The 72,089-nt window shown below is 37.5% G+C and overlaps 6 protein-coding genes across 6 annotated transcripts; 3 read left to right on the top strand and 3 right to left on the bottom strand.

Moving 5' to 3' along the window:
• The first annotated feature begins 21,955 nt into the window (after nt 1–21,955).
• Nucleotides 21,956–25,802, top strand: LOC143631155 (PTI1-like tyrosine-protein kinase 3). The gene is made up of 8 exons (XM_077100002.1): nt 21,956–22,012; nt 22,439–22,576; nt 22,647–22,897; nt 23,899–24,025; nt 24,096–24,369; nt 24,461–24,593; nt 24,676–24,762; nt 25,455–25,802. Exons 2-8 carry the CDS (start codon nt 22,483–22,485, stop codon nt 25,578–25,580), a joined length of 1,092 nt encoding a protein of 363 aa, XP_076956117.1. The 5' UTR covers nt 21,956–22,012; nt 22,439–22,482; the 3' UTR covers nt 25,581–25,802.
• A 359-nt stretch (nt 25,803–26,161) lies between these two features.
• Nucleotides 26,162–28,314, bottom strand: LOC143631141 (chitinase-like protein 2). Its single transcript, XM_077099987.1, has 3 exons — nt 27,925–28,314; nt 27,670–27,829; nt 26,162–26,597 (listed from the first exon to the last, which is right to left on the bottom strand). Exons 1-3 carry the CDS (start codon nt 28,304–28,306, stop codon nt 26,180–26,182), a joined length of 960 nt encoding a protein of 319 aa, XP_076956102.1. The 5' UTR covers nt 28,307–28,314; the 3' UTR covers nt 26,162–26,179.
• Nucleotides 28,315–29,403: 1,089 nt separating this feature from the next.
• On the bottom strand, nt 29,404–32,521 carry LOC143631120 (uncharacterized). The gene is made up of 7 exons (XM_077099970.1): nt 31,717–32,521; nt 31,045–31,100; nt 30,793–30,902; nt 30,553–30,712; nt 30,333–30,425; nt 29,637–29,768; nt 29,404–29,532 (listed from the first exon to the last, which is right to left on the bottom strand). Exons 1-7 carry the CDS (start codon nt 32,519–32,521, stop codon nt 29,404–29,406), a joined length of 1,485 nt encoding a protein of 494 aa, XP_076956085.1.
• A 1,075-nt stretch (nt 32,522–33,596) lies between these two features.
• On the bottom strand, nt 33,597–54,180 carry LOC143631119 (biotin synthase, mitochondrial-like). Its single transcript, XM_077099969.1, has 6 exons — nt 54,121–54,180; nt 35,730–35,909; nt 35,531–35,637; nt 35,226–35,431; nt 35,004–35,143; nt 33,597–33,966 (listed from the first exon to the last, which is right to left on the bottom strand). Exons 1-6 carry the CDS (start codon nt 54,178–54,180, stop codon nt 33,655–33,657), a joined length of 1,005 nt encoding a protein of 334 aa, XP_076956084.1. The 3' UTR covers nt 33,597–33,654.
• A 1,375-nt stretch (nt 54,181–55,555) lies between these two features.
• LOC143631118 (uncharacterized) lies at nt 55,556–60,862 on the top strand. Its single transcript, XM_077099967.1, has 9 exons — nt 55,556–55,925; nt 56,124–56,342; nt 56,415–56,718; nt 56,770–56,960; nt 57,388–57,701; nt 57,986–58,296; nt 58,354–58,532; nt 59,206–59,306; nt 60,716–60,862. The coding sequence occupies exons 1-9, from the start codon at nt 55,556–55,558 to the stop codon at nt 60,860–60,862; spliced, it is 2,136 nt and encodes a 711-aa protein (XP_076956082.1).
• Nucleotides 60,863–66,092: 5,230 nt separating this feature from the next.
• LOC143631117 (uncharacterized) lies at nt 66,093–66,743 on the top strand. The gene has a single exon (XM_077099966.1). It carries the CDS (start codon nt 66,093–66,095, stop codon nt 66,741–66,743), a length of 651 nt encoding a protein of 216 aa, XP_076956081.1.
• Nucleotides 66,744–72,089: the final 5,346 nt, after the last annotated feature.

Here is a 72,089-nt window from a genome sequence, read left to right as displayed (position 1 = left end):
CCATGATGCGGAAGTAGGGCCGAAACGGACTAAAACTAGTTCGTCTGGAGCGTATAGCACTTCTGCCGCGTCGGATTGCCGCGTTGGATTCGACCTAAACATTGCGGGGGAGGAAACGTCTTCACCGCCGAGGAGGCGGCCATTGGGACGGGACGCCAAGGGGAAAAAACCGGCTGAGGGGGGAGCCGTAAACATCGTCGATCTTGTTGAATCCCTCAATAAATTCAACAAAACCATGGAGGTGGTCTCTAATGACAAAAAGGAAAAAAGTCGAATGAGAGATTTGGACTTCCTTACAAGAGACTTCAGTAACCTAAATCCGGTCGATCAAATGCTGATGGAAAAGCAAAAGGAACGTATCCGAAAGAGGTTGATCGAAGAAGACCAAGCCAAAGAATAAGAATAATGTTTTTTAGTACTTTAATTTTTATTTTATTTTTAGATATTAATGTTTTTTTAATGTGTGTTTTTTTTAATAATTTATGAGTTTTTTTTAATAATACGTTTTTTGAATATATTTATAAAAAAATAAAAAAAAATCCGCTGGAGCCCCTGCTCGCGCCCCTCCACACCAGGGCCAGGGGCTCCAGCGGGGGCTCCAACACCCATCTTATCCAGTTTCTCTCTCTGCCACACGTCACAATATTATTGGCTGGAGCCCCCACTCGCGCCCCCGTTAGAGCCCCCCACACCCCTCAGCCTAATATAATATGTGTGTATGCTTTTCAGATTGGGGAGTGTTTAACGAATCGAACTTCGAATTTCAGAATTTTGAAGCTGGATTCGAATTCTATATAGATTCGAAAAATTCAATTCGAATTCATGTTAGCAATTCGAAATTTGATTCGAGTTCCAAATTCAAAATTGATATGAGTGTATTCGAATTCAACTAAAGATTAATCTGCTTTGATTCTAATTTAATAACTCTTCGAATTTGAGTTATTTAACAAGAAAAAAAAATACAAGTCTACAAAACAAATAAATTTAAAGTTGAAATATCCAAAACATCGTAAATACTCAAAATAGTAACATTCAATTGCGTACATGTTCATAGCAATTCACAAAAATATTATGAATTAGCAACCAAAATAATGAATTTCAGATTTTAGTCTATAACTAAAAAGACTTCTGTAGTTTTTTATAAATATTTATATATGTGTATATATATAATAAAAATAAAATTCATTATCTGAAATCGAATTTCAGATCGAAATCGAATTTCGAATCGAAACGAATTGAAAATCTTAATTTCGTATTTGATTACTAAAATCAAATCGAATCAAATTGAATTCGAATTTGCACGTTGAAATTCGGGGAAATTCCCAAAATAGATATTTCCATAAACCAATTTCAAGTTTTACATATTTTTTCCATTATATTCTATAAATAAATATTTAAAACTAGTCGGGACGAGTAGTGTGTGTTACCAAACGAGTGGTTTACAAAACCACTTAAAACATGCACGTGGCCATAAACCAATCGAAACGAGCACACTCAATACTCGTTTAGTCTCAACGAATAAAGAAGATGCATGCATCGGAAACAACGCCCACAACTAATGCATAAATGTTTTCATCGCGACGAGTAGATCTTAAATTTTCGGAAGGACGAGTAATTTACAAACTAGCTGATGCGAGTAATTTGGCTCACAAAACTTATCATCCCGGGTAGTTTTACAAAAGACTAACTAGACCAAGTAGTTTGCAAGCTCAGATAATCAATACGAGTAGATCTGGGTCAACGACTTGTTCTTTCGGTATACATATCGAATACGAGTATTTTGTTACCAATTAACTCGTCTCTACTGGTTTGATCTTACAACCAACTCGTGGCAACTCGTTTAGTTTATTTCTTCTAATCATATGGAATAACATCGTATTTAACACTAAATAAAATTTACGAAATAAGGTCTTTGAACACTTAGTAATTATATATCTATTTAAAATACTAAATATAATTTTAAAGTTTTTTTTTTAAATCAGCATCTCTTTATCCATAGCGAGACTTAAACCCACCTTAATATTGATATGACAAAGGTCTTTCTTTAAAGTTAATACTAATATATTGTGTTTCAATATATCATTATTATCATGTCATTAATTTGAAAAACTTGTGTGAATACAATGTTTTATAATTATACCAATACTACAATATCATTTGTGTTGATTTGCATGTTAATGTTAAATTTTATATGTATTTACGAATGCGTTTTATTGCTACGGTTATTGGTTGTTTTTAATTTTTTTTAAAGTTTCATCATTTTTTTGTTGTTTCAGTTTAGTAAATAATATATTATATTTACAAATAAAATAATGCAAAAAAGTTCATAGAATTAAACTAGCAAGTTAATTTAGGTCAATCTAAAGCAAGTTAATTTGGGTCAAGCAAAAGTACACCCCCCCCCCCACCCCAAGCTTTCATTTCTCTTAACACTTGTAATTGACATGTTAGTCCCTCTTGTTTTATTTTATAATTCTCTCAAAATATTAAATAAAAAATAATTAATTTTTATTTTTGTTTTGCAGTCTTTTTTATATATTTTTATTATTGATTTTATTATTTTATTTCTTTAAGATCCTATTAAAAGTTTGTTTATTTTTTACATGTATTAAAAAGTTTTTTATACTTTCTTTAGCTTGTTTTTTTTATTTTTTTTATAAAATATATTCAAAACAATTTGAATTTTTTTTCCCTAGGTTCGAGTACATGAGAAAATATCCAAACTTGTTATCAAGTTGTATGTTATTTAAACCCTTTTATTTAAAAAAAATATATATGATTTTTTATAAAAGAACTCTCTCTTAATTTATTTAAAAAAACGCTCTCCAAAAAGATTAAAACAAGTATAGAAAAAAACATTTTTAAAACAAGAAAAACAACGTTTTTTAAATAAGAAAAAAAAAACATTTTTCTAAATAAGAAAAAAAATGTTTTGTTTTTTTAAATGTTTCTTCTTAATATACATAAAAAGATAAATAGAAAAAAAAACTTCTAAATAAAAATAGAAAAAAAAATGTATTTTAAAGATAATAATGATAATAAAGGATAACAAAATAACAAAAGAAACGACAAAAATGTTTGAATCGTATTAATGTAAAACTTGAGGGATGAGGTATGTTTAATAAAAACGAATGAGAGGTATACGTTTAGCTGCACCCGTTAATTTTTAATAAAAAATTAAATTATTGCATTTAAATTATTACGTTTAGTTTCCACGAGTAGTTCGTAATATCAAACTAGTAGAGACTAGTTAACCGGTAACAAACTACTTGTATTCGACATGTATGCCGGAAGAACCAGCCATTGGCCAAGATCTACTCTTGTTAACTATCTGAGCTTGCAAACTACTTGGTCCAGTTAGTATTTTGTAAAACTACCTAGGACAATGAGTTTCGTGAGCCAAACTACTCTAGTTTGTCAATGACTCGTCCTTCCGAAAATTTAAGATCTACTCGTCGCGATGAAAACATTTATGTAGCAGCCGTGGGCGTTGTTTCTGAAGCATGCATCTTCTTTATTCGTTGCGACTAAACGAGTATTGAACATGCTCATCTCTGTTGGTTTATGGTCACGTGGCATGTTTTAAGTGGTTCTGTAAACTACTCGTGTGGTAACACATACCACTCCTCCCGACTAATTTTAAATACATACTTCTGGAATATAATAGAAAAAGTATGTAAACCTTGAAATTGGTTTATGAAAATACTTATTTTAGGAATTTTTTCCTGAAATTTGAATTTAGTTCAAATTAAATTTTGAGTTTTCAAGCCTGGTTCTAATATAGAACACCCCTAGGTTGGATGTTTTGAATGGTTTCTAAATCAAAACCAAGTCTCCGGATAAACGAATACGCAAGGGATGTGGGTGGTAGCAGTTAAAGTTTTCAATGTTAAGTTATACGTTGATGATATAACCATCGAGTCAATTTCATTTGAAAAGATTTATAGATGATTATGTGAACATGTGTTAGGTGTCATTTCGTCTACGTGAATAACTTTTAAAATAAAATTACAAATATATCAGACCTATTATTTTTCGCATTAATATGAAATAATGGATTTATGGATATATCCAGATTATGACAATAATGCTTCCACGTGGCCGAAGGAAGTTTGAAATTGAAGAAGCAGGTGATTACTAATCAATCGTCAACTGCTCCATCATGCGTTATTTTCACTTATTTTTTTATTTGAAATTTATTTTTTTTATTTAAGGCATGTAGAAAATATAGATCTGAAAGTATAACAGGTTTGTTTTATTATGAGATTTTCCCAAAATTATATTACTAACTAGCTTTTATCCCATATATTACAAGGTTGTTTTATATATTTTTTCTAATATTTATATATTTTTTGGATTTTAATTTTATTTATTATAAGAAAGTAAATAATATATTTGGGGTTTGATAATAAAAAGGTTTCATAAATAAATGAGATGTTATAACCTGTTTAAAAGCTATCTGGGTTTAGTTTGACCCATGACTCGCTTAGTATTTTTTTACTATAAAGTTATTTCTTAATTATATATTATTTTTTTTAAATCGGATATTAATTTTTAGTATATTCCTATTTTATAAGATTTTCATATCAAATATTTGGTGACATTAATTTTTAATTTAATGAGATGTTATAACCAGTTTAAGGGCTATCTGGGTTTGGTGAGACCCATACTCATAAATTCAGATCAAATGCATGAGAAACCTCCATTTATAAATAAAACAATCTAGTGGTTTGAGAGAATATAGAAATCATCCGGAGAGATTTTAAAGTTTCCGTTTATATATATTTAAGATTACCTTTTGAGAGTTGGCTTTGTTTTGTTGTTCACTTTACTATTACCTATTTGCTTTATAACTTAAAAAAAAATTATCCATTCAGCTAGCCAGTTTCAAATAATGTAACGGTAAACAGACTAGTTGAATGAAAGGCTCGATATTCAAAATATTTATTTGCAACGTAAATCGTAAAGTGAGTTTATCGATCACATAAGATCTTTGAAAGTAAACTTGGTTGAATTATAACTTTAAGATGTTTTCTTTGATGCTTGTGAAATTGGATTTGCTCAATCTGATTGTAAACAATTAAAGAGTTGTATTTGTTTTGTAGAAAAAAACTTATCTAACAATGTTTTAAACGATGAAATGACAAATTAATTTAAAAGTCAAAAACTCATAAAAACTAACGTTTAATTGAGTATTATATACTGATAAACATTATGTCAGTTCATTAAAATAATATAAACCATATGTTTAAATAAGGATTCTACTTGAGACACCCTTATACGTCCCGTATAGGGCTATACACGAGCGGGGCATGCCCCCCTGTTATAGCCCTATAGGGGTATTTGGTGTCCCTAAAACCCTTTAAACAAACAAAAGAAACTAATAAAATAATATCAATTAACATTTGCATATATAAATTAGAAAATTATATATATAATGTCTCAAGTTCAAATTCAAATTCAAATATAATCCCAACTGAGTTTATTGTAGTAGGCCTTCGGATGACGGGATTTCTCAGAATAAGAGATGATGGGTTTGGACTACCAAACGCTATCTGCGCTAGAGGACGTATGAGATTGTCTTTTGTCATTTAATTACTCCAAGTAATCGCACTTTTTTCTTTGGTTGTTCAAAATAAAAAAGGTTCGAACCATTCAACATATTTCAATACTTCAACAACATTTAACATGCCCTTGCCGTCTTTTAAGAAATTATGTATAAGCCATAAGCCATAATGTCCTCTACACAACTCAAAAGTGGTCCTTTTGTGACAGCCATGTGTTGCTAATTAAGCTTTATCATTCGAGTTTTCTTAACTTTGTGAGCTTTTTTTTCTTTCTTTTTTTTTTTTCTGTCAGATGTTATAATCAATCAGGTAATTGACCTTTTGATTTAATGGTATGGGTGTAATGGTTAATACTCTTAAGATTTTTAAATTCGAAATCTGATTTAAGTGGGTTTTCTTACAGTGATGGGTGTCCTATTTGATGGTGTTCTTGGATGAGTTAGAACTGGAACGTCAAAATCAGCATAAACGGTTGACATTCCGTCTCAAATAAGTTCATCCGGGCGTTGAGAGTAGTTTTATACGTTGCTAAAATATTATTATAATCAAAAAGTTGATCAATGAGCCCTTGTCACAGCCTGTTTCGATAAAGGCGGGCTTTCAATATTCTTTTCATTGATATCACTTTTTTGAATTAAATTTCGATAAAACAATCACTCGAGTGTGGAATATGTGAATAACTACAAATGTATTTATGTACATACAAAAACAAGGAAAAATCTCATAGAATAGTAACCAACTTTAAAAAGTGTTTCTAATTAGGTCATGCATATTTTTCTCAAATCAGGTCACTAAATCTTCAAATCAAGTCTCACCGATTTTTTTGTGCGGCAAGAAAGAAATGGAGGATAAGATGTGGGGTAGGAATTTGCAATATACGTAGTTAAATTTAAAAATTTTTTAAAAACATTAATTATATTAAAATTTAAAAATAAAAAATAAAATTCACATCGCCATTCAGCTTCAACTTTAAAAAAAAGATAAAAAAATATTTCCTATGTCAAACAAAAATGAAAAAAGCTAAAAAAAACATGTTAAAACATTTAATTTAATCAAATATGAACATTTTTTAAAGTTGAGTGACCTAATTGAAACACTTTTAAAAGTTTGTATGAAGACGCCGCAAAACTATAATTTTAGTAAATTGTTTTTCTTATACTCAAAGAGTAAAAGTGCTTACCGCTTTCTATAATTTGCTTCACTTTTATCGAGTAAAAGGCTCCCAAATAACTATGGGCTTTTGGTTTAGTGATAGCCCGATATCCAATAAAATCCCATATACAAATTAGCAATTTAGCATTCAGTTTTTGGCGCATACACCTCAACTAAAGATTATATCAAACAATTGCTTAAGAAAGGATTTTTGTTTTTTATCACACAGTAACCCCCAAATTATCAAACAAATTATGTTTATAATAACAATATTGCAAACCATAAAGCTTAAAGTACCCAAAATTAAGATTCGTAACAATAAAAACGAACAATTACGTGAAAATGAAATTTTCAATTCACATTATAATCACTATCGGAAGTTTTTTGCTGGTAATTTATGAAGTTCAACAAATAACTAATTATTTCTCTGCCACTAGAATTTCAAACGAGGACGTAGAAACTTTACTTTTATTTGAACAATCTATATGCTACTTTTTGTAATCGTTAACCCTATTAGAGTATCATACATTCACTTGCGTAGTTGATTTTTACCATAGGCGTCAATTTGCTCCACCGTGAAGTAACCCTGGTAGTAAATTTTTGGGGCCCTAAAATTGTGTGTGTGCGTGCGGAGGGAGGGTTGGGGGGAGGGGGGGGGGGGCTAAGAAAGGTCTTTAGTTGTCAACGCTTAAGGGTCAAGCCTGCACAACTCGTGATTTTGAAAGTTTTAACCAAATTATTGGGGGGTTTCATGGGATATTCAAAAGAAAATTTCTCTTGGAACAAAACACACAAAAAGGGAGTGATTTTTTTAGAGTTCTTTGAGCATATGTTCAAGTTTTAATCCATAATATATCAACCACGATTTCAACCCGACTCAAGATTCCTACATGAATATGAGTGGCAAATTTCCCCATTGACCAATCAAGACCCAATAAGTAGACATTACATTAGTAGTAGAAAGGAATCTAGAAGTCTTGCTTCGACCATTAAAATAAAATCTTTCTTTTCATTTTGGATTCAAAGAGTCCCGATTTCCAATCTTTTACAAAATCCTCAGAACGGATGTTTAGAATCAACCGAATATTAACAATCCCCTTATTCTGTTTAGAATCAACTAAGCATCGGGTTTGTTTTGTAAGTCGTATTCAATCAATTAAGGTTTTTATTATCAAACATGAATTGTTGTTTGCTTGTGTCTATTTTGTGATTGACAATTGTGTAATCGATTTGGTGGACGGAGAGCGTCAAAGTCTAAATTTTCTACATTAATATATTTGAGTTTTGATTATGAGGTGTTAAGTTTGATAGTGTCCTAACTTGTGTTGTTGATTGGTTGAAATATCCATTTTAGATCAACACGGTTGGATTTTGTATCTGTTACTACCCTTTGTTTCACCAATAGATTAGGACTAGAAAATTCCCAAAATAACCTTATTTTGGAAATAGATTCCAGTTTTGTCCCCGAAACTTAATAATTCTAAAAATGACCCTCTCTAACTCATCTTTGACCATGTATTAGGAAATCTAACACATCTTTGACGGCATGTATGCTAACATGCCGTCAAAGACGTGTTAGATTTCCTAACACATGGTTAAAAACGCTAACATGTCGTCAAAGACGCGTTAGATTTCCTAACACATGGCTAAAAATGAGTTAGGCCTCCAAACACGTAGTCAAAAATATGTTAGCATCAAACGCATAGTCAAAGATATGTTAACTTTTTGTTTGTTTTTTTAATATTATATTTTTATAACTAGCTTAACTTATATTTATTTTTCTTTTATAACTTTTAATATATAAAAGTTTTATATTATTTCGAATATACCGACTAGACATGCTTACTTTTACCTACTGACCGACATAAACTTACTCAAACTCGAGCCGTACCAAATCAATATCGAAATGTTCAATAAAAAATTTATGTCGGTCCGTAGATAAAAGTAAACATTTCTCGTTGGTATATTCGAAATAATATAAAATTGTATATATTAAAAGTTATAAAGAAAAACAAATATAAGTAAAACTAGTTATAAAAATATAATATTAAAAAAAACAAACAAAAAAGCTAACATATTTTTTACTATGCTTTTGATGCTAACATATCTTTGACTACATGTTTGGAGCCCTAACTCATCTTTGACCATGTGTTAGGAAATCTAACACGTCTTTGACGACATGTTATGCTAACATGTCGTCAAAGACGTGTTAGATTTCCTAACACATGGTCAAAGATGAGTTAAAGAGGGCCATTTTTGGAATTATTTGTCACACCCCAACCTAAGGCGGAATATGCCAGGGCGCGACATAATTGTATCATAGCTCAAAAGACACTAAAGTAAATACATGTGTCAATATCTAAATTATTTATTTCATATAATTCAAGTACACAAAAACACAAACATTGTCTCGAATTAAATAAACATTACAACTTAAATAAACAAGAATAAAATCCGTCTTTATGACTCATGCAACCTAAAGTCCAATCTACTCTTTAAACTCTTGCTTCATCCAATATAGCTACATGCGCCATGCGTGAAAATACATAGTTTGTCAACATAAAGTTGAGCAAGTAATCACGGTTTTTGAATACATATAATATAAAAATGACAATTCCTTGCGATAATATGAAATACTACAACTAGCATAGCAATAACATAACAATAATATAAAAGTTGTCTTTTCACTCGAATCCCATGGATAACGAGCTACTCCGACGGCGTATGATCATACTAATGAGGATGAGGATGAGATACCAACCACCAAAACATAAAGTAAACACATAGTCACATTTACACGTATAACTAATTAAGCATTATCACATAACGCAAATATTAGAATTGTAGTGAAAAATGATTAACGCATAACGCCCCCAAAATGTAAAACGGTAAAAATGAGGATGTGAATTACTTACCTTATTTGTGGATTAAATGAGGATAAGATAATAATAAAAAGTGAGGATGAACACGTTCAAACCTTCGAGATACGTCAACAAGAATGTCCTATTTGTTAACGATAATATTAATAAATGAGGAAAAGAATTAATAACGATTTGAGATTTGATGAGGTATTATTAGTTTCAACGTCATTATTGTATTTTAATCGGTTCAAAATATTTGGGAGTCGTTTAGGGTTTAGATGCATTATTTATTGTTATTGTAATTAACTAATTTTAGTATTAACACTATATTTATTATTATTATTATTATTTGGTAATTAATATAAGTGATATATTTTATCCATGCTCATAGTTTTCAAGTAAATAGATTTTAAATAACTAATAACCGATATTAAGTATTAATAAGCATTATATATATGTTTAAATGAAACATTAATTAAAAAAACAAATTCCTATATATATATAAAAAAACATGGGAGAATTTATTCGGACCCTTGAACTAGATCGGTTTAGTACTATAAATAATGAATAAATAAATAAATATGAATAAATAAGATAATATTTGTTTTATAGTGTTATATGTATATATATGTATGTTTATATGTATATGGGTATGCATACTTACGACGCAAAGCCATGGCCAAAATAACACTTTCGAGGTTCAGTTTCGTTAAATTAATGTTTATCTATTATTTTCATTATTATAAAAACAAAAAGAAAACAAGAAATTAATTAAAAAAAATAAATAAACAAAACCAGGTCCAGGGGTTCGAACCCGCGACCTGGACCGGTTCATTGACTTCCAATGAAACGCACTTCAGTTTGCGTTTAAGGTGCTCTGCAAAACATTTAAACAGGCCCTTACCAGAACCCAATTTCAATTACAAACCCTAGGAGTTCAATCTGTTGATTGGTTCATTGTTCGTTAAAATTGATTTAGGGTTTTTGATTGCCAATTAAAAACGAGTATAAACCATGTATTAATTACCGTTTATCATTGTGGATTGCAGGTTAACGAACAACAAACAGCTCGCGGCCTGAGCTTGGGTTGAAAGTACTCCAGACAACTTTGTCCACTGTAATTGGGTTAGGGTTTTGGTTCGCGAGATTGAGAGGAATGTGTGGTGTAATTTAATTGTATTATGATTGTGTTTATATAGTGTTTTAGGGGTTAGTTAGCTGCGGTTTTGATTTAGCAAATTAACCGTGATTTTGATTCGTTTTTCCAATTTAGAGTGTCGGTGAGACTTGTTTATGATCAAGGAAGATTTGACAAGATCCATTTGTAATAATATGCCCCGAGAATTGAGGTTCAAGAAAGGTGGGGGGGGGGGGGGGGTATACGGCGATGACAGGGTGAGAGGGAAAGAGATTTTTTTATCATTATAATTTTTGAATAATATTTGCAGGTTGGTTCTTAAACTTTAGAGATGGGTGCAAAAAGGGGATTAAGGTTAGTTTAGGGGTTGTTTTTACTATTCTTTGATAGTTGATATGAACAAATAAATAATTAAATAAACAAACAAATAAAAAAAATTTGGGTCGGGTTTTAAAATCTGAAATTTAACGAATGTTACATTATTAAGTTCGAGGGACAAAACTGGAATCTATTTCTAAAATAAGGCTATTTTGGAAATTTTCCCTTTAGGACTATGTCTATGTGATCCTTTGATTAAAATTTAAAATTGATTATTCAACTAGCATGCAAACCTAAAAGGCTAAAACTGAAGGGGTTATCATCTTTTAATTATTTGTCTGATCAATTTGAAATTTCGATTACATGAAACAATTATCTTAAATCAATTATTGCTAAAAGCAATCAATCATACACCTTACAACTACATAAAAGTCATAAATCAATTAAATTTAATAACTAATTACAAACTCTTGTTGGTTCGACACTCTTTTTGCCATAACTAATTTAAGGTACACGGGACACACAACTATCTTTATCTTTGATCACGTTCGACATCGATCAGTAAAGACCATTTCCCATTTATTATATTATAATGGTAAATACTATCAACATAAATTGTAAGAACTAAAAATAAATTAGAAATATAAACATGTTTCATAATATATTTCTTCCGATTTTTGACCAAGCAAAAAAGGTAAATCCCTTGATTCATTAATAGTACCCGTTCATTTATTTACCTATTCTTATAAATTATAAGAAAACAACTATAGACATACGTCATCTGAAAATTCATTACTAGCCTAAATTTTTCGTTCAAACTATTGTTCTATTTTGGCAAATTGGAAATAAAAAATTCCCGCCTTTTTTGTATTGGCTAATAATAATCTCAACCTTAAAAATCACTATCAACGGTCCCACATTTCAACAATTTTTGTCTCAATGGACCTCCGTTAAAAAACACTTAACATCGTTAAGTTTTTTTTCGAATTTCAAACCGATGTTTTAGGGCTTTTGATCGGAAGAAAAATACAAGTCGATGGATGTAAAACTTATCTAGAAACAATGATTCAAATAACTTGATTTTTGTTAATTAGAAATCCAAACTTATCTACTTTTTTTTATATTTTTAAATACACACAAAAATTATGAAAATTCATCTAGCACAGAAAGGTATATGCAGCTATTTCAATACGCAATATAAATTTTTGATTTGGTTAAATATGAATACTCAACCAAATCAAGCAAGTCCAATTAGGTTAGATTCCTAATTCAAAACATAAATATCCATGAGTAGAACCAACCCATTTGGACTTGTCAATAGGAAGTTATGATGTTGGGAATCAAGGTCAGTGAGCCACCCCCTGAAACAGCTTTGACACATGATTTTGTAAATTCATAAAAACTATGCAAAACTTATCTAAAAATTACATAATTTACTTTTCTGAAAACTAGGCCCAAAGTAATACATTATAGAATAAAGAATCGATCGAAAACACTTAGTTATCATCACGTTACTACCATAACAAGAAGCAAGAACGAATCTGTCACAAACTAATTACATCTAGAACTCATGCACATCACATTTACGACATATCTAGGTTTCTAATCCATAAAATAACAAGCATGTATCATCATAACCCTAGAATATCATTCATAATACAAATATTTTTCAAATCATGTAGGGCTTCTCATCAAGAATCAAGAGATAGACAAGAAAACAATGATTAAATGATTAGTACTTACTGGTAACGATTAATTGATGATTAGATGATCCCTAACACTTCTAGTAATCTCCAAGACTCCAGAATATCCCTAGGAACTCAAGGTTTTCGTTCAAAAATGACTGAACACGAAGAGAGAATCACGAAGAGGGTGGATTCGTTCGACCGAAGCATCAGTGTATGCGGTTTCTAGATCTAAAGAGCACTCATTAAACCAAGAACTTCTGTCAAAGATTTTTCAGTGAGTGGTGAGTGAAGGAGAATTACGGCCCGATGATCATTGTTATTAACCAATATAACAGAATATAATTGTATTTATTTGTATTCAATTATTTCCTTCTATAACTTAGCAACCTCTCAAATTAGTTGAGTGATTTATCTATTCAATTCAATATATATTGACATATCAATCATTTTACATCATGAGGTTGATTTTTTACCAAGTCTATAATTTTCATTCCCTGAAGCAGCGTCTAGGTTAGGAACAGTCTTGTTCTCAACCATGATGGTGTCCGGGTAGGAAGAAGAAGACCCATCAATATGTCCTAATAGCCTTTAAAAATTGAGAAGGGAAAGCATATGATTTCGCCACAAAGATAGTTGTTGGATGTGAGTTTGATTGTAATGAAGTGAAGGGTTGTGTACATAGAAAAGAACCGTTGACTAAGATAGGAAAGAAAGAAAAATAATATTAGGGTTAGGAAAGGATTAGAGATTGGAGGAGGTGGCTTGTACCATGTAGAGTTGGTAATAATCAATCGTATGTATAGTTGAGGGTTTCATTAGAATAAATAATAAGGTTTACAACAATTGCTCCATGATTATAGGAGGTAGACTAGGAAAAAATAAATACAATTTAATTACAAAAATCATGACTGATTGCTAATAGATAGAAAGATTACACTGCACAAATACCATGATACATAGCTTTTCCGGTGAAGGTTAATCACTCTAAGTCCACTTCTCAATACTACATCAGGAGTTACTTTTCACCATCTTCTCTCATAAATTGTATTGATCGTTGTTACAAATTCTCACTAAGATGACAGTGAATCACCAACTCATCGTATATATAAAGTTAAGAATGTCATATGCTCCTCCCTTAACAATTCGAAACTAACGAACCAACTTAGAAAGGTTACAAGGGTATGAAGAATTGAATTACTATCTTGCTAACTTTTGATCTATTCTTCTTTGATGATGATTTGAGGCCTAGAATATATGAATAATTTTTTTCTTAGATTTGCAAGACAAGAGTCAAAAGTGTTGAAAGAATAGTTCTTTAAATGCGTCAAAAAGAGAGACGTATAAAATTTCAAAACACGGTTGAGTTGTGTATCGATAGTAGAGCCTTACAGAGATTTTCTCTATTGAAATATATTCATTTAATAAACCAAAACATGGATATCTTTCTATTATTACTGATTTAATCATTAGTTATATCAGCTTTTGTATGGCAAAAAAATTCAGTAAAAAAATGAACAAATTGATAAGCATTTTATACGTAAGATAAAAAGTCATGGTTGATGCCGCAAGAACCTCATTAGACCACGTGGCAACAATTTTTTTTCTTTGTTTTTGTCTTTTGTTATAAACTTTTTATCTTATTTTTTTGGGGTTTACTAATTTATGTTTACGATTAGTGCCGATACCATCGACACCAACCGAACTCATGTCGGTTCACCAACATAACACGCAGGATTTGTTTTTTTAATATGTAATTTGTTGTATTTGGTGTTAACGAATTTATTTTTAGGTTTAGCTTTGGTGTCGTAACCAAACACCAACTAAATTCATGTCAACTTGCACCACGTGCGATTTTTATCAACGGACTACACGTCGTTTTGTTTTTGTTTTTGTTTTTTTAATCGATCATAAGTTATGTTCGAGCACTAATACTATTCTATGCATTACATTTTTTACTTTACTATCATTAGCGTAACACACATAACTGATACTGATCAAATCCACATCGTTGCACCACCGTGTGGGGTTTTGTTACCTAGTTTCCTTCAAAAGAGGAAAGAATATTTGCCACTCTAACTTGGATAACCACTTTACCATTTGTAAAAGCCTACTGTATGCCTTGTTTTAAGTTCAATTCACTTTGTAGAATGATACAAACGAAATTCCGAAGTAATACAAAATGATGAGAATGATGCGTGAAAACGTTAAGGTCATGAATATCGCAATAAATAAATGAAGTATTGGGATCGAGAATAACTGGGTGAGTTGAGCAAACAAAACATAACCAAGTAAGTTGATAAAGTTTTGGGTTTAAAAACAACAAGGTAAACTAACGATACTTTGGTGACGAAATAACAAAGTAGACAGTTGAAACTTTGAGATGAGTATAACAAAGTAAAGCATTGGACTTAAATTGATGATACCTTTAGATCTAGAATAACAAAATGATTCGACGAAACATTGAGCAGGAAAAGAACCAAACAAATAACCAAAGCAATCATGTAAAAAAAAATTAACTCAAGATGTACACATGACTTCTATTAGATAGCTATAATCATAGCCCTGGTTTTAAGAAAACGAATCCATTTAGAAGTATCCGGTCATAGATAGTCAATGTAAGAATACGGTTTCTATTAGATAACTATGTACACAACCATGTTCTCCCAATTTCCACTAAACGATTATGTTTATGGGAAATCGGTCATAGACCATGAAATTGAGATAACAAAAAAATAAACAAATTCAGCAATGCGATTATGTATTATAGATGATGCAATATTTTGTGTGTTTCATGCTTGAGAGTAATAGGAATGAAAATAGGTCAACAATCAATAAATAACCAAACTCAAATATAAATTTCATAATAACCTTTGAAGAAATTAGATGAATAGAATTATTTCGATTATATCCAACTAGAGTTATATATATAAAAAAATAAAAATTCATGAAAGGAAGGAAAATTAAGTGGAGTTTGCAATGCTTGTCTTCTCGAAGGTAGGCGGGTCTGTGGTATGAAGGCTAGGGTGGGTGGTGCCATGATATCTTAACCGAAACTCATTGGCGTTGGCAAAAACGTGGGAGAAAAATGATTTTTGAGATTCGTTTTAGTTGGTGAAAATCAGTTGCAAAAACCTGATGCTTTTAAAACTCAATTTTTTTATGATGAATGAAAGTCCTGAATTAGCGCTAACGCTTGCGAAAATTTATAAAACTTTTAATATAAAAGGTTTTCTTTTGAGAGGTATTCTAGGAAAACTTTAAAGATGATCGCCAGATAAAATGATTTTTTTGAAGGCAGAAATATAATAGTGGTAGTATAAAACCAACTAAGGCTTAGGACTTATTTGAAACAAAAGAATGTTTTTTAAAGATTTATTTAACCTTTAAAATATATATGTATACTTAATAATAATAATAATAATAATAAACCATTTGGTTTGACTTAAAGTCCTTTTGAAGAAAATCAACTTGATTATATACTTATTAGATAACTATTATAAAATAATCGAGCATTTGAAATTACAGGATAAGGTGTTCATAAAATAATAATAATAATAATAATAATAATAATAATAATAGAAAAAAATAAATAAGAAGAAGAAGAAAATAAATAAATGCGAAAAATTATGCATTGTTTTTTTTAAAATAGATATGTTTGACGAGTATGATCGGACTACGTATTGGTACAAGGCTACGTGTAAGCTTCAAGTGGTTATGGAATGTGGCTTAAGGTATGTATGGCGGAAACAAGTTAGCCCTTCTTTAGCATAGCGGGTGTCCTTGGGTATCTTGGGTTTGTGTTGGGTTCTGGATTGGTTAGAGCATAGATTTGATGTTTGCTCTTGTTGTTGGGGTTAGTGGAAATCATGGTCGGGATTGCGATGGTCATTTACTTGATGATTTGGGTTGTCGTTTTGTGGGTTGAGTTTCGAGAGAACGAGAAGACATGTCACGAAGCGTGAAGGTTTCATGAATCATAAATATGAAATTTGTTTAATAACCAAAAAGATATTTCATGAAAGATTCCTAAAATCGAATCCATCTATATAAATTATAAATAAAGAAATAGTCATAAGAAACAAAAATTGAAATGCTCATGAGCCAGCATGAGTTTTCGCTTTTCAATAATAATCTCGTAAAAAAAATTTAAAATAACATATGAAAGATATGTCAACTTTTGAAATAAAATATGAATTTAACGTAAACTTAATATATGTAGTGAAATCGAATTGAAAATCGAGTGTTCATAAGTTTTCGAATTTTCAATTAAAACCATGATAATAAACAAATTATATAACGTAAACAAATTGAAAATAGACTATTCTTGTATCACCATGACTTTTCGTATTTTCAATTCAAAACCCAAAACAGTAATTGAATATATAAATAAAGAAAACGAATTGAAACTCGACAATTCATGTATCACCATGACCTTTCGAATTTTTTAAAATAGAATTTATAAATAAAGAAAACCGGTTGAAACTTAACAATTCGCATAATAGCACAAATTTTAGAAATTTCTTTGAATATATAAACACAGAAAAACGAATTAAAACTCGACTATTCACATAACCCAATGACTTTTCGAAAAAGCAATATAAACAATTGAGTATGAATTATCATATCTTGTAAAAATACCTAATCAAATCAAACCAAAAGCTGGTTATTCGTGTATCACAACGACTTGTCAGACTTTTAGTTAAAACACATAAATCAAAATGCAAAATCAAATAGACCCAAAAGTTGGGTATTCGTGTATCACCACCACTTGTCAGACTTTTAATTAAACCATATTGTAAAATATCGGGGGTCGGAGCCATACGTCGCATGAATCACCATGAATTGTGTGACATCCTAAGAGTGCAACCATATCTTTATCACAAAGGGGACATGGTCACGTAGAACCATCTTTATGAGAAAGAAATATCGGAAAAAAAACCAAGTAAAAAAATCGATTTGAAAGTTTTTGAAAATCTTCGTTTTAGGCCTAAGCCTTGAAGTTTGTGTGTGAACATGTGTGCATGCGACATTATGAAATATTATAAATATAAATAAAAGCAAATGATTGAACTTGTAAGTGCGGGCACATAGCACATAAAGTATACATGCAGTTTGGGCCCTAAAATAAACTATAACTATACTAGGCCGATACGTCTAACAACCTATCTTATAGTTACGGCTATGATACCAATCTGTAACACCCCCGCTTTAAGCGGAATACGCCTGGGTGTAACGTACATATCACTCATAAGCTCGTAACGCTATTATAGCAACAATAATTATATTTATTTCATTTCAATACATCACAAATACACAATCAAATAATAATACAATAAACTTTGAATTTCTAGTAACCTAATGGTCCAACTACTCTAGTTTTCAATCCTTAAACTTCAATCCGCAGCACGTTTAAAATAATATATTTTGTCAACAATAATGTTGGTGAGAATTCATGGAGTTTTGTATATATATAATACGAAAAGAGTAAAAATTCACAAGTCAAGATGTATCGTCTCAATCATAAAACAAAAGAAAAGTAAATACATGATATTCCCGTTCGCTTGACATAAGTCAAATCTACTAAGGAACCCCGTTCGTCGAGCAACTTGGAGTATAGAATAATAATAATGATACCGTCATTTAAAAATGGACGGCGCAGGTACGTCCCGTCGGACCCTCCCACTATGAGTATGTGTTTCCATCAACAAAAATAGTAAACAACTAGCACATAATCACACAGTTTACAAGCAATATGATACAAAACAAATACATACAAGACACGCATGTGAATTTTAGTTTGACACAAGAAAACCAAGTTTGGATATGCTACACCCCAAAACGTGTAAAAGTAAAAAGGGGTTATGAAAACTCACTTGTTACTTAGCGGGAAAAGAGAAAATAAGCGAAGATGTCTTAAGCGAGTGAACCGACAAAGTTCGGTTCAATGAGCGACCTTAGATAAAAAAATAACTAGGGTCAAAAAATGAGTTTGAGGAAAGATAAGAAAGAAAGAAAAAAGATGGCCGACATGTTCGGTTTATAAATTCATGAATAAAAAGTTTGTTAAAAAATAAAATTTTATTCTATTTTTGTAAGTTAAGAGAAAAACACGTTAGTTACTTAACTTTTAGTCAATCTATTTTAGTTTTTGGGAAAATATGTGTTATAATATTTATTAGTTAATTTTAATGAGTTCGTTTTGTTGTCAAACCGATTATTATTTAAGCAAACAAGTTAATCGAGTGGTTCATTTTTGGTCAAACATGAACTCGGTTTTGAGTCGAGTTTATGTCTAACATATTTGAAATGATAAGATGAAGTGACATTATGTTTGGTTTGGTTTTATTAGTTTTGCAAATGTTAGTTTTTTTTAACATAAAACTTTTTTTTAACCGAACATTAAACGAGTCGACAAGCGGTAGTGAAACACAACCATGACTGTCGACATAAGATGACAACATGGTGATGACAACATGATGCGTTTTACATAAAATAATAAATTACCCGAGGATGGAATAACAAAGAAAAAGAAGAACTTGAACGGTTTGACTTTCTTGGTCAAACTTGGACTTTAACATCAAAAGAGAGCTAGAGCATAAGTAAGAGTTAATTGGGTTGTGGTGAAGGATTTGCGAAGGTAGGACATGAATTTATAGTGTAAGAGTTGTTAATAACAATGCTTGACCATATTAATTGGTCAAGCTAGTCTTTAGCCAAGTCTTAAGCAAAAATTAGTGATGAAATTAAATGGTTTGACCAAGAACTGATGAAGGTAAAGATGTTCTACATTATATAGTTTAGGTGAATTAAAGATCTTCTAAACCAAGTCAAAAGACAAGTCTTATGGGCAAAAGTCATGGAATTGGTAAAAAAAAAATGAATATACTTGAATATTCAAAATATGCAATTAATCATAATTAATGAAAGAATAATAGTTGAAATGTAATAAAAAACATAAATGAATTGAATTGATTTTGACTTAAATTTAAATGCTTGAGATAATAATATTAATAAAACATCATGAAAATCATAAACAACATAATGATCATATTCAATATTTTACCATCTTTAATAATAACTGAAGGTCCGAATTACATCAAACATGTTAAGCGGGTCGGGTTTGAAAATTAACGAATGTTACAGTTCGAGTGACTTTTTCTCTTGAGTCAACACATCTTCACACCATTCCATCCATTAAACTCACCACAGAATAAGTTGCCAAACTATAACGAGCATGCATGCTCCACAGCATAGCTAAGTTATCCTTGCCTGCCACAACCAAAGTAACAAAATAAACTTACTATCAAGTAACTATACTTATTATTATAACCAGTTTGAACCTGCTTATCTAAACATCAAACATTATTATATACAACTGCAGTTTCAAAAAACACACTCAATGCCCACACACTATAAAATTGTTGTAGGATCCACTGCTACATCATCATTTTTTTAGTTATGCAGCTTATGCTTGTGTCTGTTAAAACTAACTTGAATCTAGGGGTTAGCAAAATTCATTTAGCTGCTGAACTAACAGCCTGACTTCGACTATTCTAACACTCGTATTAGAACTCAAAAGCCAAACGAGAAGTTATATGGATTTCAAATACGGCCTGGAGCCCGTAAATGGAAGAGATATTATGCAACACGAGTATGTATGTTTCTTGGAAACAGAACTCGTGAAAGTGATGAAATCAAACCTGTAGCCCGGACCTTGAAAGAGTTTGGTTAATGTGATTATCGGGTTTGGTGGGTAAACAACCAAATTGAAATAAAGCAGTCAACAACGTAATTATCAAAATAAAAAAATAGATATGTATATAAAAAAAATTCAACTTACTGCCAATTTCCTCAAAAACATTTAACTAGCATTCCTTACGATTAATTCAAAGTTCCTATTGCATACTAACTAATTCAAGTTCTACCACAGAAACGAAACCATATTAATTCTTTAATAATTAATTTTACAAAACTAATCGAATAAGATGTATAATGAAAACAAAGTGAATTAATGAATACCTGATTAGGGGAGAACTCACAGGTTTGGTGATGATCGAATGGACGAGGCTTCATCGAGACGAAGATATGATTGATAGAAGGTGATTCTAGGTACGCCGATGCCTGATGGATGTCAGGACTGCAAGAGAACGATGATGGAAGGTGGGTTGAAGACGTGGTTGGTAAAATTGGAACTAAAATATGAACCTGATGGTTATGTTTCTTTTCTCTTCAACTCTTTTCAAACCCTTTCTCTCCAATGGAACACCCATTCTCCTTCTTTTCCTTTCAAACCTTTTCTTTTCTCTCCATTCAGGAACACGACTACTAAACAGCCTAATATAGTTTTTGTTACTTGAAGATGGGGGTCGAAATGCCATCGCCTCAATGCCTCTTTCGTATATACGTGTTGTATTTCATATAAAAACTGTAAAAAGTTAGATCATTAAATATTTGGATTTTAGTTTTGAAGAGTTAAAAGTTTTAAAGTTAAATGATCTCATGAAATTGAGTGATTGACCATGTGTAACTTTTGTCAATTAATACTACCTGTTATCTTTTAACAGTTTATTTTATTTGCATACTATCTTAATTTAGCATATTCAAGTTAAGCTAGATCCGATCATATCAGAACTTACAATCCCATGGTTAAGATCGAGATCTAATGATTGATCATAATGTTTGTACTAACCATAATCATATAGCCTTCATGTCAATATCGAAATCATAATGACAGTGATCCAAACAATTTAAAAGCGCTTAGCTGTTTTATTATAATTATTAATGCAATAATGTGACACGTCAAATGTTAGAGGATTAGATCTTCTCAATGATGTGCTTAAATACATGAGTTCTGGGTCAGTCAGTCAGGCACGCTGATCTTGTAAGCAAAAATAGTCTTACAGAAACGCTTCTTGACACCTCACCAGTTAATAACGCCACAAAATCAGTAAAACTCAATCATACACGACGTAAAACGATTAACGCTCACACGACGTTAAGACTTAAGTAGGGTAAGAACATTAAACTAATAACATCCTTAAAGAATATAAAAGAAAAACGTTGTTTGACGACAAAGAAATGCTGATGACCCACAACAACATCATCATCATTCACCGCCCCCTTCCACTTCTTTCTTTTAGCCTGTTTTCCCTTTTTCATTTGGACAGACAGACAAATCAAACTGACACCCACAAACAGACAGACACAGGTACTTTCAATTCAACTTTAGACAACACAAAACCCTAAATCAATCAAGAAAACCCAACGACCCACTTCAATTAAGGGCAGGTAATCTTTAAATTAACGATCTTTTTCAATTTCCCAATATGGGTTTGCTAAATCTTGTCTGATTATTAGTTATTCCGATGATCTTGATCCAAAAAGAAGCTCTTTTTGTATGATCGGATCGTAAAGGTTGAATCTTTACATTAATCTTGCAATGTTTGCTTGTTTTGCCATCTGGGTTTCTTGATTCATGTATTTTCTGATCTGATTTTGTGGGCCCATCACATTACAGAAGAAGATTAATGGTTAAAGTTTTAAAACCCAATTTTGGATTTTGTTCATGGTAGATCACATTTTAGGCAGAAGCCCTTTTCGTGTAGTCAAATTGTGAAAGTGAGAGATACTGTAATGATCTTGATTGTCTGATCATTTGGATTGTTAATTTGACATGTGTATTGATGCTCTTTACATGTTTTTGTGATTTTGCAGGCATGTGCGCCTAAAGCGGTCTAACTTATAGGAAGAACAAGAAGATGCTGAGGTGGTGTTGTTGTACTTGTCAAGTCAACGAGTCAAACCCGACAAACGACAATGAACCCTTAAAGGATCCACCGGATTACTTGGATGGTATACCTTCATAACTACATTATTTCATTATTATGATTTTTGTAACACTTACTATCTTCATGTAATATAGGGAACCACCAACAGGATCTGAAAGGATCGGTGAAACCTGGAGTGCAAAAAGCAGTGCCACCAATACAAGTGCCAGCACTTTCATTGGAGGAACTGAAAGAAAAAACCGATGATTTTGGATCGAAGGCGTTAATCGGTGAAGGTTCATATGGAAGAGTTTATTTTGCAACTTTAGATAATGGAAAAACTGTGGCTGTGAAAAAACTTGATGTTACTACCGAGGTTGAATCAAATAACGAGTTCTTGACTCAGGTATGCTAACTGGCAATTTGCATAATTAGGTAACCAAGTTTGGTCCAATTTGTAATTTGGATGACATGCTTTGGTTGAATTTTTAAAAAGCTGAAACATTCGAAAAATTTTTATATAGGCTAGTTTTTAAGTTAACAGGTTTCCATATGCCCACATCAGGCACTAGAGGTGTGCATGAAACCGAAATAATCAATCCGTAACCGAGATAACTGACATAACCAAACCGAAATAACCCAACTCAAAACCAATGGCTTGGTATTATGTTTTTTCAAAAACAGAATGTTTGGTTTGGTTTCAGTTTTGTATGTACCGGAAACTTAAAAAACCGAAACGAACCCAAAACCGACAGGTTTGATTTTATGTCTACAAAAACCGAATTTCCTGTCTGGTTTCTGTTGTGCATGTATCAAAAACTGAACCGAACTGACTTTTATAATCTAACCAAAACCATAACAACTAAAAAAATTCGACTTTTGGTATTGAACTTATGGATTATGATTTTTTTTGTCAATAAGTAATTTATAAAATAAATTAAGTAATGGTGTAGTCCAAAAATTTTTGGCACAGTTATGTAATAATCAATTAATTACTAATTAACAAAAAACTTTAGGCTCAAAGTTTCAGGCCCTAATTCATTATTTTGAGTCATTTTTCTGGCCCAGAATTTCAAGCTCAAATGACAAAAACGAGAAAGCCAAAACCGAAAGCGAACCCATGTGAAAGCCGAAAGCTATAAACCAAGTTTTTGGTTCATTTTTGGCTTTCGGTTCAGTTTTTAGCCCCAAACTGATTGGTTAACCATATCATATTACCGTAAGTCATTTTTTAAAAGTTCAAGTCCTTTTTGTTAGTGAAAGTAAAATGTGCTTACCCACAATTAAACGAGACCAAAGCTGGTTACTTTATATGCAATTACCCCTCGAAAGACCACAATAATGTTCTTGATAGTCATTTTTATCATTTGAATTTAAATAATCTTGCTAATTTTTACTTCCTCCAAGGTCTCCATGTTCTCGAATCTGAAGCATGAAAACCTTATCGAGTTGCTTGGTTACTATGTTGAAGGAGACGTCCGTGTTCTAGCTTATGAATTTGCAACCATGGGATCTTTACATGACATTTTACATGGTACCTAAATTTAAAAAAAAAATGTGTCAACATGATATGGAACATGCTTTGAAGTTATGTGCATATACAGGTAGGAAAGGTGTGCAAGGAGCACAACCGGGGCCCGTGCTTGATTGGACACAGCGGGTAAAGATTGCTGTTGATGCAGCAAGAGGGTTGGAATACTTGCACGAGAAGGTTCAACCATCTATAATACATAGAGATATAAGGTCAAGCAATGTGTTGTTATTTGAAGATTTAAAAGCCAAGATTGCAGATTTTAATCTTTCTAATCAGTCACCGGATATGGCTGCTCGTTTGCATTCGACTCGTGTTCTTGGCACCTTTGGCTATCATGCACCAGAGTAAATGTTCTTTCTTTGGTTATCATGCACCAGATTAATGGTTTTGCATTTTTATTTATTATTTTTTAAATAATTTGAATTGGAACCGTAGATATGCAATGACGGGGCAGTTGACACAGAAGAGTGATGTTTATAGCTTTGGTGTTGTTCTTCTTGAGCTTTTAACCGGCAGGAAGCCGGTTGATCACACAATGCCACGTGGACAACAGAGTCTTGTCACTTGGGTAAGATTTGACTACCTCTATTTTATGATTATCATCTTTTGTTTAATGATTGAATAAATATGCTACTTTTTTTCTTACATAGGCTACTCCAAGACTAAGTGAAGACAAGGTTAAACAGTGTGTAGATCCAAAGCTCAAGGGAGAATATCCTCCAAAAGCTGTTGCAAAGGTCTCTCTCTCTCTCTCTTTCTCTATACATATATTATGTTTCGGTTCGGCTCTATGTGAAGTCTGTTTTTTGCAAGAATTCCTATCTTCTCATGGTTCATGTGTTCTAAGTATACTATCAACTTCATACAAAGATATAATATGTTTGTGAGAGTGCATTATACTTATTGGCTGTTTAGATCTCACCGGGTTGGGACTATGTTTACCTTTTGGTAAATAGATCCCATGGTTTCACTGAAAATTAATAGCTTGTAAACATTTTCAACAGAAAGGGTGTAACTGAAAACCAAAAACATGTTTTAATTGAATCAAGTATAATTTATGACACAAATTTAAAAGTGTTTTGTTTCTGTAGATATTAAAGGGTATGTTGGCCCATGCTTAAGCTTGCAACACATTGTGGGTGCTGCAGACTAAACCTTGGCCGCATACACTTTAATATGTACAGGAACAACATGCTAAGCCTTATATTCGTGTTGTAAATTATGCTCTTATCAATGAGACAATGAACAAATTTTTGTTTTCAAGTTACACTTGTGAAAATATTTACAAGTTATTGATGGTTTCAAATAAGAATCATTAAAATACGCTATAATAAATAAACGTGTTGACGGATAAATAAAATGGTTCATAACTATACACACTCAGGAAAGATGTAGATGGCTAACAACGTTATTTGTTATGATGATGCAGTTGGCGGCTGTGGCGGCATTGTGTGTGCAGTACGAGTCTGAGTTTAGGCCTAACATGAGCATTGTGGTGAAGGCTCTTCAACCGCTCCTGAAAGCTTCTGCACCACCACCAGCGGAAGAGGAGTAGGCGGCAGTAAATAGTTCCACCATAAAACAAACATGGGTGTGTTCATATGTAGATTCTGCCTCCACCGACACTATACACACAGCACACAACACATATAGTGTTTAATCAATTTGATTATTATTTTGACAAGTATTTTTTCAGCTTCCTGTTTTGTTTGTTGCGGTTTTTAAGAATGACATGGACATGGCGGAGTTTGGTTTTATTATGTTGTATGGGGTTTTCTGCTTGATGAAACAATATATTGTTTCTGCTTGATGAAACAATATATGTTAAGATGACTCGGATAATATTGATGTATGTGATTTGTCGTGTGTATGTCTTATCTTAACATTGGTCAATAATCGGTCTAGAATCATAATATGATATTATGATGTTATATTGTTTCTAGTAATGTGTTGATTTCATCTTAGTATAATGAAGATTCGTTTGAGCATAACGATATATACAAAATAAAACGTCGTCGTATGTAGTTCATAAGGCACCAAAATTCACAAACTACAAACACAGAGAACAGTTCATACAAATCAAATTCTCAAAACTATAAACACAGTTCATCCATTCAACAAACTTACATAAGTAGCTTTATCCTTTTATAACCATCACCTTGAAGATGCTTGGGTCGGAGCAGACGGGTTAAACGGTTCCTGATTCGCACACGTCAGCACCTCATGGGGCCCACCCTCTTCACGTCCAACGCCCATCAAGTCAAGATAATACAAGTAATGGCTAACAATGGTGTTCATCTCATCCACGTCACCTTTTCCACACACGCGGTCACCATAAAGGATGTTCATGGTGGTGCCAAAACCCGGGACTCTTTTGGCTAAAGTGTCGTTCTTGGTGGGTTTCCAGGTGTCCACGAACGCCTCGTGAGCCGAGGGCTGGCCCTTTTTCTGTGGGGTTAGCCATGTGTGGATTGCAGCTTGAAAGGCTAAGGTGGCGTTTTGTTCAATGTATTCGGGGTGGTTCAGTAGGTCTACTTTTAGGGCCTCACCGATTTTCCCATAGTTGTATTGCCTGAATTAACACAAACATGTTAGACAACTTTTAACCCGTTACACCCATCTGACTCGGTTGACCCGTTTTAGAAATGTATGAAGTTGAATGACTTGTTTAAAAAAGGTTTGACCTTGAATGGCCGGTTTCAGAAATGTTTGATGTTGAATGGCCCGTTTCAAACGTGTTCAGCCTTGAACGGCCCATTTCAAACATCTTACAAGCTTGAATGACACATTTTAAAAATGTTCGACCTTGAATGACCCGTTTCAAAAATGGCCGAACTTGAATGGCCCGTTGCAAGAATGTTCGACCTTGAATGACCCGCTTCAAACATACTTAAGTTCGACCTTGAATGACACATTTTCAGTCAAATTTAACCTTGAATGACCCGTTTCAAACATGTTCAACCTTGAATAACCCATTTCGCATATCTTAAACCTTGAACGACTCTTTTCAAACATATTGAACCTTGAACAACTCTTTTCAAACATATTCAACCTTGAACGATCCGCATCAAACATATTAAACCTTGAATGACTTGTACCAAACATTTTCAATAGGAATGCGAATTTTTGACATGACACAAATATAAAACAAAATTCTTATGTTTCGGTTTAGTCTAAACAGTAGCTAAAAAGTTCACGTTTGTGTCAACCCGTCGGGTTCACAGGTTGACCTGTTTAACCCATTTTTTATTTAGTTTTATGTGTATTATGTAATAACATAATTTATTAGGATATGTTTACTCCTAAATTCAAAAATATATATGCATAGTTTAAGCATAATTGCTTAAAAAACAAAAATAATCTTTAAATTTAGAACTTTAAACTATTGATATGGAAAAAAAAACAAATTAAATCGCCTTTTTTTGGGTTAAACGGGTCATGCTCTGTCAACCCACGAATACATGTGTTATGTTCAGGTTCATGTGTGAAACAAGTTTCATGTTCATGTTGTGTTCGGGTTAAGTCTGGTTCCACCCCTGAACACAATCCGTTTAGCAGCCCCATATTCAACCTTGAACAACCCGTTTCATATAAACCGAACAATCATAACACACAATAATAACTAGTGGAAATGTGAACAATACCAATATATGGGCAAAGCACCACGACCATAGTATTCGGCTCCAGGGGCACAAGGATATGTATACTTGAAATAATCGTCACAATAGTCATGACTCGGGCTCATTTCTTTATTATAGCACAATCCCCACGCGGTGGGCCCACCAGTCGCCACTCCATAACCACCTTAGCCATTTTCATCAACCAACCATAAACATCCAAACAACAACACCTAACAAAATCTCTAACAGCACAACCAAATCATCAAACTAACAACTTACAAGAAGTTTGACTGCCAACGTGGCCGAGAAACGCAGCGATCTCCTTCATCTGAGTGGTCTTGTTGCCCGTGGTCCCAAATCCGAGCGGTTGGTACAACGCAGACGCGGTAATAAACGACTTGTAATCCCAAAAGCCGACAGCGTGTGCAACCGGGGAGTTTCTTTTTGCAAAAAGCTCCTCAAATTGATAGGTGTCGAAGTAGTCGGAAATCGTGAGGTTGCAACAATATTCAGACCAGCCTTTACATTCCCAACCTTTGTCGCATACTTTCTTCCCCTTCACTTTCTTCACTAATACTTGTGCAGATGAATCAGCATTCACCATTAAAACAATTACAAGTAGTATACCAATTAGCAAAGAGCATATCTTTTTCACCTCCATTTTGGTTATCTTCTGCAAAAGAAGACGAATTTAGTAACAGAAACAACAAATATCGAGCGAAATTAGGGAGGTTTTTAATGAAAATGTAGAGAAATATGAGAATGCACAGGTGATAATGAAAACTAACTTCCTTGTTCTTAATTTGGTATTATTTAAAAAAAATGCAAGAATTCCGAGAAACCGAGCGAAGAATCGGAGAAATAAGAGATACCCAGATGCTAAATGCACAGATTATAACTTTTTTACTTGTTAAATTAGGATTTTGTTTAGAGCAAATGCATGAGTGTGAAACAGCAAGATAGTGAAATTAAGAGAGAATTACAAGTTTGAGTGAAAAATTAAGGGACACCCAGATGCATAGATGATGATCAAAATGAACCTTTTTTATTGTCAATTTAAGAACTTTGTAGAAGAAATGCATGACAGCAAGTAGTGAAATAAATTTACAACAACAACAAATGAAATTTCAAAGAAATAATAAGAGATACCCAGATGATGATGATCAAATATTATCTTTCTCCTAATCAATTTGGCGTTTTTTAGAAGCAATGCATGCATTTTGAAACAGAGCAATTGTGTGTAACATAAATAATAATCAAAACAGAAAGAAAATGAAATGAAGAGGTAACTTACTGCGATGGAATGTTGGTTGGTTGCTTGCTTGTTTGATGGATGAATGGAGCTTATAATATTTTAGTTTGGACGGTGGAGATTAATGGATTGGGTTTGAGTTGGTAGAGATCAACGGAAGGTGCTAGAAGGAAGATAGATGTTTTAAGTAAGGTGGGGTCAAATGGATTCACAATGAAGCCAATAAATTTGATTCAGTAGCTTTGAAGAAGATACATATTCATGTGAAGAAATATATATGGTTGCCGACACCTCTCCATTCCTTTTTTTTTTAATTTTTAATCAACAGCAAACAAAACAGAAAATGGGAATATTTGCTGACATTAAAGCACAAATGTGAGATCTTGTACATCATCTAATGTTTTCCAGTTTGACCACAACACTTTGAATAAATTCCATCAATAGCAACTAAGGTTGTAATGCTTACAACTTCTACAAATCATTATAATCTATAGCTAAATATATTGCTACCGAAATAAGCGCTCTTGATCGTCTTCATCCTGACTCAGCATCTTTTCTTGCTCATCGCCAACGCTTCCAGCATGCTGACTCGGCATATTTTCTTGCTCGTCGCCTACACTTCCAGCTGACGTTTCCTGCAATAGTCCAATGCTATTAGGCTTCTGTTCTTAGTTTGCAACAAACATTTTTTGTTGAAATTATCAGGTTGCATCGATTCTATAAGAGTGACTACACATACCAAACCTAAAGCTTCAACAAGACTTCTGCGGTTCTCTTCACTCGACACCCCAACAAGCATTTTCAGCAAATATAATCTTTGTTCTAGTTTCAAATGTTTCTCAAGCCCCCGAGCTACCATCTCCATTTCAGGCTGCACAAATTTAAAATAAAAGTATTTAACAAAGATAACAAATCTCCAAAACTTCACTTTGTGAACAGGTGTAAACGAGCCGAGCTGCTCATGAGCTACTCTAGATTAAGTCAAGTTTAAACAAGCTTGCGCTCGAGCCAAAGCTTCAATATCGAGCTTGACTAGACTCAGCCTACTATTTTATATTTACTACATTAGACATATTTAATTATATTTACATCATAACAGTTATTATCTATAAAATTATGTTACAAATAACTAAATAATATATATTATGTTATATACGAAAGTAATAATTACAAATATATAAACACTTATGCACATATATAAATGAAATAATAAAATAAACAATAACTAGCCAAGCTCGAGCTTGAAAAACTACATTTTTTTAAAGGCCAGAACCAAAAATAGGCAACTCACAAGCCACAAGAAGCCCGAAAAACAAAGTAACAACAACACTAGCAACCCACGCTTGAACTTTAATAGTAGAGCTCGAAACAAGCTGAGCTCAGACTCAGCTCGGCTTAGCTTGTTTACACCCATATTTGTGACTAAAGAACTTACCGAGCCTTCGTCTGGTGGAAATATCCTGTGAATCAGACATAACTTTGATAATTCATCCACTGCTTCGATATGTTTACCTTGCATCTCCAGAGCCTGAAAAACATGACCGAATTAAAGAAATTGTTTCATGTTTTCAAAGGCTTATCATATAAAACAAAATGAACTTTATATCTTTGCTATATATGTAAGAACTATGAATGTTAAGCATACAATAACTCACCCAAGCCTGTAAGAGCCACGAGCGGGTCCGTGCAGCAACAGCTGCAGCCACCATTCTAGCAGCCCGAGAGCTTTCAAGACCAATATTATCAGCAAGCCCAGCAATGAATTCCCGTGCATCTTCACCATCAATCTGCACAAATGTAGAATGATTTGCTACCCTGCAAACAATTATTTCTTACAACAATGAATAAATAAATAAACAGCAAATAACAAATCTGTTTAAGTTTAGTCAATATACCTGCCACAGGTGTTCAAAGTAAAGTCAACAGACGCACGATAAATCGAGTCCCGTGAATTACTTGTGTCTATGACTACTTTCACTCCAGACATTCTGCATATTCTACGCAACTGCAATGCATCGTCATACAATCAGAACATAGTTCACAGGTGTTTCAGACCAAAATCATAGAAAAGTAGACATGAAAGCATAAAGATTTTTGACAAATATGTTTACATAAGATATGTATGAAGATTCAAGGAAACTACTTACTAAGATTATATCATCCTCATGTATATCCTTTCCACTCGTTCTATAGTCCATGATTGCTGGAAATCAAGTTGAGGAAGATGTAATTTGATTTGTTACCTATGACAAATGCAATTGTATAATAAATTACAGTAACACAACCCATGCTACCAATTTTACCAACAAATTGTGAATATGTGTTCATCTTTATCATTTATCAGAACATGATATTATCTTCTCCATTACATGATCAAGAAAACATATAAACATGCCAACTACATCATTTCCCTTCAGATTTGGATCACAAATTATCAAATAGTTTTCAAATAGCAAGAAAGATACATCAGGAACACAAATGAAAGCATCATATCATATGATAAGCTTATATCAATAAGATTCTCTTTTTTCACTCTAAATATGATATGATCAAGATAACAACTAATCATATATATAAAGATGATATATATAAATATGATATGATCAAGATGCATCAAGAACAACTAATGAACTTATGAAAGCATGATAGCATAATCACCAACAAATCATATGCTAATAATCATTATATATATATATAAACATGCATTTGATGAAGATAACAAATATACACATGCAGAAAAAGCTAACAGGTTGCAGAGGTCAGTCATTATAAGTTAATATCAACAGCATTCTCATGTTTTTCACATTTCAAAAACCAACCTCTAATCAACCAATTCGCCTTCTTCTGATTCTCCTCCTTATCAATCCCCTCCAACGGAGCCGGCTTCACCTCCGGCCACCAATCCGGAAGCTTCTTCCTCGACTTCTCCCAATTCTTCATCACCGAGCCCGAATAACTCATAACCGAATCCTCAACATCCGACAACGGATTCATCGACCCACCAAACTCCTTCACCGACTCCCGTTTCGTACTAACCACCACCTCTCTCCCACCGAGACTCCTATCCCTCCGTGTAACCACCACTTCACCGTTATTATTTCTTCTCCTAAATAGGTTTCTAAACCCTAACCCTAAGTTCACCAAAACCCTAAAAGTGAACAAAGTAACCAAACTTAAAGCGATTAGTTGACCGATAAAGTAGACCGTTGATTTCCGGCAGGATACGACGACTCGCCGGTCGCCGTCGACGGCGATCAGAGTCCGGAGATCGTCCACGGCGTCGGTGCCGGAGATTATGAATCGATTAAACTTCAATTCGGCGGTTCTTAATAACTTGTTTAATGATATAGATGCTCTGTCAGGTATGTATTGGTCGAGGTCAATGACCATGTGAAGCTTGGAATCGGTGTGAGGTGAAACAGAGCCGGAGTCGGTGGTAGGGAAGTAGTTGTTGCCGTCGGAGTGGCGGCGGCGGAGATGTCGGCGGCGGCGGAGAGAGCAGAAGGTGGTGGAGCGGTGGAGGTAGGGTTTGGGATTTGGTAGGTGGAAGGGTTTAGTGGAGGTGTTGAGGATATGATTGAGTGGTGGATGTGTATGGTGGAGTGAATTCAGTGATGAGTTCATCGCCGCCGGTGGTTAATGGCGACGGAGTAGAGGGCACAGAGAGTGTGATAACTGGATTGTTTGTTGGCTTTTGTATTACTTGTTTTTTATTCCGATTTAACCCCTTGGATGGAAGAAAGGGATGCCATTTTTAACCGAAACTGAAATCCGACCCGAGAAAACTCAACCTAACCCAATAAACCCAAACCTGAGAAAAGACTAGCTTGAACATGAACCGAATTAATACGGGTTAATTCTTGAGTCTAATTTATGTGTTTTGGGTCAACCCGTATAACCTTTTTATTTTACAACCTCATATTATTTGTAGGTTCAGTTGAGTTCGATTATGGTATGTTTTGCTAGACTTAATTGTTTAAACGAGTATGGTTTAACCGCTCATGATTTAAATGATTTTTTAGACTAATTAATTGATTAGTAGGTTCAATCGAGTTCAACTATGGTTTATTCTGTTTCCCTTGACTGATTAATCGACTATATATTATGTTTAATCAATTTTGATATTGTAGCTATAGATCTAAGTTGTATTTATGTTAACCAAGTGTTTATATATATATATATATTTCTTAGACACTCAAAATCCGTTTAACCCAACCCAAAAAAACCCAAACCGGGAAAAACCGTAAGAGATTTGGGTTGGGTTTAGGTCAAGATTTAAAACTGTAAAACCCGAAGAACCCAACTCGAAAAACAAACCCGAAGTACAACCCTACAAGTTACACACTGACAGAAATGATCGAAGTGTTGATCAACTTTGTTCAAAATGAGAGCATTTGAATACTTAATTGACTTTGTTCAATGGACTTTAGTGTCAAACATTAAAATTTCTATTTTAAGAAAGATATATATAGATTAAAAGTACATGAGAAAGGTGTTGTCCGTGATTAAGGTGTTTTAAGTCATTAAGAATGTAAATGACATGGTCACATTGCAGTGCAGCACCAGTGAAACTTCAGGACATGAACGAATTCTGCCTGCTGCTGATTACTAACATAACAGGACATACGCATTGAACCACCCACCACAATAACTTAAAGAGTGCAATTAACTCGAATGATAAACGTCCTAATACCTACCTCATCAAATATCTAATTTCCACAACAGTCAATAGACAGCATACAAGACGGTTATTCTAATTAGAACAAACAAAGCAAAACCAACCAACTAGAAACAGCTTCCTCACGTGTTTCAACCTCGTCATCAGAGAAAGCAGGGGGTTTAGGGATCAAACCAAGCAGTTTAAACATGTTCTGGTCTGCATCAAAATCATTGTTGGGAGTCGTCAACAACTTCTCACCCGTAAATATAGAATTTGCACCAGCAAGAAAACATAATGCTTGTTCAGGAACCGAAAACTTCACCCTCCCTGCAGATAACCTCACCATAGCCTTTGGCATCGTGATGCGGGCCGTACCAATCATCCGTATCATCTCCCATATCTCAATTGGCTGCACAAAATCCCAACTCCTTTCAATATCTTACAAAATATTTTTAAAGTATGTACCAAAGTAAAAACTAGTAGTCATTTTTGTACTAAATCAAAGGTTGCAAACTGGGAGAGCTGGGTGACGGGTCAAAAGAGGTCTGTTAACAAACACATTACTATTCGGCAGGAAGTTCATTTATGTTCTTTTCTTTAAAAAATAAACAAATATAAACAAACTTTTTGTTCATTTAGTTAAACGAACAAACATGAACACGTGTGTCGTTTGTTCATTTATGTTCGCAAATGTTAGTTCAATTACATTCGTTTACGTTAGTTTGTTCGTTTACATTTGTTTATATATTCAGTTAAATTATGTAGACCCAATACAATTAATCTAGTGCTATGAATTTTTTCAGCCCGGCAGATTGATGCTCACATTTACCTTTAACTGGTGTTCGATCGGTAATATTTGTTCATCTATATTTACTTTGATATGTTTGCTTACATTCAGAACCCTATGTTTATACTATTAACAAACAAACATAAACGAACACGAACACACTCATTTTCTTAACGAATGAGCACAAACAAGAAAACCCCATTCGTTTTTTGTGTTCAATTGTTTGTTCTGTTTAAGTTAAACAAACAAACACAAACATGTCCAGTTCGAGTTCGGTCGGTTCAAGAGCAAAATGGGTACTTTTTTTGAGTTTGAAAAGATTTATGTCCAAAGTTTTACTATTTCTGCAAATAGTTGGTTTTACCCATTTGGCCCGTTAGGAATAAAAACACAAGCCAAGCAGACCCCCTCACAACCTTCATTAACTAACTTAAACCAATAACTATTGCAACAGCAAAAGTCAGCGATGTTGCCTCTTTAAGATCAAAAGGTATCAGTTTTCTATTCAAAACCCGAAACGTATTAGCGTCCTAAAAGCAAACCTAGTGCAACATCATCTATACTCACAAAGTTGGGTTTGGTAAAGAGCAAAAAATGGCTATGACTACAAACTAGATATGCTAAAACATCAAATTTGTTAACACTAAGAAAGAAACTACCTTTTGATCTTCCAGAGGTGTGCCTTTAACCGCAAGAAGTGCATTAATGGGGACACTTTCAGGGTGTGACGGGAGTGTTGCTAATGTATGCAACAACCCGACCCGGTCCTCTTCTGCTTCACCAAGCCCTATTATTCCCCCTATCACCACAACAAGATTCTTATCAGAAAGTGTAAACTTTAGTAATCATTGTGGACAAAAAGTTAGACAAAATGAGCTAACCTGAACAAACATTAATCCCTGCATCGCGAACATGTTTGATGGCTTCGAGGCGCTCGTCATATGTTCTTGTTGTAATAATATTAGGGTAATACTCTCTTGATGTGTCAAGGTTATGATTGTAAGCTGTAAGTCCTGCTTTCTTGAGTTCTAAAGCTTGCTGCTTTTCTATCATTCCCAAAGTACAGCAAACCTCCATTCCCATACCCCTGCAGATATAGAATTATAAGCTAATTATATGTTTTAAATGCAAATCATACAAGATTCACAAGAATATTAACATAAAACAGTGGCTTGCTAGTTGCTACCTTATCTCTTTCACATATTCAAGGATCTGACTGAAGTTGGTTTTCCTTCCGATTGTGTCTCTCCACGCAGCACCCATGCAAAACCGAGTGCTAGCAGCCTCTTTTGCCTGCCAAGTACCAGTTATAAATAACAATGCAACATGTGTAAACAATGTGAATCTCAAACAATAATATTATTCACATAGAAAAGAAAATGCACCTTTTGTGCTGCTTCCAGAACAGCATCCTTGTTCATGAGCTTTTGAGCTTTGACTCCTGTATCATACCTCGAAGATTGAGGACAATATGAACAATCCTCACTGCATCCGCCCGTCTCTATCGACAGAAGGGTACACCGCTGAACTTCTCCAAAGTTTTGAGCATGCCTATGAACTTGAGCCTGAAATTAAAACCTTCTGTAAGAAAAATTAAACATCACATCTACCATGCTAAGGTTAATTTGAGCTGAGCTTAATTATACATTTATGATAAGCTCCTCATCCTTAAATCAAGTAATCAACCATGCAGGTAAAACGAATCGATTGTTCGTTAAACTGCTTGGTGGGAAGTTCTTCTAGTAAACGAACGAGGGGATTAAATTCGATTAACTAAATTAACACACACAAAGAGGCCATGTTCGATCAATTGTGTTCGTGAACATTCGATAATGTGTTTGTTAACTTTTCGCTAAAGGTGTTAATACTTTTTAATGATTTTCTAATCTTATAGTATCCATTAAGCAAATTATAAACTATAAGACAAAAAATAATATGAGTATTATGTGATAACTTATATGTAAAACTATCATATGAATGTTGAAAAATCACTAACACAGACACAAACTTGGTAGCCGGACGGAACCGTTGACAATAACCATTCTTGGTTAGTCAAATAATAAAAAACATTGTTTGTTACGTTCGTTTGTGTCCGCTTGTCCAATAAAAGCTTAACGGACGAAGTTGAACAAGTCCTTGTTCGGCTCGATTCAACTAAAGACCTAAGTGTATGTATTATTACCTACTCATATAAATGATCAATTAAAGCTAATCAACTCATAACTGTTTTACAAATTCGGTATTTACTTATTCAAAGAGTAACATCATTTATCCATATAGGTTTCACTCTGAAGAGGTATGTACCCGCCTTAACATCGAGCGGGGCGGGTCAACCCACAAGATATAGACAAGAGGCTTGAAATCAAGATATCATGAAGGCACAAAGCCAAAACCTATGCGCATGACGCATATCACATATGCTCACGCATATCTCATATGCTCACGCATCACATATGCTCACGCATCACATATGCTCACGCATATCACATATGCTCACGCATCACACATGCTCACGCACCATATATGCTCACGCATATCACATCTGCGAGTGGCGCATCTGCGCGTGGCGCATATCACATGCTCACGCATCATATATGCTCACGCATATCACATCTGCGCGTGGCGTATCTGCGCGTGGCGCATATTACATATGCTTGCGCATATCACATCTGCGCATGAAACATCTGCGCGTGAGAATAAAGAGAAGACCTCGCGCATCCTCAGGATAGGCGCATATCACACATGCACATAATCAACTTCGTCCTTATCCAAATCAGGATAAGGACAACCCTGATTGTGCTCGTCAGACAACCTTCCATAAGGTATCCTTTGAGGAATAAAGAATATGCTGATGTTGACAGCTGCCAATGAAATGTGGACAACTCAGCAAAACCCATGTGCTACCACGTGATTGCACATGGGTCAGCTGAAATACCTGGGTCAGAGAATAATCAATGAAAGAGCACCAGGTGTCCTAAGGACACGTGGCGCGAAGCAATAGGAGGAGGCCAAAAAGGCCCTAATGGGATCTGAGCCCAATCATTGGAAACCCTAACACTATAAATACCACACCACCTCCACAAGGGGAGGTAAGCAAGAAAATATATTCTAAATCCTTACTCACTCTCAGATTATTATTATCTTCTCCAACAATCTCTTATTCTCACACCGGAGGGTTACCCCAAGAGGACCCCTCTGTCCCTTTCTGAGGGGTAAGTTCACGGTGCTGCTCGTTTTGTAGGTGGAAGAATTCATACTCCGGAGAACCATCGGTGATATAGCATACTCATACCCGAGGAAAGTTGATCGTCTACCAGTGAGTCGATCCACGTTTCTTCATTGGCGCCATCACCTGTTACAACGGCAACAAAACCACTATCTCATCAGTTCTCTCTGAAAAACTTCACCATGGTTTCTGGTGTTCGAAACAGCGATTAAGTTCTGGAGGATAATGAGCTTGAGGATGTTAATGAGGGACAGCAGTTTCTGAGGGTGCCACGTGATTCTGCGCGCACCACCAGTAACCATCCCTTCATCACAACTCCTCATAGCCAGACTGAAACTCCTCCAGACGATCTCACGTTCCAAAATCTGACTGGCGCAAAACAAAAAGGACCAATGGGTCCAGAAGTTGAAACCAATGACCCTAAAGAATGGCTCATAAACGAACAACGATGTCTAATGGACAAATACAATGAGCTGGTCAAACACAAAAAGTTAGCCGACTTAACACAAAGGCTCGCATTTGATAAGCAAACCATTCAAGGAACAACAAAAAGGGCGCGCGCGCCGGAAGATGGTCACTCTGTTCACACTGAACACGCTGATTTTAGTGATGAAGAAGTGCACAGCATGAGGAAGACGCGAGATACTCATGCAGGAGGCTCACAGCTCCGCGCGCACATGAACATAGCGCCTGGAGCCAAAGCCGATATGGATCTGTACACACCGTACAACCCACCAGCGAGAGGGCAAGTGGACGTGACCACACCATATAGGCCAGCCATCTTGGTGAAGCATTCAAAACTCACTGAGCGCATCGCGAAGGCTCCCATTCAACACAAAACCAAGATGCCAAGTGGTTTGGGCAAGTACGATGGCACAACAGATCCAGACGATTTCTTACAAGGTTTTTACAACACTGGAAACCTAGAAAGCTGGACGATGCCAACATGGTGTCACATGTTTGCTCGCTGCCTCACGGGCGCAGCGCGTGTCTGGTTCGAAAGCTTGCCGACTGGGCAAATCGATGGGTTCGAAGAGCTATTGGAGAAGTTCCAGGCTCACTTCGTATAGCAGCGCAGACACACGCGTGACCCCGATGACATCATGCACTGCGTGCGCAGGAATGATGAAACAATTGAAGACTACATAACCCGTTTCAATCAGGAATCTCTTGCAATTGGAGGTATCACTGAACAGCTCTTGCGCGTGGCCTTTATACAAGGTGCGCGCAGTGATCAACTCCGCAGAGCTCTCGTGAGCAGAGATGGCATGCCAACCACTTGGGCTAAGCTTATGAAAGCATCGCGAGTCTTCACGCGAAATGAAAAACAAATTGCCCAAGACAGAGCAAGAGATAGAGGGCATCAAACAGAAGCACCGCGCAACAACGAAAGGAGGGGCAAACAAAACTCCGTATGGTCCAGGTTGCAACAAACCAGTTTTTCTCCCGCAGAAAAGCAGGCGCAACCAAGTTCACCCCAGCCCCAAAAAGACATTCGTAATCGCGGAGAAAGTGACAAGAGGGAAGGCGGCAGAGAGCCAAACAGACCTCTACCAAGAATATGGACTCCCCTCACTAAAACGCCATCTCAAGTGTTGAGCGCAGAGAATGTCCAGTTCAAAAGCCCCAAGCCATTACTCCATAAGGGGCCACCAAACAGTGGCAAGTATTGTGAGTTTCACAAGTCCATAGGGCACAACACCGATGCATGCCACCATTTGAAGGACGCGATTGAAAGAGATGTGAAATCAGGCAAGTTGGCTCACCTGGTGAAAAACCCAAAACCAGAGAATGAACAGCCAGATGGAGCCCCAGCCAGTAAAAAATTCAAAAGAATCTGTGTAGCCGAGGGAGGAAGGCTGGGGCAAAGATCGAGAAAGAGAAGCGCGCAAGTCCAAGGAGACTGGCGCGAGCAACAAGTAATCTTCCCAAGAATCAGAGGAGGCCCGTCTATCAGCAGTCCTCTAGTCATCACTACACACATTGCTCATTATGAAGTGTCAAAAGTCCTGGTGGACACTGGCAGTGAATCAGACATCATGTATGAGCAATGTTTCAGGAAGTTGGATCCAGCAGACCAAGCAAGGCTCGAAATTGTGAATGCACCAATCTCGGGTGTTTCAAATGAAATCATTCACCCCATAGGTCAGATACAATTTGAACTAACTATGGGGGATGAGAAACACAAGCGAGCTGAAATTGTCAACTTCTTGGTCTTGCCCACCACTTCATGCCACAATATGATCTTGGGTAGAGGAACGATTGCCTAATTCAACGCCATACCGTCACCAGCGCACGGCGCGCTGGGGTTCCCAACACCAACAGGTGTAACATTTGTATACCGAGATCATTTGTGCGCAGTGACAAGTATACCGCGGGAAGGGAGAATGAAACTTCCAATGGCAAACAACGCGCCAGAGGAATGGATTCTCAACGCAAAATTCCCAGAGCAAACAATCACAATTGGAGCTACGATATCAGACGACACAAGGTTGAGAATGAAAAGATTGCTCACAACGTATATGTCGGTCTTCGCGTGGCAACATTCTGATATGACTGGGGTTCCGCGAGACCTGGCGCAACATTCTCTCAACACCTTCAAGTCTGTCGAGCCAATTGCTCAAAAGAAGAGGGTCATGGGGGATGAGAAGGCAAAGGCCATGAATGAGCAAGTAGAAGATCTACTGCGCGCAAATATCATCCGCCCAATACGATACCAAACATGGGTAGCCAATCCTGTGATGGTAAAGAAGAGCAACGGGTCATGGAGGATGTGCATTGATTTCAAGGACCTCAACAAAGCATGTCCAAAAGATTGTTACCCCCTCCCAAACATTGACGCGAAGGTGGACTCTGTGGCGCCATTTAAGCTCAAATGTTTCCTGGACGCCTACAAGGGCTATCACCAAATTCAAATGGCACCACAAGACGAGGACAAGACTGCCTTCAGAACTGACAAGGGTGTTTTTTGTTACACAAAAATGCCCTTTGGTTTGAAGAATGCAGGAGCCACTTACCAAAGACTCATGGATGCGGTTTTCAACGAGCAAATTGGAAGAAACCTGGAAGTCTACGTGGATGATTTGGTGATTAAAAGCAGGGAGGAAAAACAAATGCTCAAAGACATCGAGGAAACCCTTTGGCGCCTAAAGGAAGTAAACATGAAGCTCAACCCGAGCAAATGCACATTCGGCGTAGAAGAAGGGAAATTTCTTGGTGTAATGGTCACCAAGGATGGTTTCAAGGTGAACCCAGAAAAGGTGGAGGCTATCCTTGACATGCCCTCACCATCCACCATGAAGGAAGTTCAAAAGTTGAATGGTAGATTGGTATCAATCAACAGGTTCCTAGCGAACCATGCAAGCAAATCTACCCCATTCGTTAACACATTGAGAAATTGCTTAAAGAAAAGCCAATTCAAGTGGACGCCCGAGGCCGAGCAAGCTTTCAATGAGATAAAAGAATGTCTGATAAATCTGCCTGCGCTCACAGCTCCACTTCCTGGCGAAACTCTAACATTGTACCTGTCAGCAGGAGAGCGCGCCATCGGCGCAGTGTTGTTGGTGGATCGCAAGGGAATCCAAACACCAATCTATTATGTAAGTCGGGTGCTGACAGATCCTGAGACGCGCTACTCCATCATGGAAAAGTTAGTTTTGTCACTAACACACGCGTCGCGCAAGCTTCATAGATATTTCATTGGTCATCCTATTGAAGTCCTGACTGGTTACAACATCCAGCAAGTCTTGCGGCGTCCCACGCTCTCAGGAAGGCTGACAAAATGGACGCTGGAATTAGGAGAGCACACGATCGCCTATAAGCCCCGTCCAGCAATAAAGGGACAAGTCTTGGTTGATTTCATCGCAGAAATCCCTGAAGGAAAAATTGAAGAGGCTCAGCGCGAGGTAGACCCTCCGCAAGCCAATAATGAAGAAAATGTTTGGAGATTATTCACTGATGGAGCTTCAAACAACGAAGGTCCGGCGCAGGCCTCAAACTGGTGGATCCAGAAAATCATGAGTATACTTACGCAATCAGGTTGGATTTCAAGACCACCAACAATGAAGCTGAGTATGAAGCCCTGCTGGCTGGTCTGCGCATCGCGCACAAGTTCGGAGTTAAAAAGCTAGAGGTCCATGTTGATTCATACTTGGTAGCAGCACAGGTCAATGGCCTTTATGATGCCAAGGAGAACACCATGCCTCTGTATCTAGAACAGGCGAAAAAACTCATCGAGCAATTTGACTTCTTCAGAATCATACATATTCCGCGCAGTGAAAACAAGTCTGCCGACGCGCTGAGTAAGATGGCATCAACCAGCTTCGATCACTTTGGCAAAGATGTCAGGGTGGAAGTAATGAGCAACCCGTCGGTGGGAGCGAAGTCTGTCCTTGTAATTCATACAACACCTTCATCATGGATAACTCCATTAATGGAATTCTTGAAGGAGGGAAATATACCGGACGATCGCGCACAGGCGAGGAAGATAAGACACAAGTCGCAGAACTACGAACTGCTTGATGGTACGTTATATCGACGCTCTTATCTTGGACCGCTCATGAAATGCCTAGATGCTGAGTAAGCAAGCTATGTGATCAGATAGATACACGAAGGAATCTGTGGAATACATGCTGGCCCGCGCATGGTGGTTGCCAAGGCAATGAGCGCAGGTTACTATTGGCCAGGCATGTACTTGGACGCGTTAAAAGAGATCCAAAAATGCAAAGCGTGTCAGAGCTATGCGCCAAACACCATGCGGCCAAATAACAACTTGATTCCGGTGACCTCCGCATGGCCTTTCCACAAATGGGCAATCGATATTGTGGGTCCCTTACCGCAAGCGCAAGGGCGAGTAAAATTTTTGGTAGTGGCGGTAGACTATTTCACAAAATGGGTTGAAGCCAAGCCACTAGCAAAAATCACAGCCGAGGCGATGAAGCAATTTATTTGGAGCCACATCATATGCCGTTTCGGCCTGCCCATGGAAATTGTGAGCGACAATGGCAAACAATTCACTGACAGGAAGATATCCAGCTGGCTCAAGGAATTGCGCATCAACCAAATCTTCACTTCAGTATACCACCCTCAAGGGAATGGCCAAGTGGAGCGCGCGAACCAAAGCTTGCTGAATGGGCTGAAGAAAAGGTTGGAGGGAGATTCTCATTCATGGGTCGAGGAGCTACCTAATGTCCTGTGGGCGCACAGGACATTAAGCAAAACCAGCAATGGCGAGTCCCCGTTCAGCCTAACCTATGGAACGGAAGCTATGATTCCAGCAGAAATTGGATGCCCATCCCATAGAGTGCTCATGATGAGTAAGATAGATAACGAGCGTGAAAGGAGGTTGGATCTCAACTTACTTGAAGGGCGCAGAGAGGCGGCTATCATCAGTGAAGCCAAATACAAGAAAAAACTAGAAAAATATTACAATCAGCGCGTAAAAGAATGCCACTTCAAGAAGAATGATTTTGTCCTTCGGAACAATGAAGCTAGCCGCGCGATACCCCCGGGAAAGATGTCCCTTAATTGGGAGGGACCTTATCAAGTCTCGGAAGAATTGGGAAAAGGCGCATACGCTTTAAAAGATTTGAATGGAAAGAAGATCCTGCGCGCATGGAACGCAGCATAGCTTAGAAAATGTTTCATGTAAAAATTGTCAAGTTTGTAATCAAGGCTTTTTAAGCCATTATGAATAATGATACGCGCTATTTTCTCTTAATGTGTGTTCTATTACCTTTTTCATACATGTTTCACACTTCCCTTTATTAATTTTGAGCAATATGACAACATTGTATTGACATCAAAAACTAAAAATAAAACGAAGTAAAACATACATGCGCGAGCTCCAAGCTCAAACGCGTTAACGAGTCTTAACTCTAAAACGTCAGGGCCTTAGCCCAATAAAATGAGCCTTAGCTCAGGGCCTTAGCCCAATAATATGAGCCTTAGCTCAAATTACTCACAACATCCATCCTACATGCTGCGCAGCTAGACCATAAAAATACCTAAGCACAGCTAAGGCAAAGCACATGCCAAAACATAGTTGTTAAGGTCTCAGGTCGAGGTCGCGCATGGGATTGTAATGGATATCAGAGTAACACATACTGACACGTAAAGGCTAAAAAACTCATTCATAATTCCCTATAATAAATGCGCGATAACGTCGCGCAAAAAAAAGAATAATGAAACGCCAAGGCACGTGTCAGCATAGTCAGGATATTGCAAAATCACTTGAAATATGACAAGGATTAAGTAAAATAATTTCCTTACAACCTTGTTCAAACTTCAACGTGTAAGCATATCTTATATTCAACAAGCAAACACATGCAATATAAAGAGATGAATTAGGAATGCGCAAGATGCGAATAAGGGAAAAACAAAATTTCATTCCAAAACATAGAAGTTTACAAATTTACAAAATGATGAGATAAAAACTACAAAAAAAAAAATAAAAAAAAAAATAAGCATGAAGGGCTTCTCAGGTTTCTATATCAACATCAGCCTCTTCATCGCCCTCATCATTACCTCCCTCAGCGTCTGGCGCAGCCCGCTCCTCGTCATCTCCAAATTTACCATAGTCAAGCTGTTCGTCTTGAATGGAGTCGTCTTCTATCACGATAGTGTCAGGAGCGGGTCCTTTGGCCACGCCAGAGCCGCTAGCAGAGGCAGCATTGCCCGCGCCATCATCGCTGCCACCAGCCCCTTCACACTCGTCAAGTAATTTCTTTAGCGCGCCGAGATCGGGCTGGTCAGCAAGCGAGGCTATCTGCAAGTCATAAGGAAAAGTATGAGTATAAAAGACTAGGAAAATAAGTCAAGGTAAACTCATTAAGGTTAAAATACCTGCTCAAGGATGGGAATGGGAGTATTCAAATACTTCTCCCCCACCTCGGCCATGTCAGCGCAGACAACGTCGAGCTGATAAGGGTAGTCGGATGGGTTCTTCTTCAGCATGCTATATTCATAGCCATCCTTAAACCCCTCAGCTCGACCCACCAAGCGCGACGCAGCGTTGCAATCCATCACAAGGGTCTGAAACTCGTCTGAGTATTTCATCGCATAAGCGCAACGAGTCATACCCTGTGAGACTAGCCATTGGCGATCCTGCGCGAGGGAAGAAACAGACGTCTCAAGAGCAGGAATCTGAGAGTTTAACAACTCAACAGTTTCCTTGGTCTGTTTTAGCTCTTCTCTGTCGGACGCTGCTGCCGCCAAGGCCTCATTCCTTTCCGCTCGCGCAGCATCGAGCTCTTCTTGGCCAGACGCTGCTGTCGCCAGGGCTTCATCCTTCTCTGCCCGCGCGGCCTCAAGCTCTTTCTTCAGGCGCGCAACCTCACTCTCTAATAAAGATTTGTCAGTAATAGCCTGCACAAGAGTTTGATCACGCGCCTCTGCCTCTAGCTCCAAATCACGCGCCCGCCGCGCGTACCTGGCTGCATCCGCCTCTGCCGCCTGCAGCTTCTCCCGCGCAGCCTGCAGCTCATGCCCGCGCTTCACAAAGGCAACGTTGGCACTTGCTCGGTTCTCGCTGAGCTCTGCTTGGAGTTTCTCAGCTCTCTCTCGAGCGTCAGAAAGATTCCAAGCAGAAACCTTAGCCTCTTGCTTGGCCTCCACAAGAGCATCACGCACTTTTATATAATCATTGCGAAGCTCTTGGGAGGCAGCAAAGAACGCAGACCCAGCAAAAAGATGGTCGTTGAACAAGTCCACGCGGGCGCGGTCCTCCTGAAACCTCCTTTCAGCCGGAGGCACAGAGTGAGCCCAGAAGTCTTCACACACACCCATGGACTGAAATGAGCTATCCTCAGTAATATTACATCTCGGGCGGTATATGTGATCGGCTTCCTGCAAACACAAAGCAACGTTTTAGTCATCTAAACACTAATATGGAAGTCCACACAGCGGAGCAAAACGAACGTATACCTGCGGATAGCAAGCAGAAAAGTCAGCGCCAGCCCGACGAGAAGGTTGTGCCACGAAATCTCGTGGCGCTACAGGGCTTGCACGGCCGCCATCGGAGTCTTCAAAATTGACCTCCTCATCATACTCTGTAACAGGTCTTTTCTCCTGCGACTTGGAAAAATCAAAACCAGTCTCGCGAGGGGGGCGCGCAGGAGGAGGTGAGGGAGGTCTCGACGCTGCTAGATCAGCGCGTAAAACAGTCTCTTGCTCCTTAGTAATCCCAATGAGGGGAGATTCAGTGCTTGTAGGAGCAGGAGCAGAACCAACGGCGCCGGCGCCAGCAGTGCCGCCAGCAGCTTGTGTGCCAGCTATAATTCCTATGAAAAAACCAACAAAGAGAAATGATTCATGACTTGATCTAAAAGAAAAAAGTCAGAAAATCAAAGCGCAATATATACCTTGGCGCACCGCCGTCCGCGAGTTGAACATCGCCATGAAGTCCACTTTCCCCCTTTTCGAGGGTAAAACAGGGGACTTCAAAGCAACCTTCGGCGCAGCCTCGGTACCTTGCTGCGCCTGAGGTTGATCCACCAAGGTCGCCGGCTCTACAAACATTTGAGCGAGCAAAGATTCATTAATAATTCTATCGGAATCACGCTTATAAAACTACAAAATATAAACAAAGTATACCTGTTGGAGAAGAGGAAACAGCAGGCGCAGCGCCGCTTCCCTTGTCCGCCGCGCGAAGAGAGGAGGTGGCGGCACCATACATCGTGTGGACAGGAGGACTGCCCACACCTTGAGGCAAAGAAGACAAGGAAAACTTGGAGGTAAACCCCTTGGTTTTCTCAAGTCCCTTCGCTTGAGTAGGAGGATCTTGAGCAACAGGGGCATCATTTTTCTTCTGCTTTTTACTGGCCCCTGCGCCAGTTTTGCCTTTAGCTTTGCGCTTGAGTTGTGGCGCCTCAGCTTCTTCCTCCACCTCCTCTTCCGCGAGCTCCAGCTCATAGTTCTCGAGCGCATCTACAATACGTGCAACAGAAATGTTAACCAAATTTGGTATTCTAAAGGCATAAACATAGGTACAAAGGCTTACCAGGCGCATCGCTGTCAAAGCAAAATCCCAAATCAACAGGGATGAACATATCATCGAAGCGATCGGGGAAAGCAACTTCCCCAGCGCCCAGCGCGACAGAGCCACCCTCCATATGCTCATCATAGGCGGCGTGGACGTACTCCTTGCTTACTGCATAAAACAAGACAAATGATATCAGCAAAACGAATTATATTCGCGCAGAAATAATGCAATGAGCTAATAACTCACATAAGCCATCAACTTGGATAACAGGCTCAGTCGCGCTGTCGGTCCACCTCCTGCTCATACCAACCCCCACCAGCGCCTCCTCGCAAATATTCTTTGCGGGGGATGGTTCAGCAGTCAACTTATTAACCCATGCGCCAGTTGGGTTTTTAAGAACATTCTCATCCGCGGGCGCAGAAGTGATCGCGCGCATGGTCATGCGGATGGGAACCACACCAGCCTTAATATAAAAAAATTTCTCAGACCAGTCATGAAGGCTTTTGAAGGAAACAGTGCAGCACTTGACCTTCTGACTGCAAGGAATGAATGAGAACCAAGAATCTTGGATTTTTGGCTTATAAAAATATTGAAAGCGCCGAGAGGTGGGCTCCTCGCGCTGAGCTTTGCACATGAACTCAAAATGAGTCATGCGCACAAGTCCAAAAGGATGGACTTGGGATATGTGAATCCCATGAAATTGAAGCAGCGCACCCATAAACCTTGTCATCGGGAGACGAAGGTTACAGTGAGTGAAAAAATGGCAGTATAAGGAGATATAGCCGGTGGGCGGATCTGCCGCCGTTTGCCCGGCCGCCGGGAGCATACAGCCGTACTCAGGGAGAAAACCCTGAGAGGCGATGAGACTGTCGAAATCAGATTGCTTCAGTTTGCAGGGAATCTCATTCCATCTTTTCACTGTTTTGCCCTTCCCCACCTCCTCCGACGAGGCCTAGGGCAGCCCGTTTTCCCTTGCCGGTCTTCTTCAAAGTGGACATGACCAATGATTTCCACGGCGTTTGCTGGGGGAAATTGTGGTGTCTGGGTTATCAGACATACAACTGTGAATCAAACAGAGGCTACTTCAAGAACGGAAATCGGGAAGCAAAAGACAGGCTCTTAATCGGAATAAAAATGGAAGGAAAGAAAAAGCTCTGAAATAACAATGAAGATGAAGAATAACAACTCAAAAGGCTTGCTTTTATAGGCCCAGGAGAGAGAAAGAAACAGGTACTGATCAGAGTTCACGCGCCCCCACTCGCAGATGCAGGCCAACACGAGCGCGACACGTGTTCCTGACACTGTGTGAGGGGACATGAAAGGGAACGAAACAGGTACTGATCAGAGTTCACGCGCCCCCACTCGCAGGTGCAGGCCAACACGAGCGCGACACGTGTTCCTGACACTATGTGAGGGGACAGGAAAGGCAACTGTAGCACCTCGAGCTCACCAAAAGTCTGACACATGTCTCCATCTCTGACGCATGTCAGCACCAACCAACCACGTACATGGACGATTCATTTCAACCAAAAGGATAGGATTTCGCGCAACGATGAGAAATAAAAAACGAAAAGACAAACCCTATTAAAAGAGAAAACTATTAAGTCTAATATCTATCTTACCTCGCTCGCGCGAGACAAGACACACATTAGACTGGGGGGGCTTGAAGAGGTATGTACCCGCCTTAACATCGAGCGGGGCGGGTCAACCCACAAGATATAGACAAGAGGCTTGAAATCAAGATATCATGAAGGCACAAAGCCAAAACCTATGCGCATGACGCATATCACATATGCTCACGCATATCTCATATGCTCACGCATCACATATGCTCACGCATATCACATATGCTCACGCATCACACATGCTCACGCACCATATATGCTCACGCATATCACATCTGCGCGTGGCGCATATCACATGCTCACGCATCATATATGCTCACACATATCACATCTGCGCGTGGCGCATATTACATATGCTTGCGCATATCACATCTGCGCATGAAACATCTGCGCGTGAGAATAAAGAGAAGACCTCGCGCATCCTCAGGATAGGCGCATATCACACATGCACATAATCAACTTCGTCCTTATCCAAATCAGGATAAGGACAACCCTGATTGTGCTCGTCAGACAACCTTCCATAAGGTATCCTTTGAGGAATAAAGAATATGCTGATGTTGACAGCTGCCAATGAAATGTGGACAACTCAGCAAAACCCATGTGCTACCACGTGATTGCACATGGGTCAGCTGAAATACCTGGGTCAGAGAATAATCAATGAAAGAGCACCAGGTGTCCTAAGGACACGTGGCGCGAAGCAATAGGAGGAGGCCAAAAAGGCCCTAATGGGATCTGAGCCCAATCATTGGAAACCCTAACACTATAAATACCACACCACCTCCACAAGGGGAGGTAAGCAAGAAAATACATTCTAAATCCTTAATCACTCTCAGATTATTATTATCTTCTCCTACAATCTCTTATTCTCACACCGGAGGGTTACCCCAAAGAGGACCCCTCTGTCCCTTTCTGAGGGGTAAGTTCACGGTGCTGCTAGTTTTGTAAGTGGAAGAATTCATACTCCGGAGAACCATCGGTGATATAGCATACTCATACCCGAGGAAAGTTGATCGTCTACCAGTGAGTCGATCCACGTTTCTTCACACTCAATGCAATTACTAAATGATTTGCAGAACTGATAAGATGTATACAATGCGATATAATATATGTATGTATAGAGAGAGAGTGTGTGTGTAGAAAGGTACGGACTCCATGAAAGAGAAGATCGAGAAGAGGCGAATCGTAAACGGATTTGATCTCGTCTCGTTTCCAATCGTTTCGAGGACCTGCTCGTATCGTTCGCTCGGCTTCAACTGCCGCCGCTGACGAAGACATTGACCGCGGTTGCAGATCCAACATCGACGATATCGCCCGTCGGTTTGGGCGGATAGACCGGATTAGAATCATCTTCTTCCTTAGCAGCTACCACACCAGAGGTAATTCTGGTGACGAATTAAGACACGCAACCTGTGTTGCAGTCAGCTTCAGTTTGGATTTTGTTGCAGTGTGCGTGTCAAGTGTGCAGATGTGATATATATCTAACCTAATTATATGATTATTTTGGATTTTTATGGTTAAGTTAGAAGCCATTCCTTAAAGCTCTATTCCCGAGTTTCATTTAACGGGGAAATGAAAAGAAACGAAAGGATGAAAAGAAAATGTTGTGTTTCTTAGTTTTATTAAAGGAAGGAAAGAACAATATTAATGTTCTCGAGTTTCATTAAAGGAAAGAAAAAGAAAATGAAGGGTTTTATAGTGTTATTTCTTTCTTTCCATTTTGGAAGGAATTGAATGAATGGAAAGGAAAATAAAAAGAAAGGAAATGAATGAAAATGTTTTCATTTCATTTCCTTTCCTTCGTTAAGTGAGCTCAGGAACACAGCGTAGTGAGTCATCAAGTATTAAGGGTTATATCAATAGGAACTGGAAAAACTTAAAATATAAAGGGGAGGGAGAAAAAATGAGAAGTGTGAGAAGAATTTGTGGCCAAATAAAAAATTTCTAAAAAAGTTCTAAAAAATTAATAAAAAAATCATAACTCAAAATATAATTAAAAACGAAAAAGTTTATAAACCAAAAATGCTTCCCTCATCATTCTCGCTAAAAAAAGACACAATGCAAAGACAAAATGACGAAAATGAACAAAATACACAATTATAACTAAAAAAATACACAATAAATCGTAAACTATAACACAATGTCGAACAAAATATAACACAATGTTGAATAATATAACACAATATTAAATATCAAGAAAAAAAGACACAATGTTAAGGAAAAAAGACACAATCAATAACTAAAATAAACACAAAACACAATGATAAACAAAAAGACACAATTGTCTTTTCACTCAACATTGTGTCTTTTTTGAGTTTTTTTTAAGAATGAGGAAGACGGTGGAAATATTTTTTTGTTTTTACTTTTTTTGTTTTTTTATTAAATTTTGAGTTATGATTTTTTATTTATTTATTTTTAATTTTTTTTAAGAGCTTTTTTTATGTGCCTATAAATTCTTCTCATCCTTCTCATTTTTGTCTCCCTTTGTAGAATAACTTGACCCCATATCAATACTACATTTTGCGGTACCAAAATGTTAGTTTTACTCGATTTGAATGGCTCTTCCTATATTTTGCTAATAAATTATAAAACCAAAAAAATCAAACTGAAACAAAAACTGACGGTTTGGTATTTTGTTTTATAGAAACCAAACTGTCGAGTTCGGTTTCGGTTTTACGTGAATCTAAAACCCGAAAAATGAACCGAGTTATAGAATTTCATTTTTTTTATTTTGAGTTTTAGATTCATTTATATTGCATTAATAAATTGTGCAACACAAATATTTTAACCCTAGTGTATAATAATCGATTACTGATTAACTAACAATATAGTTTTGACACAAATTCATTACTTTTGATCAAAAAAAAGTTTTCAGCCCAAAATTCTCATATAGCATAATTGAAAAGGTCAAAACTAAACGGTTTTCAAAAACTCAAAAAACAATAAAAAAAATCAGTTTTTGGTTTGGTTTTAGCCATAAACAACCCCAACTGGTGCACACCTCTAATAAATGGTGGATGTGTATGGTCATGTATATGTGTGAGTGCGTCAACATACATATATTCTCATCAATTTCTAGAAAATAAAGAGATTCAACGCCTCTTAAATTATAAACAACTAGCTTATCTTCAGAGTAAACGTCACATGCAGTAACAAGTTTAACAAGTTTGGTTCTATAATACATTTCATATCATCAAAGAATTTTTATTTCATATCATACATTTCATATCATCAATAACTTTGTATGGTCTAACCGTCTAGAACACCTAAAAATCTTTAAACCCATCCATAAGTTTAATGCGGAAAGTGGTCATTTTTTAAATTTTATATAAACGATGTGAACTTGTTTATAATATGATAAACATAACAATTAGTTTAACAAAACATTTTATAGTAGGGTATTTAGTTTCACAATTCATTGTTGAGTCTGCTACCATTGACACATAATACAAATACAAAGGTTATGTTCATTTTCAATAGCTTGATCTTCACACCATATAATCATGTGCTGTATCTATGGCATTACAATGTAAAGGTTAGTATAATCATGTATAAACATCACCAGGAAGTAAGAATAAGCTTAATAGTTTGATTTTCACGAAAATGCAAAAATTCAGCATGCCCGGCATGTACGTAAAACTTAAGTCTAAATTTTTTCATAGTAATTATGGGCACAAACAGTTTGCCCCAGTGTGTTTGTATCTAGGATTGCCATAAAAGTACACCGTGCCCATGTATATACAAAATAAGAGCCTTATATATGCTCAAATTATCAACTTTACCAAAAGTCGTTCTATTTTATCCGTTAATGATTCCATGACTAGAGACCTAGAGTCAAGTCATCTTCATAATAAACCTTCATCTAAATTATAAGTAATTCAGATAAACCTAATATCAATATCGATCATTTCACAGTTTTCACTCGTAGAACCTTTTATGGATGGAGAATGTGTTACTTACCCTCGTTGACTTGTTGTACGAAAGATTGTATCTTATGTTCTGATATAACGTTTAATATACATTAATCTCGTGTACATTTTATTTATTATTTTATTAGTTTTGTTCGGTTTCTTGTAAAATTTATATACTACTAACATATTTTTTTATATATTTTAGGTTCCGGGTTTTAATTGTGATGAAAAGAGGACGAAAAATGAGCGAAAAAGGGCTGAACTGGTGAACTGGAGCATCATGAAACAAACCGAACCAGACCAGAAAAAGAACCGGAACGGCTAGCCCCCCCCCCCCTTATACTACCGGAGCGTTGCGCGGTGGGGAGGCCCATGCCCGCCGCGCATCGCTATGGGCTCAGTTCCAGAAACTTCTAGCCGACTTTTGTGTTTTAGGCATCCTGTTTCCTATTTAAAGACCCCTAAACTCACCCTTAAATATATCCTAAAGTTCAGCCGATTTTGGGGAGTTCCGAGGCTTACGAGATCAGCTTTTGGCAGCTTTGGAGTTGAAGAATCATTCGGTGATGCGCGTATTAGTTGAAGACGAAGAACACGGGTTTTATCTTTTGTTTCTTTCGTTTTCGTTTATTTACCGCCATGAATTCTTATTTGTTTGTTTTGTTTAAACTTGAGATGTTAGGCTAAATTGCATGAACTACTTAGGCTTATGATGAACCTAGTTAGATGTTTTGATTTGACTTGGAATTTATTTACGTTATGATTTTTATGGTTTAGTAAAGGATTTATTTATATTAAATTGATGCATATGGATGCTTAGGATTGTTTGATGAGTTTTATTCCATAGTTTTCCTTGATTATTGTTTGTCATATGATAGGTTGCTATTAGATCAATTATTTTGTGTTCTTGATTATTTTATGGTTGATTTCATGATAAGGTCATAGGAATAATATTGTCGAATAAACCTAAGTGTGCTGCTAACCAAAGATCTGTAAAGTGCTAGGTTATTGATAGATATTTATTATTTAATATTGCTAGATTTAGTTCTTCGTAAGGAGTCCGTCTAGGGTTGATTATTTATTATTGTTTATCAAATCAATTAAATATAGTAAATTGCCTTTGATTTCCGCGATGTATGGTAGGATTTCGTATAAAGGAACTAAATCATAAATAATTAGGTGACCGTAACAGAACTTGATTTTTGATACTGGTGTGCGTTAAAACTTGTTAGAAATCCATAGGTGACTCTTGAGAAGGGTTAGGGGTCCTGTTCGGGTTTTCTTTTAAGTGTCTATTTTACGATCCCAGTCCATAACTAATTTTTTTCCCGGGGTAATTCATTACTGAAATTCAGGGGATTCTAGCCTAGGTAGTTTTCTTATCATCATCTTATTTTAATTAACAAACTTTTGCTTTCGTTAAAATTACTTGTTTTCTTAATTATTTTTTAATTATAGTATTAAATTAGTATTTTAAATAAAAACCCCCAAACAAATATAAATTAATAAGTCGTGTCTGTAGTTGAGTCTAATTAACTAATAAACGTAATTTAGAGAGTCTCGTGGGTTCGATATCCGGACTTACTTAGCTTTACTAGAGTCGATCGGTTCACTTGCCGGTTAGTAGTTTAGTCGAGTTTTAGAGAGTCTAGAGTATTACTTCGTGTTTATTTTTAGTTAATTTAGTTAATAAATATTAAACTACTTCAAGCACGTTAAGTTTTTGGTGCCGTTGCTGGGGACTCTTGGTAATTGCGTTATTAGCTTTGATTGGACCTACTTGCTACATTCGTGCTACTTGTTTTACTTTAAGTTTTGTTTGAGTCGTAGAAGTCTGAATTAAGTCTAGTTTGTTTTTAATTGTTCGTTTATTTTAGTATTCTTAGAATCGTTTTATTAGAATCTACTTACTTGGTCTTGTGCGTTTTGTAGGTATATGCCACATCTTTGTTCGCCAGGACCGCTGTTGGATTGCTTTGGACCTACTCAGTTGAAGTCCGAAGCAAGTTCATCATCATCAGAAAAGCAGCCGATCACCATAGATATTTCACCGAAGTCATCACCCGCAAGTTCACCACCACCGAGTCCCAGAACCATCCCAGTTAACCATATGGCCAAAAATAACCGCACCGTGTACCAGCAAGCTTTTGAAGGGTTCCATGGAGATCACTCACCCATTATCGCTCCCGAGATTGATAACCCTAACTCATGGCAGATTCCATCCTACGTCATGACCAACATCACCCAACACCACCAATTCCATGGCCGTGAAGATAAAGATGCACTGGCACACATCAATTGTCTAACTCGTGTGTTCAAAACGTTCAATTTGCAAGGTGCTAACGAGGATGCGATCTTCCTTCACTTGTTCCCATTTACACTTTCGGGTCGTGCCGCCACTTGGCTCGACTCGTAACCTGCTGGAGCATTCACTACTTGCGAGGTGCTTCGCAATGCATTCATCAAGAAGTACTTTCCACATGCTAAGGCTTCTCGCCTCCGTGTTCAAATCCACTCCTTTCACATGGAGCCAGATGAGCCATATTACCAAGCTTGGGAACGCTTTCAGAATCTGCTATCCGTTGTTCACAACATGGTCTCACACCTTGGGCCCTTGTTGAGAAGTTTTACAATGGGCTTACTTATGAGGCTCAAGCGAGGTTTGAGACAGACGCTGGGGGTAATTTGATGGACAAGAAGAATGTGACCGAGTGTAACGAGATGTTTGAAAGTTTCACGCAATCGGAGTGTGCGAAGAAGCCACGAGGAATTCCAATCCAGTCACCAGTACATACTCATCTGCTCGAGGTGTACACCAGGTTAATCTGGATACTGGTATGGCTGCTGCTTTGGAGAATCTTACCCGAGAGATAAAAGAGTTAAAGGCTAAGGTGGATAAGTGTGAGATGCGTAGGGTGGTCATGGTACGCTGGAGTGTCCGTTGATGAACAATCAAGAAGTTGATTTCGTAGCTGGTCAGAACAGGTTCCCTAATGCTCATAACAACAATATTCAGAACTGGAACAACTATAAGAATCAGAACCAGAATCAAGGGCAAGGTAATTCGAATTGGCGTCCGACCGGTGGGCCATCTGGTTTTCAAACTCCCTATAACCGAAATCAGGGACTGTATAACAATGAAGGTTCTAATGGTCAAAGTTCGAATAATGGGCCAGATCTTAGTAAGAAGTTGGACGAGATGATGCAGCATATCGTTACTAGAGATCAAGTTACCCAAAAGACTCTTGCCGATCATGACCTGCTTTTTAAGAATCAACAATCGGCTCTACTCGACATGCAAAGGTCCATTGGAGATATTATTAGACGATTGGATGAGAGGCCCCTGGGACAGTTTTCTGGTTCTACTCAGTAAAATCCGGCCGCTCAACTAAAGGCGCTTACTACTCGTAGCGGCAGGGTTTTGGGTCCCGAGATAAGAAGAGGAGAGGTTGAAGCTGAAGAAGAGGAGGTGATGGATGAAGAGATCGAGATGGAAGTGCCAGGCAAAGTGCAGAACACCACACCAGTTGCACCGCCAGTGGAGAAGAAGCCGGTGGAAATCCGGCCAACACCTGTGATTGACCATTCTCGTTTCCCATATCCCGCTCGCTTAAAACATCAGAAATATACACGGGAGTATAGGCACTTTCTTGACATGTTCCGACAGTTGAAGATAAATCTCCCGTTCATTGAAGCCCTCCAGCATATGTCGAAATACGCAAAGTTTTTGAATGACCTGTTGAAGAGGAAGGATAGGTTGGGGGAGATGTCATTGATTCCCCTTATGAGAGATTGTTTGGCGGTAGTGTTGAACCACATACCCGAGAAGTTATCGGATCCGGGTGTGTTTACGATTCCGTGTTTGTTTGGTAGTGATGCGATGAGCCATGCATTGGCGGATTTGGGTGCAAGTATAAATTTGATGTCGTATTCTTTGTACGAGAAGTTGGAGTTAGGCGAGCCTACACCGACTCGCATGCCCTTATCGTTGGTCGATCGTTCGGTTAAATATCCGTGAGGTATTATCGAGAATTTGCTAGTGAAGGTTGATAAGTTTGTGTTCACGGTTGATTTTTTGGTGCTTGACATGGAGGCCGACGAAAAGGTCCCCATCATTCTTGGTCGTCTGTTCTTACATACCGAAAAAGCCCTTATCGATGTGTATGATGGGAAGATCACGCTTCGGGTTGGTGACAAGAATGTTGCTTATGATGTCGCGAGATCGATGAGGCATCCGAGTGATCAAGATGATTTTAGTGGTCCATGCCACTCAGTTTATTTCATTAACTCTTTTATTACAGGTGTGGATAGATGCTTTGATTATATTTGAGGTGCGGATCTCGTGGGAAGTGATGGTTTGGTCGATTATGATGATTTGGGTGAGGATGAGTCATGTGAGAACGATTTGGTTTCTGATGAGTTGGCTGGGATTTCGGGGCTGCCCGAGATGATAGAGGTGAATGAGATCAGTTGTGAAAGTGAGGCAGGTTCTGTGGAGAAACCCGCCCCATTGGAATTGAAAGTTCTCCCGTCACACTTGGAGTATGCGTATCTTGATGAGGGCTCGAACTTGCCCGTTATTGTGTCATCCAAGTTGACGAAAGAAGAGAAGTCGAAGCTGATAGACGTTTTGAAGTTACATAAGGGGGTGATTGCATGGAGACTTTCCGATATTCAAGGTATTAGCCCCGCTTATTGCTTGTATCGGATTCTAATAGAAGATGAGTACAAACCGGTGGTGCAACAAAGACGTCTTAATCCGAATATGCAAGAGGTGGTGAAGAAGGAGGTATTGAAGTTGATGGATACCGGGATGATTAACCCAATTTCCGATTCTCCGTGGGTGAGCCCGACCCAAGTTGTTTTGAAGAAGGGAGGTATGACCGTAGTGATGAACGGGAAGAATGAGCTCATCCCTTCACGTACGGTTACCGGTTGGAGAGTATGTATTGACTATCGGCGATTGAATGATGCCACCCAGAAGGACCACTTCCCGTTGCTGTTTATTAATTAGATGTTGTAGCGTTTGGCAGGTCAGCATTTTTATTGTTTTCTTGACGGTTTTTCGGGTTATTTTCAAATTCCCATTGCACCGGAAGACCAGGAGAAGTCAACTTTTACATGTCCCTATGGCACATTTGCGTACCGTCGCATGCCGTTTGGACTATGAAACGCTCCGGCAACCTTTCAGTGTTGTATGGTGGCCATCTTTCAAGATACGATAGAGACGTCCATGGAGGTGTTTATGGACGATTTTTCGGTTTACGGTAATTTTTCGATCATTGTTTGGCTAATCTTGAGAAGATGTTGAAACGAAGTTGATGCTTAATTGGGAAAAATGCCATTTTATGGTGACGAAAGGGATCGTGTTGGGCCATAATATCTCGAGAGACGGTATTGATGTGGATCGTGCAAAGATTGATACTATAAGTAGACTTCCTCCTTCGACGAATGTAAAGGCGATTAGGAGTTTCTTGGGCCATGCGGGATTTTATCGGCGGTTTATCAAAGACTTTTCAAAAATCACCCGCCCGATGACCCGACTCCTCGAGAAAGATGTGCCTTTTGTTTTTGATGATGAGTGTGTGAAGGCATTCACGTTTTTGAAAGAGAAGCTCGTAAGTGCTCCCATTCTTTGTTCTCCCGATTGGAGCTTGCCGTTTGAGCTCATGTGTGATGCTAGTGATTATGCGGTTGGAGAGGTTTTGGGGCACAGACGAGATAAACATTTTCACCCTATCTATTATGCTAGCAAGATGTTGAACGATGCTCAAGAGAACTACACCACCACCGAGAAGGAACTTTTAGCCATTGTGTTCGTATTTGACAAGTTCCACTCGTATCTCGTGCTTTCCAAGACCACCGTGTTTACGATCATGCAGTTTTGCGTTTCGTCTTTTAGAAGAAATACGCGAAGCCTAGTCTTATAGGGTGGATTCTTCTACTTTTCAAGTTTGACATCGAGATCAAAGATAAGAAGGGTGCAGAAAACGTAGCGGCCGATCATTTATCCCATCTAGAGGACCAGAGAAGAGAAGAGTTGCATGAGGAGGAGAATGGAGATACATTCCCTCACGAGTCGATCAATTTTGTTACGGCTGAAAAGCAAGGTATGCCATGGTTCACTGGTTGTGCTAATTATTTGGCGAAGAATATTGTGTTGGAGGGTATGACTACGCGACAAAAAAGAAAGTTTTTCCAGGATGTTAATCGGTATATGTGGGATGACCCGTTTTTGTTTTAAATTGGTGGTGATCGGATTCTAAGGAGATGTGCGACGAAAGAGGAAGGTTGGGATACTCTTAAGCATGTTCATGAAGGGTTGACTGGAGGTTATCATGGTGCGCATGCTACCACGCAGAAGGTGTTTGATAGTGGGTTCTATTGGCCGACAGTTGTTAAAGATGCTGTAGAGTTTGTGAAGCTTTGTGATGCGTGCCAAAGAACAGGTAATATTTCTTCCAAGAATGAAATGCCTCAAAACCTCATACAAATTCTTGAAATCTTTGATGTTTGGGGCATCGACTTCATGGGGCGATTCCCTACGTCGAATGGTAATAAGTATATTTGGTAGCGATTGATTATGTGTTGAAGTGTGTGGAAGCCCAAGCGTTGGCCACGAATGATGCACGAGTTGTTGTGAGGTTTCTCAAGAAGTTGTTTACTCGTTTCGGTACTCCGAGAGCTATTATTAGTGATAGGGGCACCCATTTTTGTAATACCGCCATGGAGAAAGCGTTAGTTCGTTATGGGGTTACTCATCATACCTCTACTGCTTATCACCCTCAAACAAATGGTCAAGTCGAGAATACAAATCGAGGGGTTTGGAGATGACGGTTGGGGCGAGTCAGAAAGATTGGTCAGAGAAGATAGATGATGCATTGTGGGCATTCCTCACCGCACCGTATACAAGACTCCGTTGGGTACTACACCGTCTATGCTTGTATACGGTAAGTATTGTCATCTTCCGGTTGGAAGAGCTTTGGGATGCGGCATATTCTCGGTCATTGAATATCAAAGAAAAGACGAAAGCTCTACATGATCGACGTTTGAAAGGATGCAAAGAGTTCAAGAAAGGCGATAAGGTATTATTATTTAACTCTCATTTGAAGTTGTTTGCAGGAAAGTTGAGATCGAAGTGGACGGGACCGTACTTGGTGAAAGAAGTTTTCCCGTATGGAGTGGTGGAGTTGGAAAATCCAGATAATGGAACCTCTTGGAAGGTGAACGGTCATCGCTTAAAGCACTATCTAGGAGGATCGGAAGAATCAATCGAGATGGAGGAAACTCCTCTCGATCCATCACACTGAATTGTCACACGTGGTTCTTGAGTGAAAACTCAAGTGTAGAGTTTGTACTTTCTTTCGTACTTTTATTTTTATTTTATCTTTATTTTTGTATTTTGCGTCACTAGCCATGTTTTGTAGTTTTCGTCTTTTGTATTTGAGTCGTTCTAAGTGATCATTACTGACATTCAAGGAATCACTGAGGTAAGGGGAGGCTCCAGGTAAGTCTTACACATTATAATCAAATCCAATCATGTTAGCCTTCAATCACCTAATCCTTAAAATTAAACCCATAAACTGTAAATAAAACCCCTAAAAAAATTAATTTAATATAAAGAGTCCGGAGCACCGCGCGACGGGCCGTGACTCCCTGGTCGCGCGACGCTGTGGAGTACAATGGCCAGATTTTTTTTTATTAAATTAACACATATAATATTCTTCCATCTTCCCCAAAATTCAAAATCCCTTTCACCATCCCCTAACACCCACGAAACCCTAACCATTCCATCACCAAATCCACCATTTTTTCACCATTTTTCACCAAATCAAAGTTTAAAATCATTAATATAACATCCATTAACCATAACCCACCATCAATTTCTATCTATCATTCACCATTCATTTCACATTCACCACTTACCATTCAAATTTTTATTACCTCCTAATTCTTGCATTTCAAGCTGTAAGGTATGATTTTTTGTCACCATTTGTACTTGTTTTTGTATTTTTAGTCTTGTTTTGTTAGTTTTTCTTATTAGTTTTTATAAACTAGTTTGTCGGGTTTTTGAGGAATTGCTAGTTTGCTGAAGTAAGTTTGTGGGTTTTGTTAACCGGGTTGAGCTCAGTTAGAAGATATATTTTGTTTGTCGGTTTATATCGGTTTGAATTTATTTGTTGGAATTTTGGTTACGGTTGGTTCGGTTTGGTTTTTCAAAGTTGTTAGTTGGTTGCGGTTCGGCCGGTTTGGGTATTGCTAAGTGAAAATTTTGTTTGAGATTGTTCATGGATTATTGAAGTTGGGATTTGAATGTTGTGATATTAATTTTTATATAATCTTAATCGTGATTTTCCATTAGTTTATAACTCAATGTTCGTTTTTGGTGGCACTTTTACTTAATTGGGACAATTAATGTGCCGGGTATGGGTATTGTACATTGAGTCATTGTTGTTTTGTCGGTTGGTTAGTTTAACTTTGTTTTGAATTTTTGATTATCCGTTGAACTTTATTTGCTAAAAATGGCCGCTCGTTCATACTCAATCTCCATTCGGACGAGTTCGGTCGTTTGTATTTTGTAGCCGGATACTGATTTACTCCCTTTGTTTGCTTGTCTATTTGTGTTTTTCAGGATGCCGGTGAAGGTTTGTCACATGGAGCGACTAAGCGAAGACGCGGCCCGGCACCGTGTCCACAAGATGATGAGCCAGAAGTGGAGGTTGTGGTTGGAAGAACAACAAAGCGAGTGATTAATTACAAAGAAGGAGCGGACCGTTGAGGCGAAAGAATAGGGATATGCGAGGTTGTACGTTACTTCAATTTGCGAAAGATTCGAAAGAATATAAGAAGTTGGATGTCTTATGGGGTCGAATATGCTAATTTTTAAAACGATTAATTGGGATACTTTGGATGAGATCGGGCAAAGAGGTAGGATTGAAGAGTTGTTGGGCCCGAAGTTTAAGGCAATGTTATGCTTAAAAGAACCCTAGTATAAAGAGTTAACGCTTGAGTTTTTGTGTACGTTTCGGTTTAAAGAAGGTAATTTTGATCAACCCGACGCGGTTTCGTTTGCGTTTGGGTGAAAGATGTATGAGATGACTATCGCCGAGTTTGGGGTTGCGAGTGGTTTTTACACAGAAGATGAAGTTAATACGGTCGAGTTTCACACGAGTTTGCGAGGGGCGTTTAGAAATAAGAAGCCCTTTAGTTTGACCGGCACAGACTTGACTACTTTTTGGGGGGAAATTGTGGTTGCCCCATTTTCGAGTAGCATGGTGGCGTCAGATATTCGCGACCCGGTTTTGAGGTACATTCATAAAATTCTGAGTACTACTTTGGTTGGGCGCGGGTCGGGTGAGAACAAGGTAAACTGGTTGGATTTGTTCTGTTTATTGGTAATGGTTGAACAAAGGCCTGTGAATGTGGCCAGTGTTTTGGCTTTGTTGTTTCATTGAAAGAGAAGAGGATGTCCACAAAAGAGATCAAAGTTAGATATGGGCCCCTATGTTACGTTGTTGGCAAAGAATTTGGGCGTTTTTGGGAAATATAAACCAGAGTATTTAAAACAAGGGCCGGTGGTTGAGTATATTGGTGTGAAAGAGTTAAGGTTGTATGGGATTTTAAAGCCCTGTGATCCATTAGCATGGGAAGGGGCTCGTTTGGGTCCTATAGAGCTTCCACCCCCTGATTCTGAGGTTGCCACGGTGATGCGAGCTAAATTGCCTACCTGACATCACAGGCCGTTACATAGACAAAAGAGACTGGGAAGACAGTTTCTAATTCGAGAGCCCCGTCCTAAGGTACTTACTTTGGATTATTTATATGACAGGATGGAGTCGGGATTCGATCAGATACGGGGTTATATGAATGAGCAGTGTGATGGGATTAGACAGATGATGAGGGAAAGTCAACAAAGGTCAGATGATACTATGAGGCATTTGATGACTGGCTTGCATATTGATTTGCCTGATTATTTGAGACAGCCACCTGTATCTGGGCCTAGTGGGCCGAGTGGGTCGAGTTTTCCGGGAGGTTCGGGAAGTTATGGTTATGGCCATGGATATGGGTATGGTGCGCCGTTTTATGGGCCGGGTTTGCGTGAATTTAAGGAAGCTGAACCGTATCAAACATTCGAGCAGAGTGAGGAAGAGGATGAAGACTAAGTGTGGGGACGTCCTAGCAAACATTGGGAGTTGTATCTTTTTATGTTTTATTTTTCTTTTATGTTGTTTTTATTTTTTCGTTGGTCTGTATAATTATTATCTGAACTTGTACGGTTGGGAGGATGGGTTGGTGTGATGTTTTCCAAGACACCTAAGTAGACTTTATTTTCTAGATATTCTAGTGTGTATTCGCTTAGGTACGTCAAGTGGAGAGGATGTGTACGTTCAGAGAAGAGAGAATGAAATAAGTAAAAATGGTGAGCGATCGGTAAGGAGAGCATTCATGGCGACGAGACTGGCACTTTGACAATCTTCCATACTACCAGCTAAGTCTTTTCCTTTTTACTTTGTTTTTGTGTTTTTAGTTCTTAATTTTTAGCTTTGTTTTGTTTTATCTATTTTTGTATTTTTAGGTTTTGTTTTTAAAATTTTTTTTGAGTTGTGTTTCCGTTCCTTTATTGAGGACAATGCAAATTTGAAGTGTGGGTATGGGAATACATATGTTTTTTCGTTTTAGTTTTTTCGTTTAGGTTTAAAAAAAATTGAAAAATATCCCTTGATTTTGTTTCTTTTTGCGTTTAAATGGGAGATGAGGATACTTATCGGGAATTGGTTTTTCGAACTACTAATAATAAAATATATATTAAAGAACACGCACTTAACTTGGGATGTGTCGGCAGGCTCAGCCTTGAGAATGAAAGGGCAGTTTGATAGTTGGTTTAAAACGATAAATATGATTTTTAGTGGGATACATGTTAAGTCTGTATAAAATATGAGATGAATGGTCCGCCATACTCAAGCCTCATTTTTAGTTTCATTGTAGAAAATTAAAAAATTTAATAGAAATCTGAATACGTTATCATACGATGCTTGGTAGGTTTAACGTTAAAGTATGCCATGTAGCCGGTGATATAAACTTAAAACTTGCACTTCTAGTTTTAGTGGTTAACACTTCATAGACGTATAATTTAATAGCCTTAAATCCTGTATTGATGGGATGCCTCGGGTTCGGAGACCACGGGTCATTTTACGGTTGTTCATCTAGGTATCTTCGAATATTTAAATAAATAAAAGCTTTTGAGCATAAACCCGCAGTTTACTGCAATCATTACATTCACTTACATCAATTATAGTGAAGTAAAATCTTGATGATCCAGTGATCATCCCGCTGTTAGTCATACGTGGTCCTTTTACTTGCGTCCCATACCATTAAGAACAGGATTAACTAGAGACACGACATATGTAAACCGACATATGGAAACTTGTAAAATCACGGGTGGTAAGGATCCGAGGTATTGCTTAATAACATGGGTATGTCATGTAGTGGGGAACACTAGCTAGTTAGTTGAATAATTGAACCTTAATCGTATCTAATGGCTGCTTGGTAGACTTTGATGCTTAAATTTAGGTGGATAAGCAATATCCTTGATCGTCTTAGCTATTCATGAAAAATGTGCAACAATGTTTTAATCTTCTATTTATGAGGTTTAAGTCAAGTTGGGGTGGTTTGACCCGGTAAAATCTAAAATAAAACGGGTCTTGACTACGGGTTCCACTAGTTATATACAAAATAATAATAATAATAATAATAATAATAGTTGGATCTTACTTGTCCCGGTAAAGACAAAGGCATAGGTTTAAGTGGACAACAATATCGGTGATCGTAGTTTTTGCGTTGTTCTAAAATTTTAAGATAACCTATATGTTTGTAAGACTGTATTTCTCCGATTCTGATCCCATTGCAATAAGACTTTTTCAGGGACGAAAAAAGAATAAGTGTGGGAATATTTGATATAACGTTTAATATACATTAATCCCGTGTACATTTTATTTATTATTTTATTAGCTTTGTTCGGTTTCTTGTAAGATTTGTATACTACTAACATATTTTTTTATATATTTTAGGTTCCGGGTTTTATTTGTGGTGAAAAAAGGACGAAAAATGAGCGAAAAAGGGCTGAACCGGAGCATCAGGAAACGAACCGGACCAGACCAGGAAGAGGCCCGGACCGGCTAGGCCACCCCCCCTATACTACCGGGAGCGCCACGCGGTGGGGAGGCCCAGGCCCGCCGCGCAGCGCTATGGGCTCAGTTCCAGAAACTTCTAGCCGACTTTTGTGTTTTAAGCATTATGTTTCCTATTTAAAGACCTGTAAACTCACCCTTAAACATATCCTGAAGTTCTAGCCGATTTTAGGGAGTTCCGAGGCTTACGAGATCAGCTTTTGGCAGCTTTGGAGTTGAAGAATCATCCGTTGGTGCGCGTATTAGTTGAAGACGAAGAACACGGGTTTTATCTTTTGTTTCTTTCGTTTTCGTTTATTTACCGCCATGAATTCTTATTTGTTTGTTTTGTTTAAACTTGAGATGTTAGGCTAAATTGCATGAACTACTTAGGCTTATGATGAACCTAGTTAGATGTTTTGATTTGACTTGGAATTTATTTACGTTATGATTTTTATGGTTTAGTAAAGGATTTATTTATATTAAATTGATGCATATGGATGCTTAGGATTGTTTGATGAGTTTTATTCCATAGTTTTCCTTGATTATTGTTTGTCATATGATAGGTTGCTATTAGATCAATTACTTTGTGTTCTTGATTATTTTATGGTTGATTTCATGATAAGGTCATAGGAATAATATTGTCGAATAAACCTAAGTGTGCTGCTAACCTAAGATCTGTAAAGTGCTAGGTTATTGATAGATCTTTATTATTTAATATTGCTAGATTTAGTTCTTCGTAAGGAGTCCGTTTAGGGTTAATTATTTATTATTTTTTTTCAAATCAATTACATATAGTAAATTGCCTTTGATTTCCGCGATGTAAGGTAGGATTTCGTATAAAGGAACTAAATCATAAATAATTAGGTGACCGTAAGGGAACTTGATTTTTAATACTGGTGTACGTTAAAACTTGTTAGAAATCCATAGGTGTATCCTGAGAAGGGTCAGGGGTCCTGTTCGGGTTTTTTCTTTTAAGTGTCTATTTTACGATCTCAGTCCATAACTAATTTTTTTCCCGGGTTAATTCATTACTGAAATTCAGGGAATTCTAGGCTAGGTATTTTTCTTATCGTCATCTTATTTTAATTAACAAACTTTTACTTTCATTTAAATTACTTGTTTTCTTAATTAGTTTTTAATTATAGTATTAAATTATAATTTTAAATAAAAACCCCCCAAACAAATATAAATTAATAAGCCATGTCTGTAGTTGAATCTAATTAGCTAATAAACGTAATATCGGACTTACTTAGCTTTACTAGAGTCGATCGGTTCACTTGCCTGTTAGTAGTTTAGTCGAGTTTTAAAGAGTCTAGAGTATTTCGTGTTTACTTTTAGTTAATTTAGTTAATAAATATTAAACTAATTCAAGCACGTCATGTTCCAACCCATAGACTTCCAATCTTCACAATAAATAGCAAGCTTACAAGTCAATGCATGACATTTAGCATTTATAGTATATAACCATGTTATTTGGGTTTACCATATGGATTCTACAAATCAGATACACCAACATGTTCAGTATCATCCCTTTGTACATATGCAAGACTCTACACAAGTAAATGTCAAGCTTCTGTTAACTTGTATTAACCGACAAGAGTTTGTTACGATAAGTATGAAATATATTTGGAGTATTGTTTATCCATTATGCATGATTGTATTTGATTTACATTCCATGTAATCTTCATCCCTATTTATATGGTTGGCTTTGTTAATGAAAGAGACGATTGTTAACATGGTAATCAGAGCCATTCTTTCTTTCTCTCTTTAACCTAGTGGCACCCACCATCTCCCCTCCCTTACCGGCGGCCTACCACCGGTGCAACAGCCCCCGTCATCATGTCCGATGACCCTGAGCCTAAAGCCACGGCTTTAAACCCGGCATACTCTATTACGAATATCAATTCCAAGATTCGTGCCCTTGACGGATCCACTCTCACATACTCGCAATGGACAAAATTGTTTACGCTTCACGCCATTGCTTATAAGGTTCTGAATCACATCGACGGAACCGAACCAACGGCTAACACCACTGATAAATACAGTCCTTGGAAGGAGATCGATGCGTTGGTTTTGCAATGGATCTATGGCACGTTGTCCAAAGAATACCTGGATCGAGTACTTGAAATCCAAACTACTGCACGGGATATATGGCTCAAACTAGAAAATATTTTTCTCAACAATAAAAGTGCAAGAGCAGGTACGCTAAACCAACAATTTTCCAACCTCACCCTCAACGCGTGCTCATCTCTTGCCGACTACTGCCAAAAACTCAAGAAAATCGCAAGACAATTAGGTGACATCAGGCAACCGGTACTTGAATGGCGACTAGTCATGCAGTTAGTTCAAGGTTTGCCTCCGGAATACGCGGTAGCCGGTGCCCTTATTCATCAACTAGCACCTACTTGGGATAACGCTTGCACCATGCTCCACCATGAAGAGATGCGGATACAAATCAGAACCAAGTTGGAAGCTCCTTCGCCGTGCTAACAGTGACAACTGAACCACCCGACTAGCGGGACCAGCAAAGTTCCACTCAATCTCGAGGTGGTCGTGGTGGTCGTTACCAAGGTCGCGGTAGCCGGCATGGCCGTGGATTGAACCGTGGTAGAGGTCGCGGATATAATCAACAACATAATTCTTGGTCAAACAAATGGCCACCACATTGGAGCATACCACCATCACCATACCCTGCCCACCCCTTTTCACACCCACAGCCACGGTTCTCTGCATCTTCTTACCCACAAGCCCAAGCCCACTATACTAACCACCAGCAGCCCAACCCAAGCCCATACTATTCACAACCCTCTACACAAGCCCAACACCAGTTTTTGGACCGCCACCATTTACCGGGTACTCAGACTACACACTTTCAGACTAGGCACAGACCATGCAACAGGTTAACATCAGTCACAGGATCCGTGGCACATGGATTTCAGAGCTTCCACCCATCTCACTTCGGACCCAGGTAAAATTTCCAATATCTCGTCCTCTTTTCCTTTTAAGTCTATTTTTGTTGGAAATGGAAACGCAATACCATTTCAAGAATCCGGCCATACAACCTTGACCGTAACCAACCAAACCTACAGACTCAACAATATTCTGTACGCCCCCCATATTATTAAAAATTTACTTTCGTTGCGTAAATTAATATTCATAACCAAACTTCTACTGAATTTGATCCTTATGGTTTTACTACGAAGGATTACAAGACTGGGGCTCCCCTCTCCCGCCACGATAGCACCGGTGACCTTTACCCGTTCACTCAACCGGCGAATCCATCTGCCTTTGTTGCCACCACTACAGACCAATGGCATCGCCGCCTTGGTCATTCTGGAGACACCATTTTAAATTTATTACGTTCTCATTTTTCTATTTATTGTAATAAACCTTCGGGTTCAACTATTTGCAATTCTTGTCAATTATCCAAACATAGTCGTTCACCTTTTTATGATTCATTATCTGTTACGTTTGCGCCATTTGACATTATTCATTGTGACTTGTGGACTTCACAAGTTTTTAGTAAACCAGGTTACAAATATTACATGGTCCTTATCGATAACTTTACACACTTTGTTTGGGTAAACCCACTTAAATATAAATCTGACACTTTCCCCACATTTGTTAAATTTCACCGTTTTATCTCCACACAGTTTAACATTAAAATAAAAGCCTTTCAATGTGACCTGGGGGGGGAGGGGGATTTGACAACAATGAGTTTAAAACTTTTGCTCATCACCATGGCTTTATTTTTCGTTTTTCGTGTCCTTAAGCGTCCCAACAAAATGGACGCTCTGAACGCATGATCCGACGATTAAATGACATCGTTTGGACACTTCTCACCCATGCAAATCTCCCTGCTTCCTTCTGGGCGCTCCACACCGCCACATATCTTCATACCATATTACCCACCACACGCCTTTTCTACTCCACACCCCATTTTGCCCTATACCGTCGACATCCGACCTACGACCACCTACGCGTATTTGGATGTGCGTGCTACCCAAACATCGCCTCCACCCAACCACACAAACTTCACAATCACTCGGTTCGGTGTGTTTTTCTCGGATATCCCACCGAATTTCATAGGTATCGTTGTTTCAAACCGAACACGGGCAAAGTTATTATATTGCGCCATGTAACCTTCGATGAACTCACTTTCCCCTTCCGCGAACAATCTACGCCCCAGTCATACATATTTCTCGAGGATCCACCTACCAATATTTCCTTCAATCATTTTACGTATACCTATAATTCCCATCCTCCACCTACTATTCCTCAGCCTAATGCCCCATCCGATTCCCCAAACAATACAACAACAAACATTAACAGTCCACATTCACCACCCTTGGCCCAATCGAGTTCTCAACCGCAACCTTTAGCTCGATCACCCTCTACCCTCAATCAACAAGCCTGTAGCTAAACAAATAGTCAAAACCAAATGCCTCCACCCACTATTACACATCCAATGATCACCCGAGCTCGCGCCGGCATAACCAAACCGGTCGCCCGACTAAACCTACACACCACTACCAACCCCATCATCTCACATATCCCAAAACATATGCTATTGCTCGGTCAGATCCAAATTGGCACGGTGCCACGGAAGATGAATTTAACGCTTTACAGAAAATTGACACATGGGAATTGGTACCGCATCCACATGATCACCCAGTTATTAGGTGTATGTGGCTTTTTCTATACAAATACCGGGCTGATGGTACGTTAGACCGGTATAAAGCTGGACTTGTTGTGAATGGGAAATCTCAAACAGTGGGGGTCGATTGTTATGATACTTTTAATCCAGTTGTTAAACCGGCTACCATTCATACTGTGCTTAGCTTAGCCGTTTCACGTAAATGGCCTATCCATCAGCTTGACGTTAAGAATGCCTTTTTGCACGGAAATTTAGAAGAAACCGTTTACATGCATCAACCCCCGGGATTTGTTGATAAAAATGCTCCGACTCATGTTTGTCGGCACAAACGGTCTCTTTATGATTTAAAGCAAGCACCTCGGGCATGGTACAACAGGTTTTCATCTTATATTGTGGCACACGGGTTTCGAAGTATTAAGTGTTACAACTTGTTGTTCGTTTACGCTCACGGAGGTAATTAGCCTATCTACTACTTTATGTGGATGACATTGTTCTCACGGCTTCGGATCCGAAATTGCAACGTACGATTATTAATACACTTTCTCAGGAATTTGCTATGAGTGACCTTGGTACACTACATCATTTCTTAGGCATTAATGTCACACGTGACAACCCTGGTCTATTTTTATCTCAGTCTACATATGCAAATGATATCATCGAGCATGCCGGACTAACAAAGTGTAAACCGTGTCCCACACCAGTTGATACTGGAGCAAAGTTAAGTGCCACAGATGGTGAATTGTTACCCGATGGTTCGGATTATCGGGCTCTCGCGGGTGCTTTACAGTATCTTACTTTTACTAGGCCCGATATCACATATACGGTTCAACAGGTGTGTCTTTTTATGCATGCTTCTCGTGACAAACATTTATTATTTATGAAGAGAATTACTCAATATATTAGTGGCACGATTGAATATGGAATTCATATATCTCTGTCACGGGTTGGGGACTTGAAGGCCTACTCTGATGCGGACTGGGGTGGTTATCCGGATTCCCGACGTTCCACCTTAGGTTATTGTGTGTTTTTTGGTGATAATTTGATCTCATGGTCTTCAAAACGACAACTGTATCTCGATCGAGTACAGAGGCTGAATACCGGGGGGTGGCCAACGCAGTTTCAGAAACTACTTGGTTGCGGAATCTTCTTGTTGAATTATATGCCCCACTATCTAAAGCTACCATCGTTTATTGTGATAATGTTTCGGCCGTATATTTGTCTCAAAATCCAGTTCAGCATCAACGGACAAAACATGTCGAGATTGATATACACTTTGTTCGGGAAAAAGTTCGCGTTGGACATGTTCGAGTGCCCCATGTCCCTGCCGCTTTCCAGTATGCCGATATTTTTATGAATGGTTATCCCGTCAACTATTCGAGCCCTTTCGTGACAGTTTAAGCGTTCGTAAAACCACCGCTCAAACTGAGGGAGAGTATTAACCGACAAGAGTTTGTTATGATAAGTATGGAATATATTTGGAGTATTGTTTATCCTTTATGCATGATTGTATTTGATTTACATTCTATGTAATCTTCATCCCTATTTATAGGGTTGGCTTTGTTAATAAAAGAGACGATTGTTAACAACTTGAACTCACAGATAACAATCTATTAAGTTCTTAGTATCAAATCACTCTAATCTAACAAATTTTAATTAAACACTTGATGGGTTTAATATAATGAGTTTATCATTGATCATTGATCATTGTAATTCATTTCAACTAATCAAATTTCATCAATATAGAATCAATTTAACTAAATTCACATGTTATGGATGTTTTATACCCAATTAAGTCTAAAGCCCCATGTTTTCAAGTTAATTCAAATAGTTATCGTCTAATAGCATAAACTTATTAAATAAAATATAATTACTTTAGAAGCATCATAATTAGGCCACTCTTTTCGGATACCATCTAAACCCACTTGAGACTCCATGAACACACGACATGCATTACAAGAAAACTTATCTGACCTGACAAACCTATACCTACAACATTTAGCACCCTTATACCAACGACATGTCCTTAGTATAGGGTTGACAAGATTTCATTTGTGACCAACCATATTTCGCCGCCACGTCCTCGGAAAAAGGTAATTATTATTTTTTAAAACTTTTAAGCATCATTATTTAGGTTTATGAATTTAAAACAGTAAATCATGAATTATATCATGTATTGTATGTTATTATTATTTTCTTATTCTTTTAAATTAATGACACACAACACCCATGTTACTAATTTACATAAATAGTCATTATGTGTAACTTTGAATCTCCAAACGGGTTCTCCAAACGGGTTGGGACAACGAGAAACGGTAGAGGGACACAAACCGGGTATTTTCAAGAACCGGAATCGGGTATAGTCGGGTGTTTGATCGTTTTTTTCGGGAATTTTTGGGGTTTCTGGTATGGTAGGGTCGGGTTTCGACCGAGTATTTCCGGTTCCGGGTACGGCTGTGGGGAGAAATCTATATCAGGTCATACCCGCGGGTCAGGTACAGGTAGGAACCGGTTCCGGGTCGGGTATTTTATGCACCTCAAAGAAACGGTGACATTCTTGGTTGGGCCGAGACGAAATTGGATGAAAATATCATTCGTGAGGGAGTATATTCAGCCTGGATTCATTGTTTATTGGGCTAGAATGCAGAGTAGTCCAACAATCTGGCCTTTGTATCCTCAGTCCATTCCAACTCAAAACATTGGACTCTGGGTTATGTCCTTTTAGAAATATAAGTCTTAAATGAGCATCTTCCATTTTGTTTACTGTTATTAGTTGTTACACTTGGAAAGCCATCTTAATTAACCCCTATATATTTCAATTCTTTTCAATTGCATCTTCCTTTTTCCTATATGCCAATAACTTGTAATCGGTCTTATGATATTGCAATTGGAACATTGACATCACTATTCCGCAACCCCACAAGGAAGGAACACACACCACGCAAATCAAAACACGGAAAACTGCACTTCACCTCAAGCACACGCACGAGTAACTGAGTAAACACTACTTATCACGTCACCAAGGTGGGAGTAACTGAGCAAACACTACTTATCACGTCACCAAGGTGGGAGCCTGAACACGGAACACACACACGTGCTGACATATAGTAATTTACTCTTATTATTATTATTAGTATTATTATTATTCAATGTTATATTTGTTCTCCAAATTATTTCTTATT

Source organism: Bidens hawaiensis, unplaced genomic scaffold, assembly GCF_021521415.1.
Source record: "Bidens hawaiensis isolate Kalapana, Puna unplaced genomic scaffold, B.hawaiensis_p1.1 tig00005944_1, whole genome shotgun sequence".
NCBI classification, from domain to species: domain Eukaryota; kingdom Viridiplantae; phylum Streptophyta; class Magnoliopsida; order Asterales; family Asteraceae; genus Bidens; species Bidens hawaiensis.
Note: the sequence above shows the minus strand (reverse complement) of the source record. Positions and strands in the feature narration are given on the sequence as shown.

Bases quoted from the DNA above. Each gene is read 5' to 3' on its own strand.
- LOC143631155 (XM_077100002.1), top strand. From the start codon at position 22,483: ATGCTGAGGTGGTGTTGTTGTACTTGTCAAGTCAACGAGTCAAACCCG. The intron at 24,026-24,095 runs GTACCTAAATTT...GTGCATATACAG, and splicing joins TTTACATGACATTTTACATG to GTAGGAAAGGTGTGCAAGGA. The intron at 24,594-24,675 runs GTAAGATTTGAC...TTTCTTACATAG, and splicing joins AACAGAGTCTTGTCACTTGG to GCTACTCCAAGACTAAGTGA.
- LOC143631141 (XM_077099987.1), bottom strand. From the start codon at position 28,306: ATGGAGGTGAAAAAGATATGCTCTTTGCTAATTGGTATACTACTTGTA. The intron at 27,830-27,924 runs GTAAGTTGTTAG...AAAATGGCTAAG, and splicing joins CGTTGGCAGTCAAACTTCTT to GTGGTTATGGAGTGGCGACT. The intron at 26,598-27,669 runs GTATTGTTCACA...GTGTTAATTCAG, and splicing joins GGTGCTTTGCCCATATATTG to GCAATACAACTATGGGAAAA.
- LOC143631120 (XM_077099970.1), bottom strand. From the start codon at position 32,521: ATGAACTCATCACTGAATTCACTCCACCATACACATCCACCACTCAAT. The intron at 30,426-30,552 runs GTGAGTTATTGT...CATGTTTTTCAG, and splicing joins CGTGGCTCTTACAGGCTTGG to GCTCTGGAGATGCAAGGTAA. The intron at 29,769-30,332 runs GTAAGTTCTTTA...AAATTTGTGCAG, and splicing joins TTCCACCAGACGAAGGCTCG to CCTGAAATGGAGATGGTAGC.
- LOC143631119 (XM_077099969.1), bottom strand. From the start codon at position 54,180: ATGGTTCTGGGACTCGGTGGTGGTGAACTTGCGGGTGATGACTTCGGT. The intron at 35,144-35,225 runs GTTAGCTCATTT...TTGTGGTGATAG, and splicing joins AGGGATTAATGTTTGTTCAG to GGGGAATAATAGGGCTTGGT. The intron at 33,967-35,003 runs GTAGTTTCTTTC...GATTTTGTGCAG, and splicing joins CACCTCTGGAAGATCAAAAG to CCAATTGAGATATGGGAGAT.
- LOC143631118 (XM_077099967.1), top strand. From the start codon at position 55,556: ATGGATGAAGAGATCGAGATGGAAGTGCCAGGCAAAGTGCAGAACACC. The intron at 55,926-56,123 runs GTGTGTTTACGA...AGAATTTGCTAG, and splicing joins CGAGAAGTTATCGGATCCGG to TGAAGGTTGATAAGTTTGTG. The intron at 57,702-57,985 runs GTAAGTGCTCCC...TTCGTCTTTTAG, and splicing joins CGTTTTTGAAAGAGAAGCTC to AAGAAATACGCGAAGCCTAG.
- LOC143631117 (XM_077099966.1), top strand. From the start codon at position 66,093: ATGTCCGATGACCCTGAGCCTAAAGCCACGGCTTTAAACCCGGCATAC.